Source organism: Oenanthe melanoleuca, chromosome 9, assembly GCF_029582105.1.
Source record: "Oenanthe melanoleuca isolate GR-GAL-2019-014 chromosome 9, OMel1.0, whole genome shotgun sequence".
Classification (NCBI taxonomy): domain Eukaryota; kingdom Metazoa; phylum Chordata; class Aves; order Passeriformes; family Muscicapidae; genus Oenanthe; species Oenanthe melanoleuca.
This window is the reverse complement of record NC_079343.1, coordinates 15,085,367-15,157,455: the sequence shown is the minus strand read 5'-3', so window position 1 is coordinate 15,157,455 and position 72,089 is coordinate 15,085,367. Positions and strand designations below refer to the sequence as shown.

Sequence of the window (72,089 nt, the reverse complement as noted above, 5' to 3'; positions counted from 1 at the left end):
CATTTTTATTTTAAATTTTATTTTGATTAATTTTATTTCCAAGCAGAACTTGCTGTCCAGGATTTTCTAGCAGGGTACAGATGGATTTTATTTTTCCCTGCTGATGCAACCAGTGAGGGAATTTTGGTGCATCCCATGTGTGCCCTGTTCCTGAGTGCCTGCAGCTCTTCCCTGGGCCAGAATTTACTGCTTGGGAAGGATTTTATTTATTTTATTCTGTCTTCTCTCCCCCCTGAACTCATCTCCCCTGCATCCCCCACCAAAACAGGAGGGACCTGAAATCCCTGATGGATCCAATGAGGTCATTCAACCACGACAATTGGACCAGACCCTTCATTTATAACTTTTAAACTTAAGTGTGTGAACTTTTCTTTAATCATTTAAGTTAAATCTTCCCATTTCCAAGCCTGTTTCAAGGGAAAGGAAATTCAGCCAGCCTTCCTAACAGTTTTGCCAATCCAAAGACAGATATGGATTACTTAATACCTTTATATTGTAAAAGCCTTCCATTTCAATATAAACCTGGCTCAAACTTCATTTTAGACATAGGTTCAGTCAGCATGAATTTAAAATTGAATAAATAAATTATTATCTTTAATCAATAACAGCTACTATAAAAATAAGGTATAAAATAAGTAATCCTATGCTTTACACTAATTAAGTGTGTCATTAAGTCTTAAATTTACCTAAATAATCAGGATTTAGGAGACATTGATATTGTTTTCATTTGGCTTTTGTATCTGCATTTTTTTTATTAATATTTCCTTATTTTAACAAGTGTCTCAACACAGAAAAAACATCTGTTGGTCATCAAACACACAAAAAAATACTGGGAACCTTGATATCCTGGAATAAATTAGTTATGTGTGACATTTACATATTTTTATTATTGAAATTACCTCAAAAATACCTATTGCAGATACAACAGTTAGAGTTAATGATAATGCAGTTTAAATTTCAGCATTTCTTTCTCTCTTTTTTTTTTTTTTTTTTTTTTTTTTTTCTCAGTGAATCCTCATTCCCTAGATAAGTAACCCATTGCTGTGTCTGGGATTTTTTTTTTTTTTTTCTGTAAGGTATTACAGGTGATGAGTCAGAATTATCTGTTAAAATTAATTCTATTAGGAATGCACTCGTTGGCTTGTTCTGAAGCAGCAATTTATCACATTTGAGTATAATACATTGATAAATCTCCCAGCACTGACAAAACAGCTTCCTGGGATTTATTCCTCCGTGTTCCAACAGAGCAATTTATATTTCCTACACATTCTGGGGTTCAGAGAAATGTGCTGGGGCTGATGTGGGATGGCAGACACTGGAGTCTGAGGAAGCTTGGAGCATAATTAAGAGATAATAGTGCTATCTGCCTGTTTTACAGGGCTCTAACAGAGCCCTGAGTGAATAAAGCACAGGATAAACTCACTCCAGGCAGGAGCTGGAGCCCTGCCAGAGCCTGGCTGACATCAGCCTGCTAGCAGTGCTGGATCAAAGAGAACTGGGTGTGCATTGCTGCAGTGGCAAGGAAAATAATCCTGCTTGGGGATGGGGAGAGCTCAGAGGGGCCACTCCATCCCAGGGGCTGCTGTGGGATCAGCTCACACGTCCCTGGGGATCTGAGGGGATGCTGGAGCTGCAAAAGGCACTGAAATGAGGGAATTCACAGATGGTGTCAGGGCAGTGGGATGCTGATGTTATCCTGGGGCTGCTGCTGCTTCTCAGCCTTAGAACCAGGGGATTAAGGAAAAAAAAAAAAAAATCAAGCCAACTAAATGAGTTGTAAAGGAAGGAGCTGATATTGTGGGGCCTGGTGCAGTGTGATGGGTGTGATCATTGTCACACTTTTCTCCAGGAAGGACAGAGGGAAGGAAAATGGGAAGAAGTGCTGCCCACATGCTGGGAATAGTTGGGAACCTGGGTGAGCACCAAGTTGGTTCCTGAGAAAAATCTCCCTGACATTCAGCCCTGACAGCTCTGCCCAGATTTCCAGACAGAGGTGCCTAATTGAATCTAAATATTTGGGTGCAGGTGCCTTCTTCCAGCAGTAGCTGGATGGAGACCACTCATTTTGTTTGTTCAAGTGACCAAACAGGTGTCAAACTCTCACAGCTTTGTCCAAATTCAGCTTTTAAAGGATGGTCCAGAGAGGAGACCTGGGGGTTTGGTGATTGCTCCCCTGCTGAAGCTCACCTCCATGGAAAGGAGGCAGAATGGAGCAGAGTGCACCAATTTCTTTGGAAGATTAAAGAAATTGATAAAAGTGGTTCCTGCCACACCACCAGCTCAGATTTCCACCTCCAGTGCAAGCAGCAGCAAAACCTTGCAAGGCAGAGTTCTCAAAAGCCTTTGCATCCCATCAGCCAAAAACGCCGCAGAAATTAAGATTATGGCAGCAAACAAAACTAATGCCAACAAAACAATGTGGGGAAATGAAATTTAAATAAAATAAGAATGGAATGAGAATGGAACAAGAATAAACTTACATTTCTTTGTAACCAGCCCACACCTTCTGCTTTGAAGCTCCAAAGCTGTGAAACATTTGGAAGGAGAAAACAGAATTAGCAATCAACACAACTGATTAACACAATCAGTTGAAGTGTTTTAGTATAAAACCCAGCATTTTTGGACTGAAAACTTAATGTGAAACTACTCTTTTGAGATGTTAATTAAAAATTGAACAATTTCCTAACTAGTCCTATTAAATACTTTTCTCACTGGATTCCAGCTCTTAGCAGAGAAATGCCCTCAGCATAATTTGAATTTCTGTGAGCAGTGGACACTGTTCACTAAATCTGGCCTGATTCTGGTACTCAGGAAGGTCTAATTTTATTGAAGAGTATTGAAAATTAAGATGAAGGTTTGTTCAAGGTAGAGTAAAACTGAAAATAATGACAGGTTTCTTCATAAAGAACAAATATTTGCTCAGGGGGTGAACTGTACCAGGGAGGAGGTGGAATTGCTGTTCTGGCAGTCCCTGATCTGCTCATAACTCTGATTTTTATGGCTGGATTTTATTCACAGCCCACACAGTGACACAACAGCACCCTGTGGCTGAGCACTATCCCAAAAACTCCACACTAACACACGTGGCAAAAAGCAAAGAGGGATCTGCATTATCTGTGGATGTCTTCTTCTAGTTCCTCACATGAATTTCAAGCAGAATATTTACATTAAATTGAATTTATATAGCAGATAATAGGAATGTGATATTAATGGATAAGGAACCTATTGAAACATCAAACAACAATAGGTAATTCTTAACAAAATGTGCTTTTTTTGAAAGGTGTGCTGCAGATGGATTGATCAATCCAGCTGAGAATTCCCTGATTTTTGTATGACAGAACACCCTGGTGCTGGTGCCAGACAGCTTCAGCAAGGGACTCAAAGGAATTTGTAACACAGAACAATTTCCTAATTCCCACCACTTTTCCACTTGTGACTCCATCACCCTCTTGGCACAGCAAATAAACTGATTTAATGAAAGGATGAAAGAACAGTTGCTGTGTTTTATAAAATGATTGCATGGTTTATCAATAGGGAAAATGACAGATCAAAGGCCACAATTATTTTATTTTTAAGTTTTTTTCTGAGTTTCTTTTTCCTATAAAGGAACTAAATCATCGAGCAGTAAAATGGAACCTCTTGCTGGCAATATTTCCTGTGCCTTGGCCTCAAAATATTTCAAGACAGAACTGTGAAAACCACAGTAAATATCACCACCCTCTTCTTTCAGTCCATAGTTCTTGTCATTTCCAAATTTAGGTTCAAGTTTCTCTTCTGCCCTTGAGGAGCTGGGCTATTTCATCCTGGCCTCTCCAGTTCAGCTAATCAGGACTTTTTGTCAATGCGTTTTTTGCCCAATTTTCTGCATTTTCTCTTCTCTGCTTAATTGGAACCAAAATAGTTTGGGCAGCTGAACTGAATGGAAATAATTTTTGTCCACTCAGCACAATCCTGCTGCCATCCTTCCCCACTAAATGAGAGATGTTAGAGTTCATCCCTCCAGCTTTCTCTCTCTTGGCCAAGAAAATCTTTTTCATTTTGTAGCTTCCCAAAAGATTTTTGCTTAGCTGCTGCTCTGAGGTGATTTTTGCAATCTGGGGGCTGATGGAAGAAGCAGAGATGTAAATATTGTCCTGCTGGCAAGAGCTGATTCATTGAAATGGAAATGATTTGTGCAAGAGCATCGTGTCTTGGCCATTATTTGTGTCAGAAACCAGGAGCAAAAGTAATTTAAAAGCAGGTGCTCTGCATTGCTTTGTTTTACAATGTCTTTTTCTCATTAAATTTATTTCTATTCTGTAACCTTTCCAATGAACAGAGTGATAACACACACACACACAACTTCAACCTCATCAGCTTCAAAACAGTTCCCTCCATGGAAGGGGATGGAGTGGGGGTTGATATTCCTTCTTTTTAGCCTTTTTAGGGAAAAAAAAAAACCCAAAATAAAAATCTCTTTGATATCTCAGGTCTGAAAGTTAAAACACTTAACAAGCTCTAAAATAATGCTCCAAAAGTGTGTTCCTGCCAGGCTGAGCTTTCACACCTGAGCAGCCACAGGATGTGAATAATTCCTCAGTGACTTGCATCACTGAATCAAATCAGAATTGATTATTTCTCAATTATCTGTATCACTGAATTAGTTTTTGAGTGCATCATCCCTCAATGATTTGTGTCACTGGATCGATTTTGAATTGATTATTTCTCAATGATTTGTGTCATTGAATCAATTCTGAATTGATCATCCCTCAGTGATTTGTGTCACTGGATCAATTTTGTATCAATCAGATAAAAACTGGATTCCTCAGTGGGAGCTGCAGGGCTCCTGTGCATCCTCACCCCTGTGTCTCCTGGACATTTTGGGATTTACCAACTCCTGATATTTCCCTATGAGCAAACCTGGCTGAACTTGTACAAAAACCAGTGCAGAATGGAGACACAAAGTTAATTTTGCCTGTATTTTGCTAACTAAACCAGATAATATGATGCTGAAATGTACAAACAGAAGCCAGGAGAGTGTGCAAATAAATTTAACTTCCAGCTATTAAGACACAGCACAGAAATTTCCAGAGGTTGAAGAGGTTGCAGGGGTGGCACTGAGTGGTCTCTAAAGTCCTTTCCAACCCAAACCATTCTGGGATTCCATGAACTGCTGAAGAAATCCAGGCTCAAATGAGTCAAATATTAATTCAGCTGCATTTTGGTGACTTCACCACAATTTTGCATACTGCCAAAATTATTTCAATGTACTATAAGAAATTATAGTGGTTTTTACAATTTCAGAGTTTCAGTACCTTTACTCTGCAGGTTTCAGAACCAGCTGCATAACTCCTTTTATTTCAGAGCAAATACACTTTAAAATGTAATTGTTCATCCAGACTCTTAATTTTGAATAAGAAAAAAAATACATATATATATGTGCCCTTAAAATTCAGTGATAAAATAAATTGAAGGTACTTCTTGTCTGGCAGATTTCAAAGTGAAGTAATAGGAGTTGTGCTCTTTCCCAAAAATATTAATACACTCCCTAGGAGGGAGTCACCCTGCAAAATCAGCTCTGTTTAAAAAACTTGTGGTGGATACAGAGCTAAAATTAACAGCCTGGATTTTTCCTGGGCTTCCCCATCACTCTCTCCTCCCAGCAGCAGCATTTCCACAGGAAAACAGCTGCAATTAAAATATGATGTGAATCAAAAGTAAAAGTCCATGATTCTTAATACCATTATTCTCCTATTTATTCAATTTGTGAGCTACAGCAGCCCCTGCAAGCTGCATGGCTGGGGAATATGTAAACACAGACAAAAATTAGGAAAGAGATCCATAAATCCATAGTGGCAGGTGTTTTGTTCCTACAAATCAGTGTAAGGAGCACATCCACCTGCAGATATGAATTGCAGATGCAGAAAAGAGGAATTTTGGGTTCCTGTGCAGCTGGAGTGCTGGGCTGGGGTGGAGCTGGCAGCACCTCACCCTCAGCAGAGCATCTCTGGCTCTGCTCTTCCCCAGGGAGCAGAGTCCAACCTCCTCAAGTCCTTCCCCAAAACCAAGGTCCAAATGGTCTGGCAATGAGTGCAATTAGTGATCACTGCTGCAGCTGAGCACAGACTCCAGCAGACCCAGAGGAGCCTGTGAGCAGCAGCAGGGCTGATCTCATTCCCTATTCCTTTTCCTTTTTCTTGGGAAAGCTCTGCTCCAGGTGCTGGTTCAGTGTGAGTCTCTCAGGTCTGTTTGTTGGAAATGTGATCTCTTTAGAGCATGGAGGATAAGATTCAGCAGGAGATGAAAACACATGTTCCAGCAGGCTGCAGCTTTACCCCTTGGCCATTCTGCTCCTCTGCCCTTCACCTCGACAACAAAGCCCAGGAAGATCTTAAAAACAGGGGAAGGAAATAACAAAAAAAAAAAAAAAAAAGAAAAAAAAAAAAAGAAAACTGGTTTTGTTTACATTAAAATTCATGAACACATGGTTTGGCCTTTAATCTGCAAAAGTCACAGTATTTGCTCAAAAGGACAGTTCCTCACAGTCAGAGCAGGCCAGTTTAAAAAATTCAGCAGTTACAAAGACAAGAATGACCTTTTTCTGGAAGGAAGAAGCACAGGGGAGGTCAGTTTGTCCAGCTCTCCCCTTTCTTTTTACTCTTCTCATCTTCTCAGCCTCTTTTCCTTCCTCTCTCCAACACTATAAACCAATTTTTTCTGAAAAAGAAGTATTGTCAAGAAGGAGTGTGGCAATGATGCTGATGACATTTTCACGTTCATTTCTTTGCCTTACTGCTATCACATAGAATATTCTCAGCTTGGTCTGCAGGCTCATTTATCCCCTAATTTGTCTTTGAGAAGGGAAAACCTACAAATATTAAAGCTAAAATGAACTAAAACAAAATAGAAAGCTGGGCTTAAAGATGTTATATTTTTCTTGAGGGTGCTGGTAGATAGACAAGATGAAATGTCAGATGAATAATTCCATACTTCAAAGGACAGCAAATTATTTGCAGGGGTTAGAAAGGTTATATATTTTGTGGGGGGAATATCAGATTTATTGTCAGCACAAGGGGAAGTGGGATATTACCCCCCATGGACCCAGGACATGCCATGGGAGTTGTGAAGTTGAATTTTGGCTGCCAGACCCAATGGGGGTGACTGGCAGCCTTAATGAGCAAACAATATTCCAGGCTGAGCTTGTGCCTTGCAATAACTGAGCACAGCTCCTGGGATAGCTCTGGGAATCTTCAGTGTGAACAAAGAGAGTCCTGCAGTTTTCTCATTTAATTAAATTTAAATCTATGGGGACTGGCAGTGCGTGGCTTGGGCTTATGATTTTTTCTTTTTTTTTTTTTTTTTTTTTTTATTTTTTTTTATTTTTTTTTATTTCTTCTTTTTTTTTTTTTTTTTTGAGTTGTTCTTTGCAGCTTAATGTGGTTGTGAAGTAGTTTTTAATCAACAGACAGTCTCAACTGGAAGTGGAGCTGAGACCTTGTTACCTTTAGAGGAGGATTTTTATGAATTGCAGCACTAAGTACAGGGGAAATATCCAGGATGACATGTAGTAAAAAACACCAGATGGCAACACTGGGTTCAAAAGCATTTCAGCATTTCCTCCTCTGGGTTGCACTTGTGGTTGTCTGGAATTTTTTATGGGGAGGGCTCACTTTCATCTCCTTTTATTGTTGTAACCCAAATTATTAAGGAGTATTTTCTCCATGAGGCTGAACTTGGGAGTATTTAAGAAACATCTGCTTTCTAAAATAGCTCAGACATTTATGAGTTGGAGGTTGAACTACTTTCAGTGCTGTTTTATGGAGAAACACCATTTCTATGTGGTGGAACGAGCTGTAAACATAGATAAAGACACAGATAGAAATACAGAGATTAAAAAATACCTGCACTGCATGAGTTGGTATTTGTTAAAACCAATTTCTGCTGAACTTTTCCTGAACTGTTGTGCTGAACTGTCCCTGAGCAGGAGCAGCACAGCACAGGGAATGGAATTATTCATGTTGCATTAACACATTAGCCAGAATGGTGCTAATTGCTACAGCCAGGACCTTTTAGGTTTAGCTTTTCCAAGCATAACACGGGATTTTTAATGCAATGCAGCTCTTTTTAACACTGGGAAACCCTCACAAAATATCTCCCAGATACGAATTTGGCTCTGCCACAAGATTTTCAACCCCCAGTGTGCACAGAGATGCTCAGTAAGAATCCAGACAAGGTGACAACACATCTGGCAGTTTATTGCCATTCCTGTGCTGTCCCCTCTCTGTGCTGAGCCTTCTTTTATATTTTATTTGCTGATTACTCATGGTCACAGAGCCACAGAATGGTTTGGGATGGAAGGGACCTTAAAGATCATCCATGCCATGGCAGGGACACCTCCCACTGTCCCAGGCTGCTCCAATCCCAATTTCAAATCTGGTTTTGGACCCTTCCAGGGATCTGGGAATTTCATCTCCCCACCCTCTGAGGGAACAAGTTCTCCTCAATATCCCCCTGAGCCTGCCCTCCATCACTTTGAAGCTGATCCCCCTTTTCCTGTCACTCCATGCCCTTCTCCAAAGTCAGATTTTGCCAAGCAGACCCACTGCAGTAAGAAGGAAAAAAAGCAAAACCAGGGGCTTGTCCTGGCCCTCCTGCTCCTGTGAAAAACAGGGAAAGTTTCTGATGGTGACAAAAGGGCTGGTGAACCTGGGAGGAATCAAGAACCACCACAGTGAACAGTGATTAGAGTAAATATTTAATGACTGTATTACACAGCAGTGAGAGCTGGATCAATTGAGGGTGGAAGGACACAGTGGAAAAAACAGAATCTTCTCTTGTAATGAAAGGAGATGTCTAAGAGCAAAAACCCCTGTGATGTGATTTAAATCCTGTGAGTGACTTTCCAGGCTAAGCAATGCCTGAATTGAGTGGTTTTGTGTGGGATGCTGCTGCTCTTTCCATACACATTTTCCATTCCTGGCATAATACATAAATCAATGTCACAACAGAAAGGGAAAATGATGCACACTTAGAGCAAAACATAAAATTACCTCTTTATCTGCTTCTTAGATATTATTTAGAAAGCAGGAAATAAAATAGCAGAGCTGTTTTGGAGCTGCCTACAGCACAGAAGATTTCAGAGAGATGAAATCTCTGCACTCACTCGTGGTGAGCAAACACATCTGAGCATCACCTTTGTGCCTTCTGCTGTCAGGGAAATGCAGAATTCCTCTTCCTTGGACAACAGAGCACAAATCTACTTCAGGATTTGCTTCCCACTCTGCAGAGAGAGCAGAAAATATTTCACCTGCAGCTGAGGTCTGTGAGAGGGACATTCTGACTTTGCTGTGCTTTCCTGGGACACCTCACAAGGAAGAACTTGGAAATCAGCATCTGATAGCTCAAATATGAGTTTAACAAATTGCCTGAATCTCTGGGATTCTTATTGGGATAGGGACAGGTAGATAAGAGCCATTTTTCTACAAACAGAAATTCCTACATTTGTAATGTTCACCCAATTTCTTCTGGATTTTTACCTGAGTAAATGTATAAACAAATAAAACTCCATGTCCACAAGGAGTTTGCAGAAAATGCCTGTCTTGTGCTGAGTGTGGGTTGATAGAACATTGCCTGGCCAGGAATTTTACTGCAAATGGAACCTGCTTTGCTTTTTGTCCATTTTATCCACCCAAAGCAGCCAAGATGAGATGAGAGCAGAAATTTGATACCTGATCATCACAGAGAGATGAAGATATTTATCCAGGGAAAGCCCCACCAAAGATGAAGGATTGCTCTGACATTGACCTGTTATTATCCTATGGATGAGTGGGAAATGCAATTTCTGTTCTCTGGGAACACTTTTTTCTACAATGCACCCAATATAGAGGAAAAATCATTCCCAACACCAAAAAAAACAGCACCAAAAATGCAGGACACCATTTCTGGAATATTTTGGACCAAACATTCTTAGCCTAAGGTACCAATGTTTGCAGTTCTCCCCTGACTCTTTTGGGAAAGATTAATAAACTGAGCATGCTGCCCATAATTCACTTTAATTTTTTTATGTCATTAGAAATAAATGGACTTTGTTAAGAGTTTCAGTAAATATAGCACTGTCAGCCTTAGGAAAATACATAATATAAATATAGAGAAAAATCATTTGATGAACTCTTGGGTTTTTTTTTTTTCTTTGCTATAAAAAATCAAATTTTTGTAGAGGTATTTAGGGCCTGATTTGTGGGTATCTCACCTCCTTACCCTTTCTCCCCTTGCCTGCTCTTATCTTTTGTGAGGATGAGAAAAGCTTCACCTGCCACAGCTCCATCCTCTTTAAGCCCAGCCTTGAGGTCTAATCCACTCTAGGCCTAGTTCATAAAAAGGGTTTTACCTCTCTCTTTCCTAAAAGAAACTCCAAGACTTAATCCAATTATCAACAGTTTATGGCTGTTATAGCTGAAGACTTTCAGTTTTGTTGGAAATAATTTTTGAAGGGTGTTAATATCAGGGACAACCAAGTTTCCTATGAAGAAAAATAGGATTTATTTAAAAATAGGATTTAAAAGCTGTTAAAAAAAAAAAGAAAAACAGGTGATTTTTGCTGTCTGTTCTGATGTAAAAACATTGATAGAAATGTCTTTCAGTTTTATTTCTTCAAGCAGAAAACAGCAATAAAGTAAACTGCTGCTTTTCCTATTGTAACAAATTCGAGGTTTCATGAATCAGCTTGAAATAAATAAATAAACAAACTCACACCCAGGCACTAAACCCAAATAAGAACATGTTCTGTTATTTTCAAAATTGTTCTGTATAATCCAAAGCTTCAATACATGTGTTAATTTCAGAAAAAAGGAGAAGCTGTTTCCCCTTGTTGGTGCTTGTGCTGGGAGTGAATTTGCAATTCCTGTGAGTTCTGGAGCAGTCTGGGGGAAGGGGCAGAGGCAGCTCTGTACTCTGGAAATTCCTTTTTGTCCAGGTGCAGCATCTGTTGCTAAGCTCTAAATACACAACAGAATTTTCAGGTAGGGCTTTCTCATCCATGGCAAGGCTTAATTTGTTTTCATGTTCCAGAATCTCTCCTATTATTTAAAACAGGGGCTGATTGCCTCGCTAATCTTGCAGTTGACAAGTGGCTTTGCTCCCCCTTGGAAATGCAAAATTCTTCTTGCAAGCAGCCCTAATCCCAGGGAAACTTCTCAAAGATGGGAGTTGGGCTGCTCCTTCTGCTCTTATAAATGAAGAAATGAATGAATGAATGAATGAATGAATGAATGAATGAATGAATGAAACATTATAAATAATAATAATATTATTATAATAAAAAATAAATGGATAAAATGGTAGGACCTTAAACTAACTAACTAACTAACTAAATAAATAAATAATTAAATAAATAAATATAACAGTAGCACTTTGAAATAAATAAATAGATAAAACAGTAGGACCTTAAAATAAATAAATAAGTAAATAATTGAATATAATAGTAGGACCTTAAAATAAATAAATAAATATAACAGTAGGACTTTAGAATAAATAAATAAATAGATAAAACAGTAGGACCGTAAAATAAATAAGTAAATAATTATAACAGTAGGACCTTAAAATAAATAAATAAATAGATAAAAAAGCATGACCTTAAAATAGATAGATAGATAGATAGATAGATAGATTATAGATAGATAGATAGATAGATAGATAGATAGATAGAAAGATAAATATAGGAGTAGGACCATTAAATAAGTAAATAAATAAATAAAACAGTAGGACCTTAGAAAAAAATAAATAAATAGATAAAAAGTATGATCTTAAAATAAATAAATAAATAAATGAATAAATATAACAGTAGGACCTTGAAATAAACAAAAAATAAATAAATAAAGCAGGATCTTAAGATAGATAGATAGAGAGATAGATAGATAGATAGATAGGACCTAGAAAGAAAGAAAGAGAGAAAGAAAGAAAGAAAGAAAGAAAGAAAGAAAGAAAGAAAGAAAGAAAGAAAGAAAGAAAAAAGAAAGAAAAAAAAAAGAAAGAAAGAAGGAAAGAAGTAAATAAATAAATAAATAAATAAATGCATAGCAGGAGCTTAAAACAAACAAACAAATAAATAAATAAATAAATAAATAAATAAATAAATAAATAAAGCAATAGGCCCTTAAATAGATAAATAAAGCAGGACCTTAAAATAAATAGATAGATAAATAAATAAATAAATAAATAAATAAATAAATAAATAGAACCATAGCTGTCACCTGCCCGGGGAGGATGAGGCAAAGCCACCCCTGGTCACCCCTGGTGGCACCTGGAGGGAGCAGCACCTCGGTGACACTGGCCCTGCCCTGCCGTGCAAGTTTAATAAATGCCATTTTGTCCCCATTATTGCACGTGGAGCGCTGTGTCCTCACGAAGAATTGCAGCCACACCGAGTTCAGCCAATTTATTTTATAAATGAGCCATGAGAAAACCCTGCAGAACTTTGGGATGGGGCTGCTTCCAGGAGAATTTCCTCCAACATTTTCAAAGACATTTTCAAAGTCTGTGTTCTGCATCCCAAACATAAAAAAAAAAAAAAAAAGAAATTAAAAGGAGCACAAGCCAGAAGCAAGTAAAGCAAGGCAGAAAAACCTTCCCAGCTTGCTGAGCATCAGTGTGTTCAGATAAATCTGGGAGTCTCTCTATGGCAATACATGCTCCAGCAGCCAGGGCACAGAAACAGCTTTTGTACCCAATTTAAAAGCAGGAATGTTCCATCCTTACCCTAGAGCTTAAAGACAGTTTACAGAAGTAGGGCACTATGAAGTATTGCCACAATAAACTGGTGGTTTACTTCCCTTTTACAGCAAAAATTAGGGGAACACTGCAACTGTTGTCAAGCCTTAAAATATGTTTGCAATAAAATAGAAGCCATTGGCTTTCTTTAATTTCAATGAGTTTCTTCATTATTCAAAAGCCTCTTTAAATCTTTCATAGATTCAAATCTGGATTTTTAAGAAGAAATACATAACCCTTCAGTAATTAATCTAAATGTTTGGCTACTAAAAAATTGGGTATTGATGGTTCTCCTGTATTTTTTCTCATGGAGGGAGAAAGCATTTTAATTGTTCAAAACTTGCTTATTGGCTCCTTTCTGTTGGCAGGAGTTTGAATATATTATAAAATGCTTTTCTGGTAATACCCTTCCAGAATTAATGAAGGAACACCTTATAACTAGTTACTATAAATTAATTAGAAATTCATCCTTGTGGCTGGAGATTTACTTGGATATGAAAGAAAGTTCATAGAAAGTTGCTGTTTATTTAATCACATAAATGTTTCTTAGTAAAGACTGATGATTCAGTGAGTTAATAAAGACAAGAATAATTATATTTTCAGTGAATGAAAGGAATTAACTAGATGTTAAATAATATCTAAATACTACACAGAGTAGCTCTAGAACAGCCAGGCTGGACTATTTTAATTAGCAATATGCAGCAGATTAGTCCCTCTGAAAATAACAGAAACAAAGGATTGATGCCCAGCAGTGAGATTGTTTAAATTCAGATCTTTTCACCCTTGAGGAAGAGGATTTCAGGATCCTGGGTCTGGTAGTCTGGGCACAACACAGACACCAGGTGATGGCTGGAGATGGAGAAAGATTTCTCTCATTGGCATAAAAATCAGTGAGTGGAATTACAGCTTCATCTGCTGCTTTTTGTATGAAAAGGGATGGACAGAAGGTGTTTTCTGGCTGTGTGAATTAAAAAAATGGAGAGAACTGGGAATCTGAGAGAGGATTTAGGCAGAAAATCCTGGTTCAGCTCAGCCCAGTCCCTGCAGAGAGAACAGAGCAAAGTCTTTTCATGTTCTGCAAACCCTGAGCTGGGTGGCTTTGGGCACACAGACACTTCCAGTCTACCTCTGACAAGCACAATTTCAAAGTGATCCAGACATGGAAGAGCTGTTGATGTCTTCGTATGAAGAACTGGCTTTAAACAGAGGGAACAAGAAAAAAAAAAAAAGTCAAATAAGATAAAACCAGAAGGAATCTCAGTATGGGAGTTGACAGATATTTGGATTTTAGTAAAGCATTTGACACTGTCTCATGAAATCTTAATTGAAAAATTAATTCAAGTCAGCTTGGCTCAGACAATGGTGTGTGGGTTGAATGCTGGCTAAAGCACAAATGGAAAAAATGCTGATAAACAGCATTTGAACAGCTGGTCACAAGATGGGTGGAAATGTCCAGTGGGGTAACATGCTCTGATTGTTGGTCTGAGTTCACTTTAGATCTTCATTAATGGCTTAGAAAAAAAATATAAACCATATCATAATTAAATACACAGATTATGCTCATCCTAGAAGGTTTGAAGTGTCAATAAGGAGAGTGAAATAAAAGAAGAATTGATAGGAAACATGGATAAAACATGAACAAAATAGATTCATCAAGGGAAGAACATTTTTTTACTGCAAACACAAAACCAGCACAAAAGATGAACAACAGTTTATGTTTTAGGGATGGGACAGTGGCAATGGATAAGAGAGCAGGAGGATGCTACAGGGATTATAAAAAGTAAAATACAAATTCAGCATCCAGTGCCCTTTGCATCCACTGGAAGTGCAGCCATGGACTTGAAAGGATTTTGGACCTTTTGGCAGTCCCACAGCAGGGATAATCTGCATCCTTGTTCTGGCCACTGCATGCAGCAATAGGAGATGCTCTCCCAGAAAGATGCTAAACTGGCAGCAAATCAGAGAGGAGACAGAATAAAAAATGCAGGGGTTTTGTGAGAACTGAAGTGGGAAGAAAAATGAAGGGAATTAAGCAGTTATAATTTGGCCAAATAAGGAATAAGCAGGGACACAATAACAGCTTTCAAATGTCTGAGGACATAAGCTTGTATAAAGGATAATAATTATTCACTCTGCTACATGGCAGAACGAGTTTAACAGGTGAAGGGAATATATTATGAGAGAAGAAAGGATTTGATGTAAATATCAGGAAATGCTGCATACTAAAGTGTTGAATAATAGAGGAGATGGAAGTCCTGTGGTCTGGGATTTCTGAAGCTCAGATTGAAATGCCAGCTATTGAAATGCAGAGAGGAATCTTTTCAATTCCCCAGGACACCAGGAACTGCATCTGCCTTGGAAAGATTAGGATCTTCTCCTGGCCTCCTCCTGTGCCAGCTCCACGTGTTTTAAAGCCCACACCAGGGGATGCAGAAATATCAGAGGATAAATTGTTCTTAATAAGGAATAAACACTCCTGATATCTTCTGAGTGAGCAATCTGATCCCACCCCTGTCTGACTGAGATCACAGCCTTCTCTCAAATGGGGTACTCAAGCCAATATCTTCAAACTGCTTTGGTCTCCTCAGGCAAAAAAAAACAAAAAAAAAAAAAGATTTACTGGGGTGGGAAATGGGGATATCTGTAGCAATAACCCAGAGATTTATGAGTAGAGGACATTTTTTTACCTCAATTTGTCTCAGAATACTCTTTTTCCTGCTAGAAATACTGTCTAGAGGTGGTATAAGACTTCTTTTCTGGAGTTTTTCTTCTCTGGCCTCATTTTTTTGTTAAGTCTTTAGATTCTAGAACTACCAACATAAGATCAATAGTAAATTTGTTTGTTTGCATGTGCCTACTCATTCATGTAGCAAAGAGTTTGACTAAAAATATTAATCAAAGAGGAAAATATAAAAATCTGACTTTTATTCCATCACACAGTCCATGGCAGGGGAGGGAGCTATTTCTATCCAGCAATTCCTGCCTCTTTCCACCCCCTGCATTTTGGTTCCAGGTCTCCACCAAATGTAGGAAGCAAAACAAATTTCAGATGATAAATCAGGAAGGCTTTTTTTTTTTTTTTTTTTCAAAGTGAAAAAGGCAATTTTAAATACAGCTAAATATTTGTAAACATGAGAAATGCCAGTTCTTACTTGGTATAAATGATCCCAATTTAATAATTTTGATTTGAGCCTGACTGTTTATACTGGGGGAGGATCCAGAGCCTGGGATATTCCAGTGTGTGGTAAATTACAGAACTTCTCTCACTATAGAACCAGTTTTAATGATCAATAATGAGCTTAGACAACAATAAATCATTTTTTTAAACTTTAGACACTGCTACAGTCTATGGCAGAACATATTTAAAATTACTTCTTGGCCATTTCAGTCTTGATTTGATGCTAATGCACAATGAATTGTGCATTGAGGAAGCACTAGGGAAGGTTTCCCATGTCTTAGGGTGAATCAATACATTTTATTATAGCAAAACACATTCTGTACATCTGCAATGCCATAAATTTATGCCTGGAAAATGGACATGTCCTGAGATGAGAAGCTGGATATCCAGAGTCAGTGCAGGGCTGCAGGAAAGGCAAGGACACAAGTCCTGGAGGTAAAAGCAGAACAGAGGAGCAGGAGCTGAAAGAGGTGACATCTGCCCACAGAGCATTGCTGAGACCTTTATTGGAACAATCTGCTTAATTCTGCAGCCTCCTTTTCCAGGCTGATCCTGGAAACAGGAGATATTCTGAAAAAGGAAAGTGGGATGCCCAGAAAAGATATTTTATGGAGAGAAAGTTAAAAGTTGAATGTATTTGGTTTGTAGAAGTGGTTTAGGGGATGACTTCCAGGAAATCAGGGAAGCAGTGATGTGAGAAACCATGCAATAATTAGTTATTAAAAGCAGTAACTCTTCTGATCCTCACACAAGCTCTGAGAGCAGCACTGGCATCGATGGAGCCCCAAATTCTGGGAGTCAGAGCTCCTGGGGGGGTTTGTGTTGGTTTCTCCTCAGCAAATTCAGCCCCTGCTCTGATTTGCACTTGCCTGAAAAGGTGTGGCTGTTACAGGCCCAGGGAAAATCTTGAGGATTAACTTTGTCAGGGTTTTTGCCAAGCTAGAGACCTTTCTCTAATGCAAACAGAAGAGAAAGAATTATAACAAAAGATAAACACCTGCTGGTCACCAATTAATCTTTTCTATTTTGTTTTCCACAAACTCTCTTATTTAAAGCAAATTTAAATCTTTATTTAATAAATTTCTCTTTGCTCTCTTTCCTGCACCCTGGTACTGAGTTCTCTCACCAGTTCTCTCACCTATGCAGTAACCAAAAACCACTCAGGATCAGCCCCAATTCACACTCAAATTAAATCCAGTCTTGGATATATGCAAAAATTCTAAATACCTGAAAAGAAACAGATTAAGGATTAAGGCTGGTTAAGTAAAGAATTAGCTCCAAATTAAAGGGAAAACAATACACAAGCCATGGACTGCAAAATGCCTGACATTCTTGAAAACCAAGATTCTGTATTTCTACACACTCGTATTGTGAACCTTAAAAGCATGAATGTGTTTTATTCCTTGCCAGGTTTGTTCCTCATACTTGGAAAACATTTATTCTGCTTCTTGTTTACACTGAATTTAGAATTAATGTTGCTGTTCTGGTTGAGCAAAAAACAACCTTGACTTGTATGAGGCATCATTTTCCCATGCCAAGATATCTTGTGTAAAAACAAAACACGTGCAGAGTTCTCAGAATTAAGCTGGTTAATAATTACTATATAAACAGGACAAGGATCAAGAGAGGCAGTAAATTCTTGTGAAGTGTGTGTAGATTGTCTTTCCAAATTACAACACTGAAAGGCAGAGCTGTCTTAATGTGCCCAGCAAAAGTCAGATATCCAGAGGTGAAATACTGTGGTCCCAGGGAACATTTTTCACACACTAATAATCAAAATAAAAATGCCAGTAGTTGCTTGTATGAAATAATGCACTGTTGGCATTAGTGAAGTATTTCTTAGGTGAAATAATATTTACTGAAAAACAAACCCAGGCCACATTTTCTTATATATAAAGAGAATTTTCTCACAGAAAAATATTATTTTAAAAAAGCCCCAGAACAACTGTTTTCTTTTTTTTTTCAGAAAATGGGAGGTGGAAAAGAAAAGAGTTCAATGCTCCAGCAGCTCCCTGAGCAGAGCCAGCCCTTCCTCACTGAGCTGATGTCCCACACTGGAACAGCCAAGAAATTCCAGACATGAAAAACTGAATAATTGAGTTATTCTAGATGTTAATGCTTCTTTATTTCTAATAAAAGTAATGTGGAATCTAAATTCCACTCAAATGAAAATCAATCCCATGAATTAAAACTCAAAAAAGGTTTTTATAAAACAATTAAATCAACATATATGTACTTTTTTGGGAGCTTGGAAAGGACTTGAAGACAAATACAAAGCCCTGGTTCTATCAGTAACTATAGAACAAATGCAATAAGATGCAAATTCCTATCAGTATCTATATAAACTGGATATGTTCCTATCAGTAACTATAGAACACATGCAATAACATGCAAATTCCTATCAGTAACTATATAAACTGGATATGTTCCTATCAGTAACTATAGAATATATGCAATAACATGCAAATTCCTATCAGTATCTATATAAACTGGATATGTTCCTATCAGTAACTATAGAATATATGCAATAACATGCAAATTCCTATCAGTAACTATATAAACTGGATATGTTCCTATCAGTAACTATAGAATATATGCAATAACATGCAAATTCCTATCAGTATCTATATAAACTGGATATGTTCCTATCAGTAACTACAGAACACATGCAATAGCAGGGAAAGGTCTCAGCAAAGTGGGAAAAGCACAGATGTGCAAACACAGCTGAGAAAAATGTGTGTGGCTCATTCACTTGTTTGCCAGAGTGTTGCTACTTCAGCACATTATTTACAGATAAAAAATAGCACATCCTTGCAGTCATGTGGCTCCTCATCTTCCTGTTTATAACCCAGGTTAACCAGCAATTCTGGGCAGAAATAATTTGGCTACTTTGGTGCTCAGCTCTTGGCCCAGGAAAAACTCTTTTATTCGAAGGGAGAAGCAGCCAGAAGGGAAACCCAGCTCTCAAGGTTGGTGTTTTGCTGCTTCCTTTTCAGATCCAAGGGTGCTGAAAGTGCTGGTGTGATCAGACAGGCAGGTGAGCAAACACAGCCCTGCTGTCCCCTCCCAGCTCCTGGGTGAATCTGGTGCCACCTCCCCAGCTCTGGCATTCCAGGGGGCACAGGGTGGGACAGGCAGCTGCAGGGGCTCTGGTGCCTCCCTGGTGTCCTTCAGCCCTGGACTCTGCTCTGTCCCCCCATCAGAGCTGCTGGGAGCTGCTCAGAGCTGCAGCCAGCCCCAGGAATCTGGAAAAGCCCACGGCACTGCAGCCAGAGCCAGGGCTGGGCTGCTCCCAGGGCAGGGATCCGAGGGGCTAAGGAGCAAACTGAGGGTTTCTGAGAACCCCCAAGGACTGTTAACTGATTGCTGGTGGGGAAAAATGTCATGGTGTTGGTCCTTTCTAAAAGCAAAATAAAGAATCTTAGAAATATTTGGGTTGCAAGGGACCTTAAAGACCATCTCTGCCACTGGATCAGGGGCTCAAACTCATAAAAGTGTGAGACCTGTGGTCCATTTTATCTGCCCTAAGTGTACCTGAAGGCCCTTCAAGAAGCTGCTTTTTATTCCCTTTATTTTGACTGGCCTCTGTTTTTAGGTAGTCCTCACAAAAGGCATCCCAGAGCTTTTACAGTTAAAAATTCCAATTATTAATGGAACCTGCCTGATCACCCTGAGGAGTGGCTCCTTCCTCTCCAGCTTCCCCAGGACAGAAACTGTTCTCAGGTTTTCCCTTTTCTCTCCCAGGGGCTCCTGCAGCAGCCAATTTAGTTAATCATTACCTGCTGCAGGTAACTCAGCTGATCCTGCACTGCTGCTTGCTTAAACCTTTGCATTCTTCCTCCTGGAATCCCATTTCATTTTAATTTTTATTTTATTTTAATCCCCATTTTATAGATTTGTGCTTTGGATCCTGGAGAAGCCAGGCTGCTCCAGAGCTCCTCATCCTCTCAGTCTCTGCTTTTCCATAAACACTTTTCCAGAAGCAGCACTCTTGTTTCACTGAGCAGCAAATCGTTGCATTTCTAAGAATTCTGAAAAATAAAGTTCCCAGGCTTTCCCAGCTGTAAAACCCTCAAAAAAAGCTTCTCTTCCCTTTTCTACACTCTGTTTCTCTGGCAGAAGTGTGGCTGTTACACAGCAATTTTCTTTCCATGTTTTTAAAGTGGCTGATTTTAATTTGGATGTATTTTCCCCCCTGCAAATCCTTTCAGTCAATATGGAATTACATAAAGCAGCTTTTTGAAGAGAAATTGTATCTGGAGAAGTTTCCACTGTCTGTGTGTATCTTACACAAATTATTTATTTTTTTGTGTCTTGGTGGCACTATCATTTTTGGTGACCTGTGCTCTACCAGCCTGACCTCAAAGAAATAAAATGAAAATAATGGTGTGATGTTTTTGATCCTTCCACATCAAGAGTGATGCTTTCAAATAAGGATAGAGTGGACAAAAGATGACGGGGGGAAAGAATTTTTTTTTCTATCCCCAAAAAGCTGAAAATAAGTTGAAGTGGCTTAGAAATGCATTTTCTTCATATGAGTGTAAGAGAAAGAAAGGGAAGAAATTGTAAAATTTATAATAAAAAGAGATTTGTGTAGGTTTATCTGGAAAGGCAGCAAAGTTTCCAATCATGAGTGACTGTCAAATTCTCTTCCATAAGGGACCATCAAAACTTCCCATCTGCTAATCTTGAATAGAAGTGAATTCTTTGCATGTGCTACACAAAAGCTGAAATAAAATACAATTATTGACTTCAGTTCTCCATCATTCCCAAAAGGGTCAAAGTTCTGTGTAAGCTGGGAAAGCTCCCAAACATATTTTCAGACAAATGAGGTGGTTTAGGTGCTCTCCACCTGACAGCACTATTTATAATGCAAATGAAAATATTCCAGAGTCCCACATATCAATGCAGGTGGGTTCAGGGCAGCTGATTTTCTGAGATCATGACTGCACCAACTGACAATGGAAATTAAATATTCAGCTTTGTTTTCTGCCATAGCCATGGTGCCTGTGAAATAACACCTGCAAGAGACCTTTTAGGCTGGACTGACCATTAATCACTTTATGTTCTGAAGAGTGAGCATTTACAGTATTCAGGAGTTTTATCTTGCTCTGTGTGCCCAGGATATTTGAGTCAGGTTTCTCTGGCCACAGTGCCCGTGGCAGCCTGTCAGCTTTTGGGGTCACTGCACAGCTGAAATGGTCAAGGAGCAGAACCTTGTGTAAAACTGCTTCTTTGCTTTTCAGAGCTCTTGCTGCCCTGAAGACATTCCTGTCTGCTCTCCCTGTCTGCTCCTTCAGAATGTTTTCTGTATTTTCTGTCTCATGACTGAAACAATTCAAAATCAAGAGGATGTGCAATAACACCAAATATTTATTTGGGCTTTATCATGAAACATGTTAACCATTTTGGGGTGGTTTTGAAGAATAAGCAGACACTTTTAATTGTTTAATTGTTGTTTAATTTTTTTTAAGAATCAAACATCCACCTCTGAATCCATCAGTATCTCCATTGGTAAACTCATAAATCTTCATCTGCATGAAAGTTCCTCCACTGTTTTTTCCAGCTGGCTCCACTTTCTGGCTAATTTCCATGCTGAACATCTGCACACATGCATGGTATCACTTAAACCTTCAAGACAAAGTTTACTTTGGATTTAAAGAATCTTTTTGATGCCATTCATTCACACATAGCAGCAACATTTTCCACAGTGCCAGCATGGTTCCCAATTTTTATTTTTTTTTAAATACATATACAAGGGAAAAAAAGGTTTTATCTACCTTGCAGAGCTTCAGACTGGCAGGATGTTTAAATGAAAAAAATGTCTTTGCTGTGATTGATGAGAAATCACAAGTAACACAGATCCCCCCTCGGGATATTTCTGATGGAGTGGAACCACACTGAGGCTGAGCTCCCTCCTTGTGCCCTGCCTGTCCTGTGGGTGCTGTCACAATCTGAGGCACAGCAGCTCAGGAGCCTGAGCTAAAGCAAGCAGAAGGATTTATTGCACAAGGGAAGTGCAGAATATCTGCTGAGTAAGCCAGGATTTCTTGTATTATGCCAGGGATTTAAAGGGACAAAAAATATCTGTCCCAGCAGCAAATCTCAGGGCACTCCACATTAACCTCTCTGTATGTCAAGAATTAGATCTTTCTTCTTCTCCTTTGTTTTTCCTATCTCTCCAATGTGTTTTAATCCTTGGCAGAAATTTACCTTTTACCCTGCAGTTTTCAAATTTCCCTAATAGGCTTTGGGGATGGATTGGGTGAAAAGGCTTCTAAATGATCTCCTTCAGATTGCTTTTATTCTGTGGATCTCCCTGATAGCACTCAACAGATCTGTGGGGCCAGATTTTGGATGAGTCTAAAGGGAAGGTGAGGATTTCCCCCTGTATCCTCAGTTTGTAGATATTCTGGAGTTTAATATTCACATTTTTCAGCCCGTCTGAGACTCTGAACTCGACAGAGCAGGAGCTGCTTGTCGATGGTTTAGACAGGAGGAAATCTGAGAGCATCCAACATGTAATTACCCTCTTTGTGAAAGGACAGATGCACACCTCGGTGAAATGGATGGGCAGGAGCAGGCTCTGACGTGCTGCTGTGAATTTCAGCAGCTAAAAATCCGGTTGTATCCTTTGGGAGACTATTTTAGGAGAGAAAACCAGCGTGCAGCACATCCTGTGCTGCTGGAGTTGTGCTCTACAAGGCAGGACAGCCCCAGCTCCCACCCTGAATAACCTGGGCTGTGTTCCTTGTGTTCAGCAACTCCTCATCTGCTGGATTCCCACCCAGGTGCATGGAAGAAAAGGATTCTTCCTCCTCCTTCTTTTCAGGCTGAGCTAAAAGGTTTTTTTTCCTTGGAGTGCTTTGAGGGAAGGAAGATGTGGGTGTTGCATCAGCTGAGGAGGAAAGCACACGAGGAGGAAAAGCAATTCAGCACCAGGGGAAAAGTGCAAGGGTAGCTGGGGAAGAATCCTAAAATCTTTGGGAATTTTAAGAGGAGAATAGACAATCAGATGCTTAGTGGTGTAAATTCACCTAAACCATCTCCAAATGTGCCTCTCAGTTATTGCTCTAAAATTAAAGATTTGGGGTCCCAGTTTGGGTTTTTGTGTCAAAAACCCATAAAACTGCTTTTATCCTGCATTTCTGGGGGAAAGAATGGGGATCCAGCCCTGAGTCTTTGCCAGGTTTGCTTTTTCCTTTATCACAGGGGAGGCTGGCAGGTGGTGGTTCCAAACCAGACCAAAAGGAAGTTTTTCACAGCTCATGGCATTTCTCACTAATGCAATGGACCTGCTGCCAGATGTTCCTGGTGCTGAATGTTTACAAGGCTGCAAAAAGTGCTTGGACGAATTCAAGGAAGAAAAAACCTCTGGGTGGCAATAGGAGACAAAAACATCACCTCTTAGTGAGCTGCAGGTTTTTTGTTGGCTAGAAAGTTTTATTTGTGTGATTCTGTGCTTGGCCTGCTCTTCTACTTTGCTTCTGCAAACTTCCCCAACATCTGGAGAGAGTCCAGGATAGTCAGAGGATGGAGCAGCTCTGCTGGGAGAGCTGGGGCTGTTCAGCCTGGGAAAGAGAAGGCTCTGGGCAGAGTTCATGTGGCCTTTCAGTAGCTGAAGGAGGGACTAAAATGAGGGTGGAGAGGGAAGTTTTGTAAGGATGTGGAGTTACAGGACAAGGGGGAATGGCTTTAAACCAAGAGAGGGGAGGTTTAGATGGGATTTTGGGATGGAATTGTTCCCTGTGAGGGTGGGGAGAAGCTGTGGCTGGATCCCTGGAAGTGTCCAAGGCCAGGCTGGATGTGGTTTGGACAGTGGGAGGTGTCCCTGCCCATAGCAGGGGATGGAACTGGATGGGCTTTAAAGTCCCAACCCAAACCATTCCATGATTTCATGATTTGTTGATTTACCTTTGCTCAGATTCTGCATGGCCATTCTTGAATATTCTTTATTTAACAAAAACTGGCATTACTCCTCTGCAATTAACACATCTCTTTAGTCAGAGTGGGAAAGTAACTCTGGGTCACTCCACTGCCTGAGGTGCTCAGTCCTGCAGAAACAAATCTGCTCAGTTTAGCTGGGTTTGCTTAGAAAACATGCAGTGGAAAACCTGAGAAGGTTGATTTTGCTTAGAAGTTTGCAAGAAAAATAAATAGGTTGGATATAAACTATCAAAAAACCTGCCAGTTTTTGGGTGGGCTGTGCTGTGTTTACATCCTAAGGCTATGCTGATGGCTGATTTATTTTTAATTTATTTATTTTTATTATTTTCATTGTTTTAATACTTTAAATTTCGCTATTTATTTTTATTCTTTCTCCCACCCTAAAACGAGCCAAAATCCGGGGAAAGATACTGAGCTGTATAATCACAAGTGAAAAAGAGTCTGAGGGAATTTGTTTTCCAGGATTTCAGGGTCTTCCCAGACAAACTGCAGCCAGGAGCTGAGCACAGCATTGCTTAAGGGCAACAGCACAACCTGGTGGTTTCTGCTTATTGCAAAGCATCAGGATCTGCACAGGAATTTCCCTTCCCCAGAACCCAGCTCCTTGCCTGCAAACCTGTTTTCATGAATTCATTTGTAAGATTCCATTTTACCCGAGGTTTTCAGAATAAATAGAAAACAGCAGCCTGCAAGGGCATATGCAAAAAAGATGAAGTAACAGGTCCTTCCCAACATCCCTGATTCTGAAACCTCAAGGTGCTGGATATGTCTGAATTTTGCTTTCAAGATAATAACTAGAGGGATATAACTGAGAACAAAACATCTTGCAATATGTACTATGCAAAATTTGGGGGGGAAAAAAAAAAAAAGGACAAAAGGAGAGTGTGAGCAGGAGGTTTGCCTTGCTCTTTCTATTATGACAAAGCCAAGCAAAGTATATAATTTACATAGACTGAATATTCAGGCACCAATAATAATATTTGTTCTCTTTCTTGTGTGTCTTCAGGGTAAGTGATGTTGGTCAGAGTGTGATTTCAGAGGTGGCAGGGAAATGAAAGTGGTGGCAAATGTGCTCAGAGAGAATTCTCCAATAAAATTAATTACATGTTCTGTTCTGCTTGGTTGTGAAGCACAGGCTGTGTGGATGCCAGCAATGCAGATGTGGGTGCTGAACAAAATAGCAAAACTGCAGATTGAGTTCATTTTCTGGTCATGTAGGATGGGACAAAAGGCACTGGGACTAGGGAGGGGTTTCCATCCCAGTGCTGGCATTGCTCCTGACACTGGGCAAGGCTTTGTCATGGAATAACTGAGTTGTAGAAGGGTTTGGGTTTGACTTTAATTTAACCCAGCTCCACCCCTAGCAGGGCAGGGACACCTTCCACCATCCCAGGCTGCTCCAAACCCCATCCAGCCTGGCCTTGGGAGCCCACACCTGTCTGGGTTATTCACCTAAACCAGGGACTGCTCAGTCCTGCTTTACTGCTGCAAAGAACCTTTGATTTCACCCGTGTGCCTTTGGAGCTGAGAGCAAAGGGGCTCTCAAAGCCACTGGAGGACTGAAGTGCTTTGGGGGAAAGGCTCATTATTTTTCTGCAGTGAGTATTCCCATAGGATTGTGTCCCCAGGGGAGTGCTGAGGTGTCTCGTTGCTCCCCCTGTGTCCTTTAGCCCAGTCCATGGCTGAGAATGAGTCACAATCATTTTCAAGGAAGCACTGGAGTCCACTGGAGGTGTGACTCATGCATTTAAACTCACTCCCAGGCTTTCTCTCAAGTTTCACTTATGCTGTTGTGACCCAATGCACACGGATTCTGCTGAAATTCATGAAAATACTTATTATTCTGCTTTGGTTTGTTACAGAAGAAACACAGTGTTGCATAAATAGGACAAAGTACTCTGAGCACCAGTGAGGGTATTTCTGAAAAAACTGTCCAAAGAGCTTTGGAAAAATGTAGAATGGGGAAAAAAGGGAAGGAAGGAAGGAAGGAAGGAAGGAAGGAAGGAAGGAAGGAAGGAAGGAAGGAAGGAAGGAAGGAAGGAAGGAAGGAAGGAAGGAAGGAAGGAAGGAAGGAAGGAAGGAAGGAAGGAAGGAAGGAAGGAAGGAAGGAAGGCCTCAAAGACAAGAAATGGAAAAATCCCACAACCAAGGTGAGAGAGCAAGTGTGGCAGAAGATGGGAGCAATAAAAAATAAGGTGTGAAAAGAGCCCAAAAAATAATTATTCCATATTTTCATGTTAGCACAAAGGATTTGTCAGCAATAATTTCATGTACTGCCAGGGCCATCTTCCTATCATGGAATCACTAAGGGTGAAAAAACCCTTCAAGATCCTGAGTCCAGCACTGCCAAGGCCACCAGCAAACCATGTCCCCAAGTGCCACACCCACACATTTTCTCAACATTTCCAGGGAAATGTTCCTCTCAGTGAGGAAACCTTCCCTGTTATCCAGCCAAAATCCCCCCTGGCCCTGTCACTTCTCACCTGAAGACAAGACCCACCTGGGTGTGATCCCCTTTCAGCAAAATGTTGACAAATGAGTGTCAAACACCCACTCAGAAAACAACTCCAGTTTTCCTGCTGGGATAAAAGAAAATTCTCCTTTTCCCGTGCTGAATTGAGGGGTAATGGAGAGGGTCTGCACTGTGTTTGCCCCCAGAGTGAAAGTTGCTTGCAGTACACACAGAGATTCATCTTTTACAAATTCTGTCCTACAAATTCACTGTGTTCCCATATTTGTCCCCCAAATTGTGTTCTTGCTGCTGTGAATTTTGTATTAAATTATTTAGGCCAGCTTAAATTTGGAAAGCAACAGAACAAGCACCATTTTTTGCCTGATTTACATGTCTGTGGTTGTTGTAACACGGTTTGCTTCCTAAATTAAAGTGATGCAAGCAGTCTGCCAGGGAGATGAGCAGCAAGAATTTTTGGTTATATTTGTGAAAAGCTGGTTGTAGCTCTCAGTCATTAACCCAAGAATAGGTGGACACGTGGAGAATAAAAATTGAGATTTCTTCCAGCATGCACTGGATCTGTGTTTTAATTTGAAGTTTCATAATTTTCCTGTGAATGAAGAACATTTTGAGTCTTTGCTTAATGGTTTATGCATCTCAATATCTGTGATCCTGTGACTAAGCCCTGCCTAATGGCAATTATTGTCAGGATCCAGGGGATCACATTAAAAGCCATTAATAGCTCTGACATGATGCAGCTCAGCAGCTGCCCCGTGGAGAAACACTCCAGGCACGGTGTCAAAGGGACACAATGCTAATAACTGGGTTAGGGTGGGTTTATTTCATCCTGATGGTGCCAGAGCCCTTCCTGTGCCTTTGGGAAGGCTCCTCCTCAAGGTCTGCCCTCATCCCACCTCTTGTTTTCACTGCTGAGAGATTCCAGCTGCTGCCAAAAACTCCAGACCCCATTTCTGGCTGGCTCTGTCCCACCTCTCTGTTGCTCAGTGCTTCCCATGCCATTTGTCATAAATGGAAAGTTTATTTTTTATCACTGAGGCTGCTGCTGGCTGATCTTCCCTGCATGAATCCAGCCATGGATCAGCTCAGCACAGCCCTCCAAGCAAATGTTCTGGTGGTGTCAGCACTGCAGGCTTTCTGCTTCCTTTTTATTTACTTATATATTTTTAAAAATTTGTATTTTTTTTTTTTCTCCCACTCTGGAGAACCTCTGTGCTCATCCCAAAGACTGAGTCCCCATTTCTCATGCACAAGAGGCTCAGAACAAATTAAATTCCCCCTGCCCAGGCACTTGTCATGGTAGCACCTGTCTCAGCATTAGCTGAAAATCCTTTGCTTGGTGACACTCTGGGGTCACCCAAGCCCTGAAGGGCCATGATTTGGGAAGCACAGAAAGAGCTGGATCCATTCACTTACATTCCCTTTGATCAAACATCTTGTTTCCTGCCTGTTCTGGATTAATTATCCCAGCAACATTTCATAAATTTTATTCCTTGCCCATCTTCTCTGGAACAGCTTCCAGGTTTCTCTATAAAACACTCAGATTCAGGCCCTTTCCTGTCTCATGTACCAATATTTAATTTTTGCACAGATTTTTATTGGTAGCTTTTCTTGGTGTTATTTTATTTTTCTGTTTTATGGCTGCTGTAACATTTACCAGAGGAATTGTTTTGCACTCTGCATAGAAGGACATCACTGCAGATATTCTGGCAACATGAATAGTGACTAAAATTTGGGGAGGGGTGTGTGGAATAAAAGGAGGAGCACGAGGAGAGGAAAGGCAGCACACAGGGTGAGAAAATTGCTTTTCTCTTTTCAATGGTCAAATCCTAACCACTGGTAAATGCCCTTTCAGTGGGGAGGGCAGCTCATTTGTGATACAGGTACAAATGGGTTCAATCAGAGCAGCAACCCCACAGGCACTTCCAATTCTTGGTGTGACATTCCAAATCTCCAGTGTTTTCAGCAGCTGCTGATGGGATTTACTCTTCTTGATTTTTTTTTTTTATTTTTTTTTCCTTTTGCACGAACAGGAAAATTAAAATCACTTGAACGAGCAAGTCCTCACCATCGTGCTTTATTCCTCCAGGGGCTGGGAAATAGACTGAGAGTCTTTGATGCTGTGATTCTGTTTTATGGAAGCTGTGGGAAGGCAATCCCTGTGAAACCCAGCAGCACCACCCACCTGTGGGCTTCCTCCAGCACCAGCAAGTTGTTGCTCTGCAAAAATGAAGGCACAGGGGTTTGTGCCATGAGGTTCCACCTGTGCTTCCCAAATCCATTTCCAGACAGAATCCTCACTGCAGCCTTCCCTGGGATTGATTATGGTGCTCAAGGATTCACAGCTGGGCTGCTGCCTCCAAAAAGCTCCTGGGCAGGCTGATCCCAAGGGATTTTCCTTCCCCAGGGGTGGTTGCCAGCTGAGGAATATTCGGGATAACATCTTTTGGTTATTGCCTGTAGTGACTTTTAGAAAATGCAGCTTCTGTATCCCAAGGGCTGACTTCTGTTTAGTGTGGAGAATGGATGGAAATGATATTTTTATTCAAGATTGCCATCAAAATGTCCTTATTTTTGGTGATATATTGAGAGGAAATCTAGAAAACTGCAGCTATAAAAGTGGGGTATTTAAAACAAACCAAAAAGGATGGTGGTGTCCTGAAGTTCTGGGAGTCTGAATGCACCCCAGTCTTTTCTTGTGGTCTCAAGCACATCTTTCAATTTTCCAGGCTCCTTGGTCTGACAACTTAAACAGAAAGTCTTTCAGGCCCTGGACTCTCTTCATGCATTTTGTACTGAACCTGCCTCCAGGCAAAAGGGAGAAAATGAGCAGAGAATCAGAACATTCCTGCAGCCACTGAAACTCCTGTCCCCAGCCGTGAGCTCTGCCAGGCTCTCCAGCACTGCTCTGAAGTTTTCCTTTCCTGTTTTGACCTCTTGCAACTCCTGCTGAGGGAAAAACACTCAAGGACCATTTTTGGAGTTAAAATGCTCTGACATGATAGAGGGCAAGGGATTGGAAAAGTTTTAGGCTTGTACAGTTTCCATAGTGCAAACAAACGTGGGAGGAAGGAAAGTTTATGGGGTGCATGAACCATCAGGGATCTGCACAGGGCAGGATGGTCATGAGCAGAATGTACTGTCATTAAAATGATGAAAGGTAATTCTAACTCCTCTAAAATAAAATATTTCCTAATAGCTCTCCAGGGATAAGCTTTGGGATCAATGTGGCCTCACTGTTTTGATCTGTACCCTCAAAATCCATCCTGAGCATCACACTTTGCACATCATCTTACCTCTCACTTAATGTTATGTACTTAATATATAAACATAGAGCAGCAGCTGAGGGAGCCTGCTGTACTTCAGCAGGAATCCACCTGTTCTGGCAGGGCTGTTTTTCAAGCAGATGGGCCCATGATGGATTATCTGCTCCTGGCCCATCACAGCCTCTTCCTGAACAATTTGCACAGGTGTTTGTAATGGGATTTTCCTGCTTACACAACACTTGCACATCCACAGGACAAAGTGGCCTTCTGTTGAAAAGTCACCCAGCCTGAGAAGTTTCTCTGCTGGGAAAGAGCCTTCCCAAGCCCATTTCCAATAGGATCTGGGCATGACCCTTTGGAAGAGGTCAGCATGTGGTGCTCCAGAGATAACAAAATAAGCACAGCCTCCTCCAGGGTCATCTCTCACACCCAAAGTTATGTTTCTTTCATGATCAAAAAGATCAAATCTGCTGGGAATTATAGAAAACAAAGGGAAAATGGCTCTGGAATATTTTTGGTAACGAAGAGGAAAAATAAAGCGTGTGCTGATGTTGACCCACACATCACAGAATCATTCAGGATGGAAAAGCCCAAGTCCAACCACAAACCCAGCACTGCCAAGCCCCCCCTAAACCATCCCCAAGTGCCACATCCATATATCTTTGAGATCCCTCCATCCCTGCTGCCTTCCTCCTGCTGGAGCACAGCTTTGGGAAGGTGCAGTGAGATCTCCAACTCCTCCCCACAAACTCCAGACCTACAGCAGGGCACCAGTGCATCCAAGGCTCATCTCATGACCAACACCCAATAATTCCCACTAAAATCCGTGGCTGTGACACATCCAGGAGCAGTGACCCTTTTATGGGATCACAGACTGGGACACTGAACTTGCTCCTTCTGTAACTTCCCACCTGCAGCTCCCAGCAGGTCCTGGTGTCAGGATCAATTTTTTCATTCCTGTTTTCACTGTGCTGGATGAAATGGGAATCTGAAAACTTCAGTGGCTTAGGCTGAACCTTTGAACATCCTTATTCCATCAGACATTGTCTCTCTTGTGGGTGCAGAAATTCAAAGGCAGAGGATCATGCTAGACAAAGCCTAAATTTTGAAGAATTCCCACTTTTCAATGCAAATTCTACTTAAGAGTTTCAAATGAGCTCATTGATCCACCAAACTTCTTAGTTATTCACAGAATTTTGGTATGGGAGGACATAAAATGGTGAATTTTGAGCTTCTGTGGTTAGGTGATCATGGGAATTCAAATATCTTTATTTTAAACAATTAGAGCTTTACTATCTATAGGAAAGAAACAGGAAACAGAAAGGAAAAAAGTTATACAGTCAATTAATTAATTGTCTGCAGAAATCTGTGAAATCTAACTTATAATTTAATTAGGTTTTTTTTCCTTGCAAGCTAAACACCAGGCTGCAATAATGGTGTGCAAGTCATATTAAGTACACATCAATCATTTTTTATTTTCTTCATTGAACCTGATCCTTGTATGAGACAAAATATGGAGTTATGTAATACCACAAGGAACTAAGAGTATGTGAACATTAAAAAAAAAAAAAAAAAAAAATAATAATAATAATGCCTTTATCTTTTCACTGGCTGTATTTTCTCAGTGGCTCTGATTTCTCCAAGTCATTTACACAAGTACAGACCATAATTGTTCTAATAAAGAGGAAATTATACTGATCTATAATTAGAGTAATAAGCAGAAAGGTACAGCAGATCATAATTGAACCAATAAGGGGAAAATATAATCATGTTTAATGGCTTCCATGAGTGTTAGTGTCTTCTGTATACTTAATAAATAGGTTCCCATTTTCATGGTGTGTATCTGAAACACTTTTCCTGATATTTTCAAATTACCCTTCAGATCTATTGTTGGGCACTGCTGCTGGTGCTGGAAGCCCCTCTGGGGTGAGGCATTTTGGAATAAGCAGAATAAGATGGATTTGACCATCACTGCAACACTTCATCCCTGTCCAGGGTTATTTAGGGTTCAAATTCATGGATATACAGGTGGGCAGTCTCATAACAAGGGTGAGATTTGGAAAAAGAAATGCAGAAATGGTTGAGAGGTGCAACCCTTTGGGGTCACTTTTTGGGCATGAAAAGATGCTCTGCAAGCAGTACAAGCTCAAAGGACAAGGCAATGATTTATTTCCTAATATTCACAGTAGAATGTTGTGGCTGCAAGCCCCAGAGCTGAGCATCAGTAATTCCTTGCTGCTGCTGCTGAGCTCCCACCTTCTGTGGGCTTTTATTTTTTTTTTTTTAACCTGAAAATTTCCCAGCTGGCAGCTTTGATGTGTTTCCCCACGAGTCCTTGAGCTGCTAAGTGTCCCTTTCTCAGCAATCTTCCCCCTGTCTGCAGCCTGACCTTCTGGAGACTGTGGAGCTCCAGTTTACTTGTTTGCTGTGCTGGTTTGCTCAGAGCTTGGAGCCAAGGTCACACAGATGCTCGGGGTGGAAATCCAGCCAGGATCAGAGACAGAGCTGAGCCCTCCCAGGGGAGTTCAGCAGGGCTGGAGTTTAAAACAGCCTCCCCACATCTTCACAGAAATGACATCAAGGTATAATTTGCCTTCTGATTTCTCTCTCAGCCATTAAAAAAAATAAGGATGTTTCCTACTTTTGCATATTTCCTCAGACATGGTCACTCTTGGTGTGTGACATCCTTTATTTGAGTTGAGCAGGGCTGGAGTTTAAAACAGCCTCCCCACATCTTCACTGAAATGACATCAAGGATGGTTTGGGTATAATTTGCCTTTGATTTCTCTCTCAGCCATTAAAAAAATAAGGATGTTTCCTACTTTTACATATTTCCTCAGGCATGGTCACTCTTGGTGTGTGACATCCTTTATTTGAGGTGGCACCTGCAAAAATTTTCAGCCCAGTTTTCCTGGCAGGAGCCCAGGTGCTGTTTCTGGGCTGTGGATGGCTTGGAAGGGCAGGACCAAATCTGGTGATTGGGATTCTTCATGTGCAAGGGCAGAGAACACCTTGGGAGGGAGGCTCAGGTTTTCCACCAGAAACATCTGAGATGTGTCTTTTCCCAAACATTTTTCTCTCTCAAAGATTTCTCAGCTCTGCTAAGTCCTGAAGATGGAGAATTTTCAAGAGCACAGAGTGACAAGGCAAAGGGGGATGGCTTAAAACTGAGAGAGAGGAGGTTTAAATGGGATTTTGGGAAGGAATTTTCCCTGGGAGGGTGGGGAGGGCTGGCTCAGAGCTGCCCCTGGATCCCTGGAATTGCCCAAGGTTGGTTGGACATTGGGGTTTGGAACAACCTGGGACAGTGGGAGGTGTCCCTGCCATGGGAATTAAGGTCCTTCATCCCAAACCATTCTGGGATTCCATGATTCTGTGATAATGTGGAATGTGTCTCACTTACAATATTAATAATACTTGGGTAACATCCTGAAGGGCAGTTAATAGTGAACTAAATCCTAACAAAATATTATATTTTATAATATATATTTTTTGTATTTCCATAAATATTTATATATGGTACCTATTGTTCTCTAAGCTTCTTAGACTAACAAATATCAATTTTCCCTAGAGCTGAACTTTGCTTTCATTTCTTCAGACAACTGGACATTTCTTTGGTCAAAGTCCCTAGGTCAATGTGGCAATGATTTCTCATGTACACATGAAATAACAAAAAGACACTTTTATATTTTGTGGTGATTTATAAGAACTTTGCCCTAAATGCAAAAAATGACATAACCTTATAAAACCTCATTAGGCAGATGGATAGAGATATTAAAAAAAAATAAATAAGGCAAAACCCATAAAAGTAGGAGTATAAATACATATATGTATGGAGGTGTACAGTATATACAATTAAAAATATTTCACCCATTGGTTTGCACCTCCTTTTCTTCCACTCTCCCATAGGATCCCTGAGAAAATGATGACTCTCCACACAATTACTGAGGGCATTAAATGTGTTTAATCTCTCATTTTCGCACAGGTATTTTTAGCAAGCTGAGTAATAACTAAAAGAAGTGTTTCCTCTCACAGCACACAGTTGTGAAACTTTAATTTATATGTTAATTTTTTTAATTAAAGGGGAAAAAAATATAGAATTTGGCTTAGTTTTCTCTAAAAGTACAGCATAATAGTCTAACATTAGGCTGAAGGACAATAGGGGAGAGATCTGGCAGTGACCTGGAGACATCCAGGTAACCCCAAGGCTGAACTTGGAGTTTCTTGGTGCCTTGGAAACAGTGGATTCACTTATCCCAGGGTCACCTTGTCAGAAAACTCCACATTTTGCCTTCAGTAAAGCAGAGCCTTCGAGCAGGAGGCAGCTCTGGGTGCCCTGGGCTCTCTGAGGAGGAGCAGCCCTGACAGCAAATGAAGGAAAAACCAACAATGTTTGAAAACAAGTGAAGTCAGAGCAGCATTTTTAGTGTTTGAGTCTCCTGCTGCTTCTCTGCTGCTCAAGGCAGAGAGGTTGAGAGCATGAGCATGGTCATAATCTTCTGAAATTTGCTTTAAAGTGGCCTCTAACAAGGTTTGGGGCTCATGATTCATCCCTGTGATGTCACAGAATGAAGGGAGTGTGTCACCTGGCCACGTCCCCAAATGGGCTGAGGAGCAGCAGAGAAAGGCAGAGAACTCTGAAACATTGAGAACTGCCTCAGTCTGAGTGGCACCATTCAGTGCTCCCTGCACCTGACAGGTTTTGGTCAGCCAGAAATAATTCTGAATGAATCCTGTTTTATTATTAAATGTTCCTATTGCGCTGCTGAGTTAACAATCTTGGTGAAGAATTCTGAAATCTCACTGTATTGGACAGCTCTGTGCTGAAAGTTTAGGGATTTTTTTAATAGAATTATGGAATCCTGGGTTGAAGGGATCCTAAAAATCAGCCCCTGCCATGGTGGTTTAGATTTGCAGTGGGATATATTCTCTCCAGTGAACATATCCATGCAAGTACCTGTGGAAAGTCTGATCCTAAAGGATGCAGTAAAATTACCAGGAGAAATGAAATAATCCTGCTTTCTTGAACTTCCCTCTGTTAAAACACTAATTCCCATGCTGGCTTTAAAAACCCCACTTGTAATCTCCATATTAAGGTCTATAAACTTCATCCTTAACTTTTTATTTCTGCTTTATTCCTGTCCTTTGCGTGGCCAAATATTGCTTCTGTGTAATTGAAACAGAGCTGCAGTTTGATTATTAAGCAGGGGAGGTAATTGTGTTCAGCTCTAAAGGGGGAATCAAATGTGGACAGCAGAAAAAATAGCTTAAATTGTGGATTTTTTTTTTTTTTTTTTTTTTTTTTTTCTGAGAGCAGATGCTGCTGGGGGACAGCAGTCCCAGCTCCAAGGGTGGATTTCTGGTTCCATGGGGTGCCTCAGGGAAGGGGGTTTGACAAGAAAGTTTGTAAGGGTGGTGGATGGAAGTTTTTTCTTTTCTCCACCTCTTTGTTTTCATCTGCACCTCGCAGAATATTTGCATTTCATTGTGTTGTAGGACATTCCCCCAGCTGTGGTTCAGCCTGGCTTTGCACCTGTTGAATTCAGGTGGGAGCAATGCTCAGGGAAAAGGAGGATTTCAGGTGTGCTCAGCAGCACGAGTGGTTTCCTGTGACTCTTTCCCAAGAAAAGAGAGCAAGCAGCATGTGACAGCACACTGGTGCCATTTTCAACCCTGAAACCAGCAGGGCACAAAGCAGATCTGTGCCATGGCCTGGATGGGCAGCAGCCAAGTGATGCAGCTGGTGCTTGCCACGTTGACATGCCCAGGCAGGGCACATTCCTGTTTTATCTGCCAACAGCTGTTAAAACCAAAAATAAATAGCTATTTACAATGAAAATACGAGGTTTGAGTACAGAAAAAAAAAAAAAAAAAAAAAAAAATACAGGTGGGAGAGTTCTCTAAGCAAGACGAAAGAGAGGCTGGAATAATTATGTTTACATTTCAGTTTATTCTTGTAAAGTAGATGCCCCACACTCGGAACAAATCCCTGTGTGGCTGGTTTTGCCCAGCCTGGGCTGTCCCTGGAGCGTTTCCACGCTGCTCTGGGAGCAGATGTGGGATGGGAGGCAGAGGCTGCCTGCAGATCAGCAGCTGCTGCCAGCTCTCGCGAGCTCCATGTCAGAAAGAGTTGATTATAATGTCAGCCCTGGCCAATTCACAGGCTTAAAGCAGCAGCAGCACCACTGCATCTCCCCCAGGGATCCCCAGAACGCGGCTCTGACAAACTCCTTGCAGTAGAAGTGGGGTAAGTGATTCTCTCTCTGCGCCTGCCAGGATGATTTGCAGCTCAGCTTGATCTGCTGGGGGATTGGGATCTCTGGAAATCTCTGCTCTGCAAATGGAGCGAGTGTAGCAGACCTTGGCGTTGTTCAAGGGGTCCTGGGCTAAGTAAATTAAGCTGAAATCACTTATTAATTCAACCATCTTTCCTGTTTAAACAGCGATTATGTATAGATTTTTTTTTTTTGGCTGGGTAAAGATTTGCAGCGGGGAGGGAACAGGCATTGAAATAAATGGTGTTCCCTCACTGAATAAGAATGCAAAAGTAGAGTCTGTTTAACTTTTGCTGGGGGAAGCTACTACAGCAGCAGCTTTTTAAAATGTGCAAATACACTGCATGATACGACTCTGCTGGGTTGGTGTTGATGAGCTAAAGCAATCTTCTGACCCTTTTACTCTCCTTGTAATAATCAAGTAATGTTTGTTTTGCTCGGCGTGCTTCACGTTGCTGAGATTGGTTTAAAGCAGGATTAAAATCCTCATTAAATGTAATATTTGCCAGGCATTCAAGGTGTAATAATAATCTTCTGTCACTTGCTACTTTTGCTAATATTAGCAGAGTGACCTGAGAGTAGATGAGTCCTCTCATTCAGTAGCACAAAACTTCTGTGTTTTCCAAGCTTGATCCAATTTTTTCTTTGAAATGACAGAGCTAATTTTAAAGCTACAGAACTGAATTTTTTGGAGTTTTTTTCTCACTGATATTATGACCTAAAGCTATTGCCCATATATTTTGCAATGCTACATTGTTTTCCTCTCATCTCTTTTTAATTACCAGGAAAGTGCAGGAGGAAAAGTAATTTTAATTACTATTTAGATGGATTAATCTTGAGGAACTTTAAATTCTCTTGCTTTTCTTAGGATCATTTTCTCTTCAGAATGACAATATTTTTAATATCTTATTATTTCTAGCTTATGGTTTGGTCATGATCAAATTCAGTGAAGTAACAGTGTCACAACAACAGACTTAGAGAAATAACTTCTCCCATCTCACAGCATCACTGTGTGGATTTCTGTCCTGCAGCACTTTGGCCCAGGCTGGACACACTTCCCAGCCTGACTGCATCACCATTAGAATAATTTTCATTATGCTCCATTTGTGAGGAATGAGGATGTACTGATAGACTGTGGGTAGCTTAGGTGATGGGAGGATATCCACTTTCTTTAACCAGCATCCTCAGCTCTTTAATTGCTTTATAATCTAATTCTTTGCAGCCTTTGGTTTGGCACATGAATTACTGGGCAGGCTGTAATGACTACCAGCTCACCCTCCTCCATGGTGGCATCCAGGCAATTCTGCCAAAGCTGGAGCCCTGTGCTGCCACTTTGGGCAGGGAGTGAGCTCGTGATGTGAGCTCCACACTGAGGGGTTCCCCCATGCAGGGATTTTTGTCAGGTTAAGGCAGTTCTGTGGGCTTGGGTTAATCTCGAGATAAGGCAATTCTGCAGAGTTTGGGTCAATCTTGGGGTCATATACAGGTTCTGGTGGTGCTGAGGGATTGGGGAATTAACTTCCAAAGGCACCAAATGGCCAACATTCACATGACTTCCTTTAGTGATTGTCCCCATTCAGTGTGGTGCCTGCAAGCTTTGGCACTGCCATCCCCAGCCTCTTGCCAGGTTTCTGGTTGAAGGGGCTCACTAAAGGGAAAATCTTTAATTTGATTAGACACCCAGTCCAGCAGGGTGCTTAGTTTCACATCAGCCATATTAACAGATTGCTGATGTAGGAGCCACCATAGCTGGCCCAAGCTCCTGCTTTGTTCCAGGGATATTCCACCTCCTATTTTTGCTCCCTTTGTTCTAATCACCCTCTAGGTGAGATGTGTGCACTTTTGGATTCCTGAGTTCCTTCCCAAACTCTGCCTGGATCCTTCCCCGGATCTTTTTCCCAGATTATTCCCAGTAGTTCCTTGACCTGGTGGGATTGCTGCTGGAGTGGCACACACTCTGCACTGCCTTATAGGTCCCAAAATTTGGACCATTTGTAGCAATGGGGAGCAAAGTGACACAGACCCCCCTGTGCATCCAAAGGAAATCCCTCTACTATAGAAATCTCACTCTTTTGTACCTTTAATCTCTATGTGACATAAACCAAACCAGGACCTCACAGAATTATAACCCCATCTGTGCAGGGACAGGAGCTGGACTGGATGATCCCTGGGAGTTCTTTCAAACTCAGAATATTCCATGATTATGCCTGGCATGGAGAGAGGGGAGCCAAAAGCCAGTGAATGTGTGACTGAGCCTCATGCCTGCACCAGGGCAGGTTGGGCTGTCCCAAACTCCTTGGGAGCTGCTAGACCCATGAGCTGACAAATCACATCCCTAATATTTAACAAAAAGGGGGGCAATTGCAGGTTTCTGTCAGTCAAGCTGGAGACTTGCTGGAGTGTAAGACCAGCTCTGAAGTCTACCACCCCCATTCGCCACATCATCTATTTTATTTTAACAAAGCAACCAGAGCATAAATGTTTATGTTTTCTACAATTTATCTGTTTTCTGTCTGTTTGTATGAATGCTGAAAATATTGTCCCTGAAGATTCCTCCCTGCTCCTTTGATGATGCCTCAAAGTTAGGAGCCCCTTTGCACAAAATCTTCCCTTCCTCCCCTCTGCTGCATTTTCTTTCCAAGAACAGGCAAACAAGCTGGAGGAGCTCAAATTAGGCCACAGCTGTATTTTCCAGAGAAATTATCCTCATTCCTTTTAAGAACACGAGGGCTCCTCATTAACAAAGAATGGCCTGTTTAAAGGGACAGGACAGAGCATCCAATGTGTGACAGGGGAAGAGGAAAAAAAACTAGAAGGGAGCTTTGTTGAGCATTTTCAGATATGTAAACCATAGAAATAGATTTATGCAAATAGGCTTTTTGTGAATTTTCAGTTTCAAGGCGTACTGAAAAGGTTGGGGTAAAAAAGATTATTAGGGTGCTTAAATATGATACATATTTACACTTGTATACTTAGCTTTAAGGTAATACTGATTATCACTCAGAAAAATTCTCAGGAAGAAAAGAGCAGACAGTACCTAAATTATTAGGCACTATCTTCATATATTCAAAAATCCTTGATGTTTTAGCATCTTAATATTGATTCTAAATAGTAGAAGTAGGATTGCTCATATGACTCTGCTGGTTGTAAACTTGGTTATGATGCTCTAGAAAAACAAGATCTTAGAATAAATTATTTTTAGGTTTTGGTTGGTGGGTAAATCATCTGCAGTGGTCAGAGCCTGTTTTATGATTTCATCTCTCCTGGTCTGTCTTCCTCAGTTCTACAGTTTTTAGCAAGAGAATTGTTCTGAAGTACTGACCAAATACTGAATACAATCTGCCACACAAAAATCAAGAACTTACAGTTAAAAGCTTCTGTGATTTGTGTAGTAGAACCTTCTTATTTTCAATGCCCCTGGGATGACCCACACCCTTATTTAACAGACCATTTTGGTACTAACATATTGCAACACTAATTTTGAATTTATTTTTTTGTCCTGTGTTCCAGGCATCATGATCTGGACGAATTATTTAAGTCTCTCCAGCACGTTCCTGATGGGTTTTCTTCTCCTGTCCACATTCACCAGGAAGGTGGTTCCTGAGGAGAGCATCATTGAAACCAAGAAGGGCAAAGTCAGGGGGACCAGCCTGCAGGTGCTGGGGGGGACAGTCACAGCCTTCCTGGGAATCCCTTATGGGCAGCCCCCCGTTGGGAGGCTGAGGTTCCAAAAGCCAGAGCCCCGGGAGGAATGGGCAGAGGTTTGGGACGCCACCAAACACGCAAACTCCTGTTACCAGCCCATAGACACAACCTACCCGGGCTTTGCTGGCTCAGAGATGTGGAACCCAAAAACCAACCTGAGTGAGGACTGCTTGTACCTGAATGTGTGGATTCCTTCTCCCAGGCCCAAGAATGCCACTGTCATGGTGTGGATTTATGGCGGTGGCTTCGAGACTGGGTCCACTTCCCTGCCTGTCTACGATGGGAAGTTTCTGGCCAGGGTGGAAAGAGTGGTCGTGGTTTCCATGAACTACAGGGTTGGTGCATTGGGGTTTCTGTCCTTGCCAGGAAACCAGAAGGCTCCTGGAAATGCAGGTTTGTTTGATCAGAGGTTGGCACTTCAGTGGGTGCAGGAGAACATAGCAGCCTTTGGAGGCAATCCCAAAAGCGTGACTCTGTTTGGAGAGAGCGCTGGCTCGGCCTCTGTCACCTATCACCTCCTTTCTCCTGAAAGCCACCCTTTATTCACCAGGGCCATCCTGCAGAGTGGCTCTGCCAACGCCCCCTGGGCTGCAATTACATCTTCTGAAGCCAGGAACAGAGCAGTGGCCTTGGCCAAGCAGCTCCAGTGTCCCACCAGCAATGAGTCAGAGCTCATTTTCTGCCTCCAAGACAAGGACCCCAAGGAAATACTGGAAAACGAAATTTTTGTCGTTCCACACGGTTCTCTTTTACAAATATATTTCTGCCCGAGCGTGGATGGCGATTTTCTGGCAGACATGCCAGAAGTATTGATGGAGAAGGGTCATTTCAAACAGACCCAGGTCTTGGTGGGTGTCAATAAAGACGAAGGGTTGTCATTTCTGGCCTACGGGGTCCCTGGCCTCGACAAGGACAGCGATGGCTTGATCAACAAAACCCAGTTTGAGGCAGCTTTAGCTCTGGCCTTCCCAGCAGTGAGCAAGCTGGCCATAGAGTCCATCACCTTCCAGTACACGGACTGGGAGGACGTGGAGAAGCCGGAGCGCTACCGCGACGCCATCGACGACGTCATCGGCGACTACAACATCATCTGCCCCGCGCTGCAGTTCAGCTCCAGCCTGGCCCGCCTGGGACACCCCCTCTTCTTTTATTTCTTTGAGCACCGCTCCTCCAAGCTGCCCTGGCCCGAGTGGATGGGCGTCATGCACGGCTACGAGATCGAGTTTGTGTTCGGGCTGCCCCTGGAGAGGAGAGTCAATTACACCAAGGCTGAGGAGCTCCTGAGCCGCTCCATGATGAGGCACTGGGCAACTTTCGCCAAGACTGGGTGAGTTTACCCTGCAAGTTTGGCTGGTTGGTTGTTGTTTCACCAGGGGAAAAAGCTTGGCTGTTCCAGCGCTGCTTTGGAGCCTGACTGGAATGGTGGAACAGATTAATTGTTCAGTTATCCAGAATTCCTATTTGGGTTCTGACAAAAACACTGTTTTAATAAAATAAACAGTCAATGTGTTACTCCCTGTACTGGACAAGCTTAAGGGAACAATGTTTATCCACCCATAAAAGCAAATACAAAACATTTCTTTGCCAAGGCAGCGGTCGTTCCAAAGGCAGGTAATGGTTTCAAGTGTTAGAAAGAAAATATTTCAAACACTAGAAAGGACTTCCAGCAGTAGAAGTAGGAGGAAAAAAGCCCAATTTCCTCGAGGATGTAATTTGCTCAGAACATTCAGGTGTATAACAGGGAGGTGTGTTCCATTTTGGGGATTTTGGAAATCTCTGTGTGCTGTGAGTGCAAGCCCATGAAAATCACTCTCCAGTTCCAGTCCACTCATCCTGAAGTGAAATATGGCCCAGCCTGCTCAAAGAGAAAATAGGAATATTTCATTGGGGTGTTTGGAATGGATTAAATCCAACCCCTCTCCAGCTGGAGTCAGGAAAGTCTGACTCTCCTCTCAGCAGGGCTGGGGGTCTCAATGAGATGCTCAGTTTGAAATGGAAACATTTCAGAGCAGTAACAAAAACAGCCCTCACCACAACTATCATGTAGGATTAGTCCCAATGGTGGGAAGGGGAGGTGTCTTTTTCCACAAGTTTTGTTTGTACTATCTCCTGAGAAAATTATATATACAAAAATCTGTTCCTTGGAGAACACACGACCAAACAGTCAATTCACACTCTAAAAACATTTACTTAACTTTAATCCTGCATTAATTCTGTTTCTAAGGTGGACCTTTGGTCTGATTTGTCAAGGAGATATAGATTTGTAAAGGCTGAAATCAACATTGGAACAGGATCTAATTAATTTTTTGAATAGATTAGAAACCAGAGGGGACCACTGTGCTAATTTAGTCCACCCAACCTTGCACAGAACACCAAACACAGGTAGCACTGAAATGTTCCCACTGATTAAAAATGTTTCCACTGATTAAAAATCCAGAACAAACATTGTTAGGTTGTTTTAAATCTTAATTCCACTTAAAATGTTACATTTTAAAAGTAAGTGTTTCTAGACTGAATTTGCCTATTCTAACTCTACATTTTCCAGGTTTTACATTTCGTTTGACAATTTGTAAGATTCATTTTATGATTTTTGTTCTATAAGTACCTATTAAAATAATCCTTAATCCTTTTTCTTAATTGTTTGTTAAACAAACAGGGCATACCCCTGAGACTTGTACTAATGTGATTTTTCTCAAGTAATAACTCTCCACCTTTAAACCTGTGATTCATCCACACCTTGTTGGAACCTTCCCTGCCAGAATTAAACACTGTCAATCCTAAGGGATTTGTAATTCCAGGTGTCACCTCTCCCTTCAATTCAAGATTATTTTCCCTGTTTATCCACCCAAGGCAAGCACTGTTTGTGCTTTGTGGGGTTATCTTGGGGTTGCCATTTGTCAAAGGCTCCACCTTCCATCCCAAATCCATGTCCCCCCTGTCTGGGCTCTCTCCAGCTCCAGGACACCCCAAATCACCATGGTGAACTCACTTATTTTTATGTGCATCCCTTTCTTAACAGATTTACTTATCAATGGGTGTGATTGACTGATTGATTGATTGATTGATTGATTGCCTTGATCAGGGGAATTAATTACCTTAAAAACTCCCATACCCTTTATATGCTGGAGCTTGTAATATTTCTCTTACCAGAGGAGATGAGCATATTAAATCAGAAAACAGCACTACCAATAGCTGCACTCATCACTGCATAATGCTTTCATACAGCTTTAATTATGGTAAAATTTATTCTAAGATTTAATCCACGAGCTCTCCCTGCTCAGAGCTTGAGCACCCCCCTTGGTGTGAGTTTGGTGGGGAGAGCAGAGCCAAGATTTCAGTGGGATTCAGGCTGGAATTGAGCTGTGAGGTTGAGTTATCAATGCCAAAAATGCATCTGATAGATTCCCAAGATGAATTCTGATGTTGGGAAAGGCTTGGGAACACTTCCTGCACCAGAGGATGTGCTGGGACACCATTCCCTGGGCTGGTGCCATTGGATCCTTGGTGGGGAGCAAACTGAGAGAAAGTTCCTTGTTCCACCCTGCCCTAAAGGAGCTCCCACCAGCAGCACATCCTGCCATTACACAGAACTGTTTCTTAGTGGAGAAAGAGAAATTCAGGTCGATATTTGATTTTGCAGAGCAGTATTTACATTTCTTTGAACTATGAGTTTCCACTGGATTATGTATATATTTAATTTTCATGTACATAACTTTCATGTGTGTATATATATAAATATAAACCTGAATAACCTGCTCTGCAATACACTGTTCCTGTCACTGCAGCCCCTAAAATTAGACAACATAAGGTACATTCAGGTTTAAGATTGTGGAAGACAGTCCTGTCACCTACTCTGATCATCATTCACACTCTAATTAGATTACCCCACAGATTGAATTTCAAGTGGTTTCCACAGCAAACAGCAAATAATCCCTCCCTCTGCTCCCACCACCAGGATCCAAACCATGACTATGGGGAAAAATAATGCAATCCAGCAATTTCTGTGTTGTAAAAAATTAGTGTGTGACCCTTTACTCATTATCCAGAGCAGAGACATCTCATTATTCAGAGTGGGCAAGGAGTTATAAAAATTCCTAATAATTCCAAGATTAGTAAGTGATTCTTTTTTTTTTTTTTTTTTTTGTCCCTGGTGCATTTGAGCAAACATTTTTAAGGAGCTGGGGAAGCCCTGTTTTGACATAATGTTTATAGGAAACTCAGGCATGATCAAAGGGCAAAGCTCTGAGGGGGAAATTACCATTGATGTCTCCAGCAGATGAAGAGAAAATCAAGCAAAAAATGAGAAATATTGTACAGCATATTTTTTAGTGAGGGTGTTTGACCTAATATTCTAATGTGCTGAAGTACAAAAGCACAAGGGAGGGCAGAGCAGCCTGCAGAGGAAAGGAGATGAAGTAGAGTCAAGAAAACTGGAAGAAATCTTGTTTTTTCCTGGTGTTTTCTGGCTGGGAAGGACTGAGAGGTGCCAGAGCTGCTTCTCACCAGGGGCATTCAAGCCCAAACTTTAGTGATTTCTGGGTTTTATTATCATGTGAGGGATGAAAATTCTGATAGGAAAATTAAAAATATGCACTTAGGAGCATTTTCTGTTTGTGTCATGGTTTAACCCCAGCCAAGCAGCTAAACCCAACCCAGAGGGATGGAGGAGAGAACTGGAGGGATAAAAGCAAAGAAAACTTGTGAGAAACCCTTAATGTCATGTAAGGGCAAAAGAAAAGATGTAAGGGACAGAAAGTGGCTCCTTCAGAGCATCCCAGGAGTGTGAAATCCTTGATTCCTGCATTTCTCAGTGCCTAAAGGACACTGCCAGCCAGCCCAGGGGTTTCCCTCCGTCCCCAGAAGAGTGGATGCAATTTCCCAAATCTCTGGGCACTTCCTATTTCATATCCTGGATGAAAATAAACAGCAGTGATTACTGACTGTTTTTTCCTGGAAAATTGCAGGCATTTCTGCGGGAGACTCCTGGATTCTTTGTATCAGGGTGGACACGAGGAACAAGACTCAGACTCTCTGTAAATGCTAAAAGCTGCAGTTGCAGTTTATTATAAGAGAGTCTGCTAGGAGCTGCCCGGCACAGCCACGTGCAGATTAAAGAGATAAAAAGGGGGGAGAGAAAGAGAGAAGAAGGAGGTAGAGAGAGAGTAAAGAAGGTAAAGAGGGGAAGAGAAGAGGAAAAGAAAAGAGAAAAGAGAGAGAGAGAAAGAGTAATGGGATAAAAGGGTATTGGGGTAATGGAAGAGGGAGAGGAGAGGAGAAGTGGGAGAAGAAGAGCAAGGAGTAGAGATAGGAAGAGAAAGAGCATGACTTCCCGTTTGTAACACAATAAATCTACTTCCATCATGAATATTCTAATTCCCTAAGAACCAATCCAATACAAAATACTAATTCTATAGCATTTACATGCAGCCTATAGGAATTCTTATATTAGCATAGCATGTGACATTCTAAACTCTAAGATCTAATCTTTGGTCAGTCTTTTGGCCTTGCCCTCTGGCCAAAAGCATTGTTTAATTAAGAGTGGATTAGCTTCATCCAGCCATCCTATTGTGTTTATGGTAATTCAGTAACTAGGGCTTTCCTGTTCTACCTTCCCCAACAATTCCCAGAATCTGAGCATTCATATTTGCAAGATTCCTCAGTTTCATCTTCTCCAACACATTCCTGTTTCTGAATAGAAACAGGGAATGGAGATGTAGAGGGTTCAGTAGGAGACAGGAAAACACATTTCTGCTGTGAGCTCTTGGACTCCAGTTTCTCTTCTGGATCCCAGGAAATTGTGTCATATTTAGGAATCTGCCATATATTTATATAGTCAGTGAGGATCCTGCTCAAAAAGTCTTTTTCATGGCTGAATTTGAGTATCAAGCAAGTTGACCCAATATCCCAGCCATTCCTAGTTCTATTAAGATATCCCATAAAATACTTTTATTTTTCATACATTTGAGCCTTGGAAGAGCAACATTTTTATCACACCCTGAAAAATCCTTGTTCTACCAGCAAGGGAAAAAAGAGACTTATTTCTCCTTATTTCTAAATAAATCAAGCCTGATAAAATATTTGTGTTATAAGAAAGAACAGATTCGAAAATCAAAGTTCTTGATTTACACTTGGAGGTTAAATTCCTCTCTTCACCTTGACTGGGGTCCTCTCAGTTTATTCTTGCATTTAAGAGTATTGGCAGTTGAATATCAGTTCATAGCCTCCAAATCATTTGATGAAATACCAGATATCATCCCACCTGGACAAAGAGAGATGGAAAGGGTGGATTCATCAGGAAACTGCAGCGTGGTGTCATGAAAATCAGACAGTGTCAGATCTGGTATGATTATGTTTGTGTGGAAATAACATTTATTTTAGCAATATTGTTAATTTTCAGTGGGTTTATCCTTATCTCAGCACATTTCACTCATGAAAATATATAAATCTCTGGTTTTTAGAGTTCCTTTTTCTGCCACACTTTTGTTATTCTTCAGAAAGCTTTTGAAAGCAGGCAGGTCACACTAACAGCTCCTACAAATCCCAACCCCTGGGATGCTCTGCCAGCTCTGGGAAGGGGAAATTTTATTTATGGGATCCCAAATCTGTGGGTGCCTTTTCCATTCCTTTATCCATTAGATTTGGTAACTGTGCTCTTTAGTCATGCAAAGTGACAAGAGCCAGACAAATCAGATGAGCTGAAAACTCAAGATAAGGGAGCACACAAAGATAATATTTTTTTAAGGCTTTGTGAAAAATGCTTCAGATAAAAGGAAACGGGCAAAACTTGTCTCCATGCCAGTTTTACAACTGCTGAAACAAATCTTTGCAGCTTTTTCTATAAAGTGAAGCCTTTGAAATATTCCTTTCTATGTTTTAGGGGAATTTGTGAGGCTTTGATTGTCCCACTAAAGCTGTGAAGCACTTTGTCTGGTTATTATTTCCTTTCCCTGATGTTCCACTGCTAGACACATAATAAATTTCTGTGCTTTTGTTACCAACTTATCACAACCTGTTTATAGAGAGTAGTTTCAGAGCAGTGAGAACAAAACCAACAGCCTCATATAGAGTCCAGGCAGCACTTGAACTGGGGACCTATATACTCTGGGTATGGGAAGCACTGAATATACTGAAAAAATAAAAATAAAAAACCCCAACCACTTTTAATTTCCCTTATACTTCAGGAAGTTGGAAGTTTTATGTCCCTCTGAGCCATTTCAAGGGAAGGAATTTACTGTGGGCTGTATTTCAGTCAGAGACTCGCTCGTGTTCACAGGGTAGAGGAAAGTTTTTGGGTTGGAGTCACTTTGATCCTCACAGGGTCTTCAAAACCTCCTGAGTCAGAGCTCAGGGGCACCAAGAGGAGCCTTTCCCTGAGGCTGCTGCTCCTGAGATCTCACACCCTTCCAGAAAAATTAATTTTTCATTTTAACAAGTGATTTTTTCTGATCAGGTCAAGAATCCAGAAGAAAAGATTTCTGGATTAAAAAAAAAAAAAAAAAAAAAAAAAAAAAAAAAAAAAAAAAAAAAGTATTACCAAAGCAGGAGAGAAGTTCCCAAAAATATATATATGGAAAGTGTTTTTTCCCCATGCTAAGGAAAATCAGTTTTTATTTTGGCCCAAAAGGACATATTTGCTCTCTCATTCATTGTCTTTCATGTGAGTAATTTTTTGAGCCGTGCAAAGAAATTACAGAAATCATAGTCTTGAAAAAAAAAAAAACTGAAAAAAATAATTTAAGAAAATTTACTCCTATTTTTCCACCTTCAGCTTCGAGTTCTTAAAAGTGACTCATCCTCTTTACCAGAGTTTACATCCCTTGTTATGTTGAGGAACAGTAATGGAAACACCTTTTTAGCAAAGTAATAGGAAGCAGTGGATCATGGAAAATATCAGTAACCAGAGACTCACCTTGGCAGGCATCTCTCTCTCTCCAGCTTGCAAGCTAACAAGCTGTCATTGAATTTCAAAACTGGAAACAGGAGTATTTGATTCAGATGTCTTTTGAAAATAAGCCTGGGATACAAATTGTTGAGGTTGGTTTGATTTTATGACAAATGTTGCAGATTACAAGAAGATGTCTCGTTCCTTTCCATATGTGCAGCAAACACAATTCTGTCCACAAGGATTTTACTCCCTCCAACAGATGAGTCAAACCATTATTTTCAAACAGGAGATGAGAACATCCATTAAGGAAATGTCCAAATATTGTAGGAGTCTTTGAGTGAGAATAAATCTAAAACCTAGAGCTGAAATGCAGAGGATTGGCTGGAAGAGAGCACTGGCAGTGTTTGAATTAAATTATCATTTATCAAAACCATGGTGGGGCTGAGCAAGGTGAAATGCTGAGCCCTGGGAGAGAGGGAGATCTGAGGGGCTGGAGAGGGGCTGGAGAGAGAAATGGAGCTTTTCTCATCTTGGAGAAAAGGGGATCAGGAGGATCTTGTGGCTTTTCACAACTCCCTGACAGGAGGGGACAGCTGGGGGGAATTTGGGATCTTATCCCAGGGAACAGGACAAGTGAAACTGGCCTCAAGTCACCAAGGGAAGTTAGGTTGGATATTAGGAAAAATTTCTCCTGCCCTGGTAAAATCTGCCCAGGACTGTGGTGCAGTCCCATCTCTTGAGGGATTTAAAATCCACGTGGATGTGGCACTTGGGGACATGGGACAGTGGTGACCCTGGCAGTACTGGGTCACTGAAAGATCCTGGAGGTCTTTTCCAACCTAATTCACTGATTCTGTGGATCCAGATCTTGGATGTGGCTCTACCTTTCCTCAAAACTGAGATAGGTTGAAGAGCCTGTACTGGAGAGAGTTTTCTGCTGTCCTTAGGGACAGCAAAGAGTCTACACAGACACATTCTGGGGAAATAAAGAGGAATAAACCTTTCAAGAAAGAAATAAAACCATGGTGTGATTGCCACCTCAAATTTGGGAGTGGGTGTAAGAAGCCTGCATGGAAACAATTTAGTGTTTGGTGGGAAGTAAGGAAAATGGAAAAGCAAGAAGGGGAAATGTGACTGCTGCAAGACATCAGGTGAACAAAAAATGCACAAAGAAAGAACAAAAGAGAGATTGAAATATGAATACAGTGATTTTTTTAAATTCTAATGAAGTTTTTCATTTTAATGAACTTTTAAATATCTGCCTCTCATGGATCTTATTCATGGTGCAACGTCCAAGTGAATGCTCAGATGTTTACCAGTTGTTTTTTTCCTAGTAATAAAGTAGTGTTCATACCATAATTTCCCCAGAACCCCCCTCAATTTTGAAAGAAAATAACTTCAAACAGGTTCCTCCTCTCTTTCCATACTGTTTCTTCTAAGAGCAGCCCTTCCATGGCTCCCAATCCACCTGCTGGTATTTGGAGATCTCCCTCTTGCTGCAGTTCAAAACAGAGACTCAGAAGAATTTACAAGAATGGGACACAATTCAAATTTCTTTATCAAAGCAAGTAATTTGCAACTTCCACTTGTAAATGTCAAACCTACAATGAATTTATACCATAAGAAATTATTATTATTATTATTATTATTATTATTATTATTATTATTATTATTATGGAGGGGGTTGAGAGCACTCCATCTTCTTATTTACATTTCCCAGCAGGAAGCTGCAGTGGTTCTGTTTCTGATGAAGCAGTAACACAAATTCCCCCTCCTGAAAACTACCCAATAGTTTCATTTTTAGGACTGCTCAATTTGGCCTAGATTACATGGTCGTGAAAGTTTGTGACTCATGCACTTCCTCCCACTCACAGAAATAAAAGAGTAGTAGAAAATATAAAGAAAAATGCCACTGTGATGAAATCCATCAGGACACGACAAATCCAGAGGATTTTGGTTGGTGCAGGGCTCTGTGGAGCATCCATCCTGAAAATAAATCATGATTAGGGCAATTTCCATTGAAAACAAATCTCAAATATCATATCCTGGCATAGCATCAACTACCCAGTCTCAATTGCAAATTTAGCCTCTGGAGATAAGAAAAGCATTGAACACATTTATCCAACAATTTCTGAGTGCCTGGGATGAACTTTATTAATGGCAGAGAAAGGAAGGAATGGAACCAGCAATAATATCCATGAGCACAGGATTTACTCTCTCTCAGAACCAGCTGGGCTGACAAATTGTACCAAAGACACTGGGAATTTAAAACACTGTATTAATAGTTTTATGGCTATAAAAATATTTTTCTCTCCCTTCACGCTCTCTTTTTTTGTTTCTGATGAAGCCCTGGTTTGTTCCAGGGAGTAGTTCTGGTTAAGACATTGTGTAAGTTTGTGTTTTTCCAGGTCATGAGGAGGAAGAGGGGTTGCAGAGGAGATAAAACAGCTCAGAGGATGGCAAAAAGGGCAAGTGCCATGTGCCTTCCTGTCTATTTATTCTTTTACTTACCTGTTATGGAAGGTTCTTTCTCCTTCAAGGTCTCTGTGGGGTTCAGGACCTTCTTCCATTTCCAAATATCTCTCTTCAACAAGTTAAGACTAAAAGCTATAGTTCCATTTGATTTCTTCCTGCAGCCAGGACTGTTAAGAAATAACAGCTTTGAAAAGTGGCCCTTGAAAGCTGGAATTGATACCACACAAAAGGGCAGAAGGATCTTACAAAATATTTTACAGGAACATTGGAAAAAGAAAGGTAAAATTGTTCCTTCAGCATCAAGAAGGACTAAGCTGCAGGGTTGCCTCTCTCATGTCTGTGCAAAAGTGATGTAAATATGAACTGTGAATATTCACACCAGTCCTGAAGGTGTGAAATCATCACTGTGGCTCTGACAGAGCAGAGGGACAGTTCCAGACCTGCTATGGTGAAATCCCATCTCACCCATGCTCTGTGTGGAGTTTGGGGTTCCTGAGGGAGCCCCAGACTTGGCTGGACCATTTCAGAGGGTCAGAAATGCAGGCAGGGGTCGAAGGGCTCGTTAGCTCTGGCTCAATTTTTATTTCTCTGACACCAGAGCAGGATCCTGTCCAGGAGCCAGGGCTTGGAAGCACCCAGCTCCTCACTGCTCAGCAAAGAGCTGAGGCAGAACATCCTGCACCTAAATGTCCCAAATGCTCCATCATTTATGGCCAACACCTTGAGGCCAGCAGGGATTTATGACATGCACGAGCAAGAATTGTTTCAACTCAATGGGTGCTCCACAAAGCTCTTTGGAGCAGAACACAAGACAAAAAACATCTCAACAAAGGGCACAAATAACAACAGCAAAAAAAAAAAAAAAGGAATGACAGCTTGTTGCTTCATTTCCTGAAACTGATATTGGTTATAATAGCACATCCCATGATAATTTATAGTTAAAGGCATTTAAACAGGCAGCTGCTGTGTCCAGGCTGGAATCTGGAAGGAATATCCTGAGCTTTATTTAGCTGTGAAGGTGTAAGAAAGCTGGCTGCAAGGGCTGTTCTCCAGTTCCTCTCAGTTAAGGACTTTGCCAGCTGGATCCTGCTGCTTTCTTCAGGGATCAGCAGAAGGAATAATATTTACCCAGGCTGGGACTTGCACAGCAGTTTCTCTTCACTCTGGCTCAGGGACACTTTGCACTCACTGGATTATGGACTCGTGTGTGTGATCTGGGAGTGAGAACTGAGCCCAGCAGGGTGTAATGAACTTCCCAGGGCCAGCTGATTAAAAAGGGAGTTTGAAGGATTGGAGTCTGCACATCCCTCACACTCAGTGCTCATCAGAGCAGCCCTTTCTTTCCTTACTGTGGGAATCTCAGTATGGCTCAAATGCCACTAAATCAGGGGGTTTGCACCTTTTAAAGGAACAATTATATGAGATTTTTTTCAATTTCAATTATATGATAATTTAAATCAATTATAAGAAAAATGTTTAATTACCTATATTTTCAGAAACTGGTCACTATTTTCTCACATCCATGGTGCCATCCAAGCAAAGCCTTACAAAACCTTTTACTGTCACTGGCCCATCATCCCCTCAGGGACCACACCAGCTCCCAAAATTGAGATTAACCTGGCAGCCAGAGTGCTGCAGTGGGAAAATGAGCCCAGATATAAATATCAGCCATCCTGGCCTTCAGGAATCATGTGAGACATCTGCTGTGCTGGCCTGACTAATGCCTCAAGCACTTCCCATCCCTCCAGAGTGGGGCTGGGGCAGCACAGGACAGCCTGGAGCTCCTCATCAACGTTCCTGCTAATTAGGAGTGGCCTCCTGTCCAAGTGGGAAAGAGGAAAAACAGCCAAATGGTTCCTACAAAGATGTGAGGGGGAAAAGAAAAGAGAAAAGCTTCACCTGTTTGGTTTAGACTTTTAAGGTCATGCAGCCACCAGACATGTAGAAGCACCTCTGACTCCCAGACCCTTGGGGTGAAACTTTTAGGTTGTCCTTCTTGTTTGATGCTGTTTCCATAATTGTCAGAGGTTTTGTACTGCAGCTGCAGGAGATCTGCAGGAGTTTGGGGTTATTTTTGCTGTTGCATTCCCTCCCAGGCCATTCCCCCTCCTGGTTTTCTTGTGCCCTTGGTAGCACTCCATAAAACTCCATCCCATGGAAAGCAGCTGATTCAGCACCTGGGATCCCAAAAAACAATAAAGGGGATTCACACTCCCTCTCTCCTGCCTTTAAACCAGCTTTTAAATGAAAAGGGGCCAAACTGGAGATCAGCATCAGCAGTTCCAACCAGGGTGAAGCCAACCCACCCCCACTGGGAGGGACAGGTCTCCATTGGATTTAAATTCCTCCTGCACAGGGGAAGCAGAGGGTGCAGCAGAATTATCATTAATTTCAGAATTATCATTAATTTTCATTCATCTGAGTGGGCACTGAGATGTGGGATTGTTTTCCTTGTCCTCTGGAGAAACACACAACCTAAGCCACAAGCAGAGCAGCTAAAGAGGAGCGTGGTGAAAGCCTGGGACAGTCTAAGCTAGGCTGTAGGACTTGTTGTACAAAGGTAAGTCCTAAAGAACCCTAAACATGTTTTCAGGAGGGTTAGCAGAGAATATTTTCCATTCTGGACTTCTTCAAAGTACAACTTAACACTATAAAAGAATAACCTCTGTGTTAATGATGGAATTCACTCTAGGAGTTTTCACTCTGCTATTCAGAACTCACAAAAATAAAGGAAATATTTTCCAGGTACTTTATATCCTGAATGTTTACCAAAACCATTCAGATGATGAATTACTTTTTTTTTTTTTTTTTTTTTTTTTTTTTTTTTTTTTTTTTTTTTTTGTGTATCTGTATGAGAAACCATTTGTAAAGGTAATGCTGTGTGAATATTAATAAAAATGCAGTGAGCTGCTATTGTTTCTCAGGCTATATTGATCATATTAATGAGAATGGTAATGTATGTGTGTTTATTATGATTAACAGAGCTCTGTTCATGTTGCATTTTCCATTTGAATGAAATTAACTTTCTCTTTCTGAAGTTGCTGAAGATGAATATTAAATACAGAGAAATAATTGGTGAATGAGCTCTTCCAAAACCCTCTTCATGCCTATATCAAATTTAGTACACTTGCTGTAAATTAATCTTGAAAACTAAAAGTAATTGGCAATTGTGGATGGAAAAACCCAAAGGGGGAAGAACATGATCTAAGTAACAACAAGTACAACCAAAAAATTTCCACTTAAAGACATATTTTAACAAAATAATTTACTGTGAATGAGCTGCTGTGCCACTAGCAGAGCAGAGAGAATCCAGCCAGTAATTTCAGGGCATATGCAAAGAGAAAACATAAGTGCAGGAATGAGACAAATTCTGTTTACAGCAGAGTTTAAACACAGGTGGCTTGAGTTTGTTTTTTGTTTTGTTCTGTTTTGGTTTTCTGTCTCGCATTTCTTTTCTGGGAGCACTACAAAGAATTTTATTTCTTCATTGCCTTAAGAGTTGCTCCTGCAAATGGTAAAAAGGGTGAAAAAGGAAAGAGATTCTTTCTAAGATCTTCAGTGAAGCTCAAATTCCTGAGAGAGCTGAGGATGTCCCTGCTCATTTTGGAAGGTTGGATCTTCCAGCTTCCCTTCCAAGCCATACTATTTGATGATTTTCTCCAAACAAAATTAAGGCTTTCTCTGAATAAATCTTGTCCAAGAAAGGTGATTTGATAAGATAAAACCATGGATTGGAAGATGCACAGCCCAAACCCTTTTCAGGACACACCATCAGCCCCAGTGGCAAACTGGAATTACTGAAGCAGAGATGATTAAACAGCACCAGAAGGTGAAAGAACAGAGGTTTAAGGAATTGATAAAAGATGACAGAATGGAGGTTTCCATGCAAATGGAATGTTTATTTTTAGTACAAACAAGTTTCTGTAATTGATCACCAAAGATTGTCCATCCAGACCTAAATGGGCAGCGACAAGTTTGTGCAGGGAACTGGATTCCTGTCTGAAGATATTCCCACCATGCTTCCACCCTTCTGTATGAATATTATTAGACTTTGAATTTGGTGCAAGGAACAGGGAATTTTACAGCCTGTTCTGGGCACTGCAATTCTCATCATGAAGTTATTAGTAAGAAGGAATGAACAGTAATTGTGAGGGAACAACAAGGTTATAATCATAACTTGTTCCAAATTATACTCCTGTGATCTCCCTTCTGCTCTGACTGGGAGCTGCTTTTTAACTTGGGAAATTTTCAATAATAAAGCCAAGAAGGAAATTACTGGGCATTTCTTTGAAGAGTAAACTTCCTAGAAATGCAGAGATTGTCATAATCAGCAGGTTCACGGGCTTCAAAGTGCTGTGTTCACCTGACAGTTCTTTCAATCATTTTTTAGTAAAATACATCTGTAGCCATCGAGGCATTGTGTAATCCCCCCACACACCTGTAAATTATAATGTGGGATGTCATGATTTATTTCATAGCATAAAAGCTGTTAAATGAATACTGACAGCACCATTAGCGTCCTGATCTTGAACTGAAGTGCAAGTCAGCTCTGCTTAAGTCATCATTCTCAGGAGCCACAAGTAAATGTGCACTTAAAATAGGTGCCATGGGTTAACTAGAGCTGAATTAGGCAAGAAAAATCGGTGAAGAAAGGAGAAGTCCAGGAAATGACTGCCTGAAGCTCTTATTCCAACACTGGTTCTGGAAGCTGCCAATGCCCAAAACCCCAGAACACAAAAACATGGGCTGAAAACTTGATTAATTTGGAATTAAATGAGATATTGATCAGCTTCCTGTGCTCTGAGTGCTCCCACCCACACCTCTTGCCTTGCTCCCTCTCTTGGGAAGCAGATCCCAAATGGGCTCCACTCCTGGACTCCTCTTTGCCTTCTGCCTTCCAGGAAAAGCCCTGGTGAAAAGCAAAGAGAGAACCAAATGAACTCAGCTCAGAGTTAATTTATCCCACCAAGAATCATCACTTTTGCTCTGCCCTAAATCCCAGATTCCTTGATATCAGCTTCTAGGAAAGAAAATGGTTCCTTGTGCTTGCACTGAAATAAAGTGTTTAATTTTTATTCTTAACCTCTTGTGAGCTAATGGTGATCTGTGACTATTTAAAATACAAATCTACTTGTTTTTCTAAAATCCATATTCTGCTTTTTGTAACATTGCCCATTTTGTTGTTCTCCTACACATTTAAACCATTTTTCCCCATTACACAGATACTATAATTTCTGGAGGTGAAATCTGGATGCTTGTCCTTGGAGCCTTATGAATCCTGTTGTATTATAAATATTTATCACAACTCTTTTAACACCAGCAGCTGTGCTCCTTTCACATGCAGAGCTGGTTTTATGAAGGATCAAGCCCTCTGTACCTCTTCCCAGTTTCCACAAGATTTCAGATTGTTCCCATCTGGCCATCCACAAACAGGACCAAACACACCTCCAGCTCCTTCTTCATGAGGAATAACTCTTCTCTCTCCCAATGCAGATCTTATCCCAGTTCAGATGTTATTTCTGCCTTTACTTGCATGTTTATCCCAGTCATTTATTCCAATCTGTTTGTCCATCTAAAGAGATCAAAGGCATTCAAACTGAAACACAAACCACTCAACCTCTCAGACTGGCAGGCTGGTTAGTTCTAGAGTCATCCCTAATAATTCACAGCTTCTGTGAGAATCTCCAGATTCAAAAAGTTGTTTGAACATGATCATTTATTAAATTTTTCCCTTTGATGAACACAGAACACCTCAAAAGAGGAATTTTTTTTTCTTCAAATGAGGGTAAATGAAGTTTATCTGGCTTTTTCCCTTGTTGCTTCCAAAAGGACACATCAGTCATTCCATACCTAACACACTTAAGCTGAGTAAGTATTAAATAAACCCAAATTATGCTTTACAGTGGGCTGAGGTGGTTTCTCATTCTAAATTATTTTTTTTCTCATTTAGAGCTCCAAATGGGACCCTGACTAATGGAAAAAAATGGCCAATCTTCACTAGTACTGACCAAAAATATTTGACACTGAACACCAACACTTCTGAGGTACTGACAAAACTACGGGCTCAGCACTGTCGATTCTGGAAACACTTTTTCCCCAAAGTCGTGGAAATGACAGGTAAAAATTCTTTTTTAGATGCTTTTATAATAAAACTTTCATGCAAGGATCATTTGCTGGATGTTAATGTGATAACTGAGTTCAGATCTTTACATTTCTGTTTGTAACTGAGATGCTCAGTTGGGTAAAAGTGAATTGGTGTTGGATCAAACTGTGCTGAGGGTGCACCCAGAATGTGACCTGTGCTTCTGCTTTGGGGTCACCACCCTCCTTTGTACCAGGACAAAACCTGGGGACACACCAAGAGCCAGGACTTTGTGATGTGGAGTTTTTCTGTCCCAAAATTCAGATGCAGCCACAATGTGAGATGCTGTTTTTTTTGGTTCCCCTTGAAAGAATCTTGGTGCCACCAGGGTGCTGGAGAAAGCAGGAAAATCAGTGCTAAAGGAAAGTTTGCTCTGGGAATTCTGGAGGATTTAGATGTTCTGTATAAACTGTGGGACGTTACAGGATGTTATATTTGGCGTATATGATCTGTTATTTATGGGATTCTATTTTATGTAACTGATCCCCTGAGGATATGAAGTGCACTGCCACTGCCAAGAGGGGATTCTGGTTCCCAGCTCACGTGAGAGCCCTGAGTTTTATCTCTGGAGAGCCCAGAGGCTGCAGGATTTGCCTACAGAAAACAGAATTGATTTGTGTCTGGCCATGTATACAATGGATTTATGAGATTTCACTGCCAAGGAAAGTATAATTGTTTGAAACTTTAAGGTCAGTTGAGCACATAAGACCCAAATTTGTGGAAGACCAATGGCACTGTTTTACCAAAGACCAGCAACAGATGAAGCCTCTGTGCTCTGGGTTTCAAAAGGAATTGATTTTATAAAGTGATTTTGCAGCTCTGGAATCACATTCCACAGCTTGACTGAGGGAAAGTCTCGTTTCAAAAATGAGATACGTTTTTTAAGATGTTAATTAGTAATTTAAAGTCTTTCTCTAAGACTCAGTTTGAGTGCTCATCTTAAAAAACACATAAGCCTTAAAAATATGTAAACTGTCATTGTGCACAGATGATTCCTTCTGAAATAATTTATTCCTTCCTCATTTGAGTCTGTGACTGTATTATGGCTCAACTTTTATCCCCTCTCAACTCAACAGATGCTTTTCAATTAAACCAAGAGACGAGGAATCAGTAGGTAAAATGAATAATTTATGAAGCCTACTGTGTGATTTTAAAATCACAGCGTTCCCAATTACGGGTGGATTTCAGGGAGGTTTCAAAGATTGTGACAACTTTGTGCTGAGCCAGGAGAACTGAATTATTTTACATATTCCTTTAACCTGGCTGGGAAACCCGAGGGGAAAATGTGGATGCTGGAAATGGGCTGAGCTTAACTAAGCCCGTGTGGAGCAGGAGGGAGCAGATTATCAGAGCTGGGCAGGTCCTGGGGGAGAGAAGAGCTGCTCTGCCTGGTCCTGTGGGGTGAGGGATGATGGAGCAGCACTCAGGATCTGCCAGCAGACACTAATGCATCACTGTGCCACGTTTGGTAACTCGCAACATAAATTTACATAATTTAATTAAAAGAAATCCACGAGCGGATTCTCAGCAAAAAGAGAAGAATCGTCGTGTCTGGGTCCAAAAATAGAGCCGAGGCAAAAATGTTGTCAACAAGTGGCACTGCCTTGTTTTGTGTCATCTGTCAGTCCTTGAAACATTGCAATAATAAAAGCAGAGTATTTCCATTATGTTCCCCACAAAATATTATCCAGTTCTGACAGAAAACCCTTTAAAATCCTGTGTACAAACGTGATATAATAGCTTATATTGCAATAATTCTCTTCACTGAAATGTTATTTTGCATTTTCTCTCTGCTTTTATGCCCAAAGGACAGTGCACACCATTAATGCAGAGATTTCCTCTTGTTCTGAGGTTCTCTCATTTCTGTTACTCCTTTAATGAAATATTCTTAGGAAAAGAAGGTTGCTTTAACATGAGGTGATTTAAGATGACAGGGAACAAGTAAGGAAGTTTTACATTCTCATTGTTACAAGTTCAAGTAGGGTTCAGATAGGCAAAGCAGAATTCCATCAGAGCCAGAACCCAAAGAGGATAATCAAAACAAGTTATTTTGCAGAAATCACGATTGTTCAGCACCAAGTGATCAGGATTTGCCATGGCTGTGCTTGGTAACCCCTTGCTTAATTCCTGACCCTCTCCCAGCCCAAGCCTTGCCACCCACTGAGGGATTTTCAAGCCTTTAAAGGCCAGCTCCAAATGTGTCTTGGATCTGAACCAGCCTGTTCCCATCACAGGCTGGGTAAGACAAGTCCCCTGAGGCAGTAAATGTATGACAAACATAGATCTTTACTGTTAGATAACCAACATTTTCCTCAAGCAGCATATAGACATTTTTTAAAAAAAAATTATTATGGTCGTGGGGTAGGAAAATAATCAGGAAAAAATAAAGATCTCACAGTAACACAAGAGTAACAGCATATATAAAATACAGCCCTGGTCCCTCTAGGTAGTTTGCATGATTTTGGAAGGTTTCTCAATGTCTCCTCCTCAAGTTCCAATTCATAAATCCATCAATAAAGACAGAACCTGCAGTTTTGTGTCCAGCTTAACAAACACTGGTCAGACCTGTGCTCTCATTTCCAGCCAGACACAATTCCTGCAGGGATTTTAACCCAATCCCCTGCACCCCACCCAGCCAGGACAGGCTGGGAGCACTCAGCATCTCCCATTCCATTGGAAACCAGAAGGGTTTCTGCTGGCAGCTGCTGAGAGAATCACACTGCAGGGACAGTAAACAGTAAGTGACTTTTAAGTGGCTTTTAGAGCAATCATATGTTAATTATAAAAGCCTCTGTGTTTGACTTTACCTGCTCAACACAACCTTTAATGCATCTAAAGCCCTTCCTATTTATATCAGCCTGTTTCCTCTTGATTGTAGAACGCTGCAGGCAGCCAAACTTTCCATTTACTCTTCCATTACTATTTCAGTGTACCTAATACATATTTTCCCATTTTATTTGATATTACTGCATCATGTATCATCTATGAAGAAATCAAGCTTGGTCATATAAATACATTACTTTTTTAAAACCACCCTGAAAAGATTTTTTTTTATGTGGAAACAGAGAAATGTTTAACTTCTTAACCAAAGAGCAACAAAAATTATTGTGTTTGCTGTGATCCTCCAACCAGTATCTGGATTCTACAGAGATAAATACTCAGGGTGGTAGGAATATTTAAAAATTGACTAAATAGAAAATTCACCATCAGAATTAAATTAAATTTTCACAGAGCTGGATACGTGAAGAAATGTGAATTAATCACAAGTAACCTCACCAATACTACCACACCTCCCAAAAAGACTTTACTCATTGCACCCATGAGCAAGAAGTTTCTGTGCCTAAACCATCTGATTTCTTTCCAACATTTCTTTCCATGCCATTGGAAAGATAACAGCCTTAGAATAATTCATCTCCCAGAGAGCTCTGCTGACTTCTGGAGGAACTAAAAAAAAACAAAAGAAAGGATTTCTGTAGCACTTAAAAACACGTGAAAATGAATATACTGCAGTGGCTAACAAAGCTTTGATATTCAGAGAGTGTGGTTGAAGAATATTCAATATAGATATAACTTTTTTTCCTCTTTTCTGGACATTTGTGAAGCAACTTTCACCCTGAGAATCTACTGCATAAACCTGTGTATTTTATCATAGTGCTGAACCTTGCAGGTACCTGAAATCATGAGCTGTTGAGGGTGGAAAAATTAATTCTAACTTGTCATCCCTTATTAATTAACAGCTATATGGCCTTTATCCCAATGCTAAATGAATTTTTGTCAGTTAACATCAAGATTAGCACTTTATTGGCACATCCAGCAGTTCAAAGGATGGGATGATGATAAATTTAACTTTGCTGTAACACCATTAAAGCAAGGGATAGATGGAATGAGAGGAAATTCCAGCTGATTGTGCTGGCATTGCTGAAGAATCAAAAAAACCCTTTTTACAATTTTGATCTGTTAAACTGGAACTTTTCAGAGCACTGATTCATTGCCTGCAAAATCTCCTCTTTTCTCCTTGTCTCCTCACTGGGCTTTGCGTGGGGCTGACAGGAATTAAGGTAAAGTTTGGGATTGCCCCAGTGGCTCATAGAAAATTCCCTGTTGTCACTGTTAGCTGCTCTGCAGGCACCCAGGGCTCTGAGCTTTAATTATGGGTCAGCCTGGACTCTCTAATCTTTTTCTTTTCTGCCTCCCAGCTGTCAGCTCATCTAAGTCATGGGTGGTTGCCTCCCAGAGACTGATGGTGTTGGTGATAATGGGATGCATTGACTTGTGACTTCAATTTGGATCTTATCACTGGGGGGAAGAAAAGCAAACAAATGGGAGTCCAAGTTCTTATTTCAGTGTTTTCCATCCCCCTTTTGTCTTTTAGATTCATAATGGTGGCTCCTCTGAATTTTTTGATGTCTTCTTTCTCTAGCTGGCTCACTTGTTCACCATAATCTTTAAAAAGGACTGAAAAGCCCCATAATTTATACTGCAGAATAGTGACTTTTAATTCAAGATGTGTCTATGGTAGAGATTTTCCAATGTCTTTGGGCAGACTTTAAACACCTCTACACCTGAATAATTGAAGAAGAGAAGTTTTTGAGATTCCTTTTTAAATTCATAAGTGGAGGGTTTTGCCTGAATATCAAGGCTATTTTTGCCCAAAATCAAGGCTAGAATGAGAAGCACAGCTCAAGCAGTTTTCTCTAAATAATACTGCTACTGCTTAATACACTAAATTACCAATCTATTTGAATTAATGTGAAAAATTTGGCTTTGCCTGAGACCCTGACTGCATCTTTAAATTAAATATAGGAAAAGGAGAGTTCTTAGAGTCAGGAAAGCAGAATGTTGAGCATGTTTTGTCTCCATGTTTCTGAGTTCTATCTGCATAGCTTAGCAATGAAAATGAGATTTTATTGTTACCAGCACTTCCAAATCATCTCTGAGTTAATGGCAGTTGTGGCCTGCAGAAAAAAAAAATCCAAAAGTATCTGAACTTCCTTTGATCTTGGTTGTAACCCAGCTTATTTACAACTTTGAGCTGGGGGAGAAGGATGTGGTTAATTTATTGACATTTTTTCCAATATTTTTTCTTCACAATTTTCTTTTTGACTGCATGTAAAAGTACAGGACTTCCCGGAGATAAAGTATCTTGGTTTTATTTCTGGTCTCCCTGGAACCAAGAAGTAAATCTCATTTCAAAGTCTCATTAAATTGCCATCTGGATTTCCAGACCAAAAAGGTTTGGAAACGTTGAGCTAAACTGCAGATAAGCGACCAAATTACTGGAGGCTTCTCCAAGCTAAATCTCAGAATCAGTGAACTCTCTCTCCCGAATATTTTCTCCAGCGATGTGTAAAACACAGAAGTATTTCATTTTCACATCACCAGTTATACTTGCAGAGCAATAAAAAAGGGGGAAGGGGTGTATTTATGGAGGGAGAGGGCCGAGGCTCTGCTGCAGCAGAAGAACATAAAAGCCAGAGGAGCATAAAGAAACCATGGAGCTGTTACCTCAGAACAGCATCCCCAAGTTTTTCTGGAAGTGAGCTGGGATAGAGTGAATAAAGCATTCACAGATCATCAATGGTTACTGAGCTTTTTCCTAAAGTCTACAGCTGGTACAACATGATGGGCGTCAGTGGCTGATAGAGCTACAGGTTTTATCACATTTTTGGTGGTGTCTGGGATGTTCCTGCCTTTCTCCATGGTGTTAAACACCTTGTGGGGCTGCAGGAAGGGATCCCTGTCCACAAAACACTCTGGGAACTCTGTGAAATAAATACTGCATTTTGTAACTTTTCTCATCCTCACCCTCAGCTCCCATGCTTATAACAAATTTGGCAATAAATATTTCATGGAGACTCAGGATTACTTGGCAAGTACACTAAAGGTGGGGATGAAAAATAAAAGAGAGGATGGTTTCATGTGAACATAGTGCATATTTGACAGTATCCTACTCCAAACCCTCTATGCTTTAAACTTGGAGATTTATTCCATGGCAGGTCGAGATCCTGGACATGCATTGAAACCCATTAAAACAATGGAAATCCCGTTGCTGCCTTAAACAGAGCTGTGATTTCACCTTATCTTTATAAGCATCTATCTTATTTTGCATTATTTGGTCTTCAGGGTATGTGGGATTCAATGCAGGGTATATTGAACCAAAGGAATATTTTGAGGATAAAAATAAAATTACTTTTAAATGATGATTTTGATGTACAGAATTATCCAAAATATATATTAAATATATATATATATATACACATTAAAAAATCCAAAGTATATTTATTACCCTGCCAGAATGATATGTTTGCACTCCTTCCTTTCTGATGTAAAGACAAAATGCACTGAATTTTCAGTCATTCCAGGTTTAAGAAAAGAAGCAAAAGACCATCCCATAATGTATTTGGAGCAGATGACATTGATAATCAAAATTATTTTTCAATTAGCATACAAAGAGATTCAAATTTAGATTAATGTAACCCATTTCATGTTTAACAGGAAATATTGATGAAGCAGAACGAGAGTGGAAAGCAGGATTCCATCGCTGGAACAATTACATGTCAGACTGGAAAAATCAATTTAATGATTACACCAGCAAGAAGGAGCTGTGCAGTCTCTAATTAATATGTTTACTCTTTCCAGTTTGTCCCTAGAACTGTTCATCAGGCAAATATCCAGGTAGCTTCCCAACATTTGAGCACTAAATGTGTGTCCTAGGTTACAATGTAAAGATGTGCCCAAAAGTCTGAATTCTATCACCATCTGTTAAAAACCAGCTGGGGCAGTGATTCTTATTTCTGTGGGAGATATCTCCTGTTAATGGGCCAGCTGTTAAAAACCAGCTGGGGCAGTGATTCTTATTTCTGTGGGAGATATCCTCTGCTAATGGGTCAGCTGTTAAAAACCAGCTGGGGAAATGTTCTTTATCTTTCCCACAGCCCATCCTCCCTCCAGGAGATATCTCCTGTTAATGGCCAGTGAGTCCCAGGGCATGACTGATAAAATTCCATCATCCCACTGGGAGATGCTCCAGCCGGGGGAGGAGCCAAGCCTTTCCTACCCAGATAAAAACTGAGATTTGGAACACCAGAGCAGCCTTTACCCACTGGTTTCCAGAGGACAACAGCTACCAGACTGTTCTACAAAATGACTACTTCAACAAGACCCCTTCATCTGAACTGCTACCACACCCTAGCTAGTGGGGTGTCAGGTTGTATTCTAAATCTGTACTATTACATGTATTTTATTTTTCTCTTTTTTTTCCCTGTTAAATTGTATTTCTTACTTAGAGTCTCTCACTGGTTTTGCTTTCAAACCAGCACAATATGTTATACAGATTAAAAGGAAATGTTACAGATTCAATTCTGATTTCATTGCTTTCATTTATATTTTACCTCCCCTCTCAATAAAAAAATATAAGGCACCCACATCCTTTGAAGCTTCCCTGGGTTAAGTAGGACTGGAGAGATTAAAGGCTAGGGATTAATGATGTACAAATTATTATAAATACTCGCTGCTTAAATTCACCCTTCAAAGAAGCAATGTGATGTGTTAGAGAGAGATGGATTTTTTTTTCTTTTTAAGAGAAATAGCAGTTTTACAGCATTGCCATGCAGAACACAATCAGATTTAATCTTCAGCTGCAACGCCACCGCACTCAAGCCTTGTTTCAGACAGAATTTCATCCACATAAACATAAAGATACAATAACTTTGCTGGAGGCACCAGGCAATATTTGCTTGTTAGACCAAAAAGTTTTAAGACTGCCATAAAAGTGTGAATCAGTGCTTCTTTCTGGCCAAATCTGTAGGACAAGCCATGGCAGGAGAGGATTTGAGCCGTGTATTGAAAGCCTAAATCAAGTGAAATAAGCTGGAAAACACAACACCTTTCCCACAATCCTCATTTTTCAAGTAAAGAATTGTAGACTCACAAATAATGAATTCACACCTTTCCAGCTCAGGCACCTTAGGAAAGGTCCCTCCTATGGAGGCAAGCTCCAATTTTGATTTTTTTTTGTCCCCTCAGTTGCCTCCTGGTTGAGGGACACCCCAGGTTTACTGGAACACCAGGGGCAGGGAGAGCCTCAGTCTCTGTGCCAGCAGATTCCCAGCCCCAAAAACTGCCAGGGGAGTGTTACCTGGCCACAAATCTCCTGGGTGGAAGGCTGGGAATGGGATCCTTGCAGAGGGATGTTGGTGGGAAGGACCCAAAGGACTTTTTGCTTTTTCCCTGCCCTGTGAGCTGGCATCTCCCACACTCCTTTCCACCTGCTCGAGCTGAAACTATTAAAAACTTCTAAAGAAACCCATGGATAATTCTTCCTGCTTCTGGATGGGGCTGGAATCTTTTTCTGCCTGAACACCACCTTAATTGGTTGCTTTTCACTGGCCCAACTGGGAAGAATAAATGCCAAGAATTTGATGAATGTAAGTAGTATGTAAGAGCAACAAGCCATCTCGTAAATAAATTATCCTGAAGCTTTCTGTAAATGCAATAGCATCTCAGTGCATCTATTTTCTGTGCTAGTGATTGCAAAATGCCTCCTTGGATTGAGCTGAAGAACTCCAGATAATGAACTGAGAGTGTTCTCTTCCTGGCAATCAGTTTGACCACACAGGATCCCTGCACTGAAAGCATTTATTTATAAATGAAGGACAAATTCTGCAAGAGAGGATGGCTTATCATCTTTCCAGTTATTTCTAAGAGAACAAAATTATTTCCCTGACTACATTATGGAAAAACATCTTTTAGCACAGGATTTTCAAAGGCTGCAATCAAACCTGCACAGAGGAAAAAAAAAAACAAACAAGCCACTGATCAGTTTTGAACATGCTGATCAAAACTTGAAATGATCTGGGATCTAAAACCCCTCTTTATGTAGCACTACATGTTCATACCCCAGGTAATTAACCCATTACATAGATTAGCAAAGTATTTATCAAATATTCTTCAGGCTAATGATGTAATACTGAAAATAAAATGCAGAGGGGTGAATTTTTTGTTCATCCCTGAGCAGTTCTGGCACTCCCCATTTTATTTTTGTGCTGTTCTTCATGGGGATGGGTGCTGCTCTGCCACAGGGAGCCTGCACAGCACCAGCAAAGCAGATTTATTTCTTTAGCCATCCCCTTCACAGCAATATTTCCTGATTCATCTGTCTGATCAGCCTAATCAAAGGGGGAAAATATCTGAGCCAATTAAAATGTAAAATAACCTTTGGAAAGGTGGTGAAGGAGCTTATAAAATATTTGGTTGCAAAGGTGGTTTTTGTTTGAGTAAAACAAAGGTTAAGCCACTTTTTGAAGGTTTTACAGATTTTCTTGGTGTGACTTGCTAGCTTTGTATTTATTCACCTGCTGGGAAATAATTTCTCCATTTATCATTCAAACGAAATCAATACATTCATGGCTCATATCTGAAAAAAAAAAACAAAAAAAAAAAAAACAAAAAAAAACCAAGGAAAGCCTGAAGTACTTGTATGTAAATGGTTAAGGTAATGAAGAGTGAAAAAAAGAGACTGTGATTGCTGAAAATTATGATTATATATTAGAGGGATATCTCACCCAGGCCTTTCTGAAGATGAAATGTTGTTAATTGATGCTTTATTTTCACTTCTGAGAGCCAAGAAACACAGGTTTCTCTGTGAAACCTGAGAAAATGTGTTGGTTCTTTCTTACCATCCCTGATACCCAAAGCAAGAATTCTGAATTTAGTCACAGAGCTGATGAAAGATCAGAACAAAATGAACTGCAGTGCCAACAAAAACGCTGGCATTAAACCAGTTGTCATTAGGTTTATAATCTTTATAATCTCCCAGGTTTTATGACAGATATTTCACACTTATTTTAGATACTGGCATTGGAAGATGAAGTCAGATATTTCCCAGCAATTAAACCCACTTTTTTTTTTTTTTTTTTTTTCACATTTTGAATGTTTTGTCCGAAGAAATTTTTGTTAGATGAAAGTTAAGAATTATTTGTGTGAAATCCAACCTGTTCTCCTGCTGTAGTGCCAAACTCAGGAGGAGTTGGGATGTTCATGTACCTGATCCAGGTTTGGTCAGCAAAGCTGGACCAGCCAATGTTGAAGATTTCTGGTTTTCAGCAGAGCCTAGAATCATCTCTAACACATCTCTGGCTTCCTCCCAGCTGCAGATATCACCCTCACAACCTGTATCCCCTCAAAGCTTTCTACCCCTCACAGCTTGGGTTTTTGGAATGGAAGTTCAGGCTTTGCCATCCCAAACCTTGGCTGCCACCCTGATGTTGTCAGACTAAAAAAGGGAAATTTCTGTTGCAGTGCAAGGCTGGGGTTTGGCCTTCTTTGGTGTGTTTATAGAGCAGAGATTTCTGCTCTAAACACATGGAGATATGTGCCCAGTTAAACCCTCATGAAGAGACAGCTCATCCCCACCAGCTCAGAGCCAGAAGGGACTTTTCAACAGAAGGAATTCAAGTTTGTTCTTTTTTTAAACAGAAAAATTATTATTTGAATTAGAGGTTTGGAGAGAAAATTAGTTTATAGAAGAATAGTCCTTCTAATGTTCCCATCCCAGATCATTACCAAGTGGTTTGGCTTCTGTAACACACAGATACCAAATGGATTAATCTGAATATAACACAGAGGAGGGATATAAATTTGTCTCTATCAACACCACAACCTCGTCTTCTGGATCTTAATTATGTTTTATCATTTCTCCTGGCTCAGCACCAGTTCTGCACCATCAGCAGAGCTATTGAGAGGGACATCACAAACATCACTGTGCTTGAGTTACACCTGCAGGGTGCCCAGAGTAGAGAGCAGCCTGGGCTGTCACTGCCCCCAGCACTGTCACTGCCCTCCTCTGCTGGAGGGGGAGATTTCACAAGTGAGAAAATAAACACCCCCAAAAAAAACAGGGAGAGGAATATAAATGAGGAGGGGAAAAAAAAAAAAAAATTAAAAAAAAAAAGAAAAATTAGAAAGCTGAGCAAAATCCAAAATTCACACCAAACCAACCAACCAAAAAGCCCCAACAACAAAAGGACAGTGCAAGAAAAGGAAGAAAAACAGGAAAGGAAGGAAGGAAGGAAGGAAGGAAGGAAGGAAGGAAGGAAGGAAGGAAGGAAGGAAGGAAGGAAGGAAGGAAGGAAGGAAGGAAGGAAGGAAGGAAGGAAGGAAGGAAGGAAGGAAGGAAGGAAGGAAGGAAGGCTCAAAGAGAAGAAATGGAAAAATCCCACAACCAAGGTGAGAGAGCAAGTGTGGCAGATGGGAGTGATAAAAAATAAGGTGTGAAAAGAGCCCAAAAAATAAGGGGGAAAGGAATGAAAAGAAGACCTCACACATGAGCATCTGCCCCAGAGGGATCAACCATGGAAGGTTTAACACCATCCACTGAGGCACCAAGCATCCCAGAGTCTCTGTTCCAGTAACTCCAGCCAAAAATTCCTCCCCCTGAACTGCCAAACGAGTTTAGGAATTTGACAGTGATTCAGGGCACGGGGTGAGGAACGAGCAGGGCAGGTTTGGCTCAGGCCTGGGGCTCTCTGGGAGATGCTGCTGCCAGCTGCCTCCTTTCTCCCTGCCTTTTCTCTTCCAGCCCTGGAACTGTGGGCACTTGCCAAAGCCCCAGTGCCCTTGGCCAGGCACCTGTGAAACAGATCTGAGCAGCTGGAGGTGTTGGCCATGCCTGCTCCATCTGCTCCACCTGCCACAGGTGTGCTCATTTCCTCCAGGTGAATTGGGAGCAAGAATCCTTTAGGAAAAAAATAAAAGTTCCTGGCTGAGTTACAAGTATTTCTCTTTTTCTCCATGCTCTGTTTTTTATTTATCCTCATCTACAGATCTAGGTGGGTTTTCTGTTGCTGCTGGATGAGCATAAAGAAACTTCTTTAAAAAAAAAAAAAATCTCTGGTAAAATATAGAAGTTTGGATACTGCAGCTTTGGGATATACAACAGGAATTTGGCAAGAGGGTTAATATTTAACAATCTTTATTCTGTGAGGTGGGAGCACCTCTCTGTGTGTTTCTTGGGGAATGTCCATCCATGCACACAGACATCCATGGAAATAAGGGTCCAGCAGCATGGAGATGGGATTTTATCTGCTGCATTTTGAAAACACAACCCCAGGATGTTTTTAATGAAGGATAAAGCACTCACAGAACTTTCTGATCTAAATCAACACCTCAGCCAAATGAGTTATTTCCAGTAAAAAGTTCCAAAGCTTTTCCCTCGGATTTCAGTTGTTTTAGGTCCAACTTTTATGCACAAACATAATTAGCCATTTTGAAATGCTTGGCCAGACAAGATAATTCCTGCCTGACCCCTGCTGATTCTCCTGGTTTAGCACGGGAACCTTGCAGCACTTTGTTGATAAACCAGATTAGCTGCACTCATCAAAACTTTAACTGGTGGACTTAATGACTGCAAAGCAGTGATGTGAATCTACAATTAGTGCAGGTGCAGGGTTTTGAGAGGCTTTTAATTGGATTGCAGGTGAGATTAACTAAGGCTTCCAGGCATGCTGTAAGTGCAGGGCTGGGGAGGCTTTGGGTTGGTTTGGGGAGAAGCAGGAGAAAAAAAAAAAAAAAAAAAAACTTTAATTCCTGTACAAGGTCTTCTACCCAGAGTGAACAATGATAAAATTTCCCTCCCTGACAGCTTGAGGACACTTCCAGAGGCTCTGGGCTCTGTTTTCTGGGATTTACTGAATTTAGTCATTACATGTATCACTTTTTAAAAACCCTGGCATTCTCTTCAGAGATCTAGAGCTAGCCAGGAAATTATTATTGTACTAAATCATCATTGTACTGTAAATTATCCATCTATTCCTTCCAAATCCATATATTTGCCTGGAAAAGAACACCAGCTCCTGATCTTTCCAACTCTGTTCCATTTTGATATATGCCCTGGTTACAGGAGTTAATTTTTTATCCAAAACACCCCTATTTTATTTTATTAATTTTTTATCCATAACATCTTTATTTTATTTTATTTTATTTTATTTTATTTTATTTTATTTTATTTTATTTACAGGACCATGTGTGCAAGGTCTAAGTCTGGGAGTGCTGGGGTTAATTTTTTAATTTATAAACTCTTTATAAATCTTCAGTTAGAGTGAGAAGTGGTAAAAGTGTGTAGGCAGAGAGGAGTTCTCACCACAGCTCTCAATCTTCCAAATGAAATTCCTCCTTGCAGGATGTTTAATCACCTCATCAGCCCCTCTGCAGCACAGCCTGTGCAGCACCTTTCCTTACAAAATTGTTACATTTCAACTGCATTTTAATGCTGATCTGATTTTATCATCTCACATGTGAGAAAATTAAGGTTTCAACCCAGAAAAAGCAACAAAAGATGTGACTGATCATTTATCCAGAATTGTTTAGAAAGTAATTCAAAGGATCTTATTCAGGACTGTGAGAACAAGCTGGAATTATACATCCAAAGAGATCCTTCTGAAATATTAAACTTTTCTCACTCTCAAATTACAGAGATATAAATTTTATAGGTACTGTTAGCAGAAGTTACATCAGTCATTAAATAACCCTAACCATGCCTCATTTTTCATGACCTAAAGCAAATATATTTTAATTATTTTATTTTTTAATTAGGAGTTATAACTGCAGGAAAAAAAAAAAAAAAAAAAAAAAAAAAAGAAAAAGCTCCTATTTTATTTTTTAGCATATTTTTATTCAAATCTTCATCCAATTTCATGTCTCATTTTCAGTGCTACAGTGATGAGCACAGTCAGAATTTTCCCCATCTCTGCTCTTAAAAAGATCTTGACCCTGGAGCTCTCACTGCAGGTAGAATTCTGGTTGCAAAAATTGATTATTACAAACCAAATCACAATTTTATCCACAAACACTCACAACTGCCTCCATTCCATAAAACTTCTCTATCCATTTATCTCTGGGAATGACACAGCACTCCCACTTCCTGATCATTGGGCGACTTTCAGTTAATTAAAATTTTGTCATTGCCTTCAGCAGCAGCACAAGAGCTCCTCTGAGTGACATTTTCAATCTTCCCTATCACTTAATAATCTGGGAGGTATTTACTATTTAACAAAAGAAATTCCACACCTCAGAATGCACATTGTTTCCCACAGATTTCTCCTAATGATGAGCTAAGTGGGAGAGTAAAGATGTGAACAAATTCTGTTTATTTCCTCTTTGCAGAGGAAAATCCATGAGGTGCTAACTTCAAATGCCATTTCCTTTAGATATTCCATGCTGCTGTTATTCCTGAGTAAATGGACTCTGAGAAATGGAAGCAGAAACCAAAATTATCCTCTGCCAATCCTTGGAGAGACTGGCAGTGTCTGCAGCCCTCCTGAGGATCCTCTTGGCAGCTTTTTGCCATTGTCCCATTTTCATCCACACTCACAGTAGGTATTGTTTCGAATATTAGGACCAACACGTTCAAAAATTCCTTTCTAGAGAGGGGTCTTGATAAAAAATCTCTCCTGAAGGTCCCAAGCCTGGGATTTGTTAGTCCAGAGTGCCAAGGGGGATCTCAGACAAAACTCAGCCTGCAGGGAAGGGAATAAAACTCAGAGCAGTGGAGGCTTTAACCCAACATTTCCCCACTGCAGAATAAACTCTGAATTGTCTGGTGATTCAAGAAAAATGCCAAAATCCCTGAAAATCCATCTCTGTGTTGTTTCTCAATTTTAAAGAAGATTCCTTGACCACGGGTCCAACTCCTGCAGCCTGAATTCCTTTTCTTTCCCACTGGCATTGGCTACAAACTCCCAAAAAGCAGGTTACAGTCAGAGCCCTGCAGTGAATTCATGGCATTTGACATCATAACTCCACTGTTATAAAAGCAGATTAGTGCATTAAAAACCTCCTTAATAACAGCTCTATCAAAGCAGACATTGCCCAAAGCAATACAATTATTGGTCAATAATTCCTCTTTAGCTGTTTCTATTATCACCACTTTATTTCAACACTTGCCTTCTTACCCTTTGATCTGCTAATTATCTTTTTATCCTCTGATCCTCTCTACAATTCCCAGGCAATTTGATCCATTAATTACAGTGCCCAGATTCCCCATTTTCCACAGAATGTGCAGTTTTTGTGACCTTCTTCACCTTCCTTCATACAAACACTTGCCATCTTTCTCTAGGGTGCAGCTTCTTCTGTAAATATATAGATAATGGTACAAAATGCTGTAATTAAAAGTGTTTTTACATTTCCTTGCAATCCTTTGGGCTTCATGAAAATGTCTTAATAGTTTGTCATTGATTTAGATTTCAATGGGAATGTGCAGTCTGGTAAATTCTTTTGACTCCATCTTTGATACCATAAACACTTGAATTTTTTCCCCCCATAATAAACATTGATTGTATTTCTATGCTGGGGATTCTATTTAAAACAGAGATTCTGTTATATTTTGTGTAAATATTACAAAAATTATTTTCTTTTCTCACTTTGTGAGCACATGACCCACCAATTGCTGGATATTCTGCATTTCCAGTTTCCCACTCCCTTCTAAGCCAGATTCAGACTTTCAGTGCAACCTGGATAAATTCTGGAGTGGAAGAATTTCAGGAAGATAAACCTGAGCTTTTTTACTTTTACAACCCAGAAATGATGGTGCTGTGGAATGGGGGCATTTTTGGGACTGGGGAGCAAAAGTTTGGCAGCTGGAACCATCCTTGGTGTTTGATTTAATTGATTTATTGTGACCAGGATATCCCATAAGAATTCCAAACAGTCTCTTATTCTGCCAGGAAGTCTCTGACACTGCTGGGTTTCTCTAGTTTGTGCAGAAGGACACTTTCATTTAAACCTCCAGTGCCTCAGCTGGTGCTGAGGGAATTCTTCTGTTCATATTTAAATTTTTAACCTCAGATTTAGTTCAGAACTGAGGGCTTGGTAAATCCCCATCAATAAAATGCAGCAAAACAGAGGCATTGCAGTTAATTTTATTCAGTTTTTCTGTACAAATGCTCACTCAGTCCTCTGGCCAAAGTTTCCAGCTGCTTAAAGTAATGGCTTTGTGCTGTGTCCACT

General features: G+C 40.6%; 1 protein-coding gene across 5 annotated transcripts; it reads left to right on the top strand.

Moving 5' to 3' along the window:
* Window positions 1-18,742: 18,742 nt before the first annotated feature.
* BCHE (butyrylcholinesterase) lies at window positions 18,743-63,446 on the top strand. Of its 5 annotated transcripts, XM_056499076.1 has the most exons (6): window positions 18,775-18,891; window positions 35,102-35,186; window positions 35,769-35,852; window positions 39,391-40,912; window positions 55,896-56,062; window positions 62,583-63,446. In XM_056499076.1, exons 4-6 carry the CDS (start codon window positions 39,396-39,398, stop codon window positions 62,702-62,704), a joined length of 1,806 nt encoding a protein of 601 aa, XP_056355051.1. In that variant the 5' UTR covers window positions 18,775-18,891; window positions 35,102-35,186; window positions 35,769-35,852; window positions 39,391-39,395; the 3' UTR covers window positions 62,705-63,446. The 5 variants fall into 5 exon arrangements, with proteins under 5 accessions (XP_056355050.1, XP_056355051.1, XP_056355049.1 ...); XM_056499074.1 differs by lacking the exon at window positions 35,102-35,186; XM_056499077.1 differs by lacking the exon at window positions 35,769-35,852.
* The last annotated feature ends 8,643 nt before the right edge of the window (window positions 63,447-72,089 follow it).

What these genes read in the sequence shown, in the direction of transcription:
- BCHE (XM_056499075.1), top strand. Translation starts at nt 39,396, where the DNA reads ATGATCTGGACGAATTATTTAAGTCTCTCCAGCACGTTCCTGATGGGT. An exon ending in GCAACTTTCGCCAAGACTGG is followed by an intron (nt 40,913 to 55,895) that starts GTGAGTTTACCC and finishes TTTCTCATTTAG; the next exon opens with AGCTCCAAATGGGACCCTGA. An exon ending in CAAAGTCGTGGAAATGACAG is followed by an intron (nt 56,063 to 62,582) that starts GTAAAAATTCTT and finishes CATGTTTAACAG; the next exon opens with GAAATATTGATGAAGCAGAA.